We start from the raw sequence: 72,089 nt of genomic DNA on the forward strand, positions 1-72,089 counted from the left end.
GGAAAAGGAAAGTCGTTTATTTGTGCCGTACCAGAGAGAGAGGGGAAAGCCCATGGGAAGAAAGTGGCTTCTTATTCCACATTTATGCACACTTAGTAGATAAGATGAAATCCTCAAGAAGTACCAAAATGGTAACTTTTGTATTATAGACTATTCTGTTCTGCCAAGAGGCCCTCAGCAAAAGAACAACTTAAGGGGCCTCTGACAGGAGGTCAAACTGTCCCTCTTTTGGATTAGGAGGAATGCAAGTGATGCTCCCCTACATTTTTTCTTCCAACTTACCTCTATCCCAGGACAGCAGGGGTCCAGGAATAATGGCCTAGTGCAGAATGAGCAAATGTGAGAATTAGCAATATGCGCTTAGCTAGCAACAGTTCATCTTTAGGCAAACATGGCTAGGCTAGGCTACAATTCCAATTGTATTGTGCTATATTGCATTCTCTCACACTGTGCTATAATATCTAGTAAATTAATTTTCTCCCTTAGCTCGTTGCCGCTGTTTTGTGTTCAGAACCATCACAGGGGGTGGGTCCATGGGTCCCCCTGTGCCATTTAGTCAAGGATCCAGGTCGAACCGGGCCAGAGCTGTGACCATGCTGTATCTGAATAACCGTGTAAAAGGCACTAAGTGCACTGAGCAGGACTTCTGCTCCTCCGTACGTTTTTGTTGAGTTTGTAATATAGAGTTGGTTGTATTGAAACGGAGCTTAATTGTAACTTTCCTAAAATCAGAATGCTGTAATGTCATAATTCCAAAGATGCTCGCTGTATGTTTCCCATTTGCAAGTATTTATAGCTGACCTACTGTTACTGAATCCTCGCTAATTTTATATTTACTTTTATTCTTTAAAAGATACAGCTGTTAAGTGAGAAGATGAAAAGTTCATTGTACTCTGCAGAGCAGAAAGACAATTTTCTTTGTACGACTGGCAGAACAGCCCCATGGCAGGATTTGTAGGGTGAGTTAAAACCTTGTTCTGGACTAACTTCTCACATAGAGAAGACACGAAAGCTGCTTGCAGTTCCAAAATGGGGGACGTATGGCAGAATAATTAATATTGACCTTCAAAGGTAAATACAGGACAAAGGATGTTGTACCAAAGGCCAGGACATGCCCCAGCATAAGTGGAGGTGTTTGACTCAAGACAAAAACGCAGCCTGTATCCTCCCACTGAAGGCAGACCCACCACTCCTCGTACCTTTTAAACATCTGTACTACTCCCCTTGAGGCTGTGAAGTCCACAGGACCACTGGTAGGAGCATCAACACTTCAGCGTGCTTCAGTGTCTACGAGGGTATGTCATGACACCAGGTGGTGGAGTGCTGAAATTCTGGGAACCAGGGAACCCAAACCCAAACTGAAGAAGAGAAGCCTCCAGAAGGAACATCAAGTACTGTTCCAACAGAACCATAAGAAGACTGTCAACAATCACCTTGCAACAATCACCTGTCAATCACATCATTGATAGGTACTGTACCTGCATCGCGATGCACGTTGTACTTCATGTTTCCAAAACAGCAGGAGTTGAGCCCTGACCTACTCACTCTTTGGTTCAGGCAGTGACCTGGCAACTCTGCTGCACTCCATCCCTTCACAGCCTGAACCAATGATTGAACATTAGTGGAGAGGTCAAGGCTCTCCCAGGGAGCTCAGGTGCAAGCAATGATTGGAAAAGGTGCTTTTATTTAAGTGTTAGCAGCAGAGGGAGCAGTATCTCTCTGAGTTTGCTCTTCTTTTGAGTTGTTACTAGTTTCTGGAAGGGGTGAGCTAATTTTTCTTTGTTACCTGCTGCTATGGTTCTTGTAGGTTATGTATGGTTACCTGTTAGGTATGGTCATATGGCCTTGTATGGTTACCTGCTATGGCGCTTATCTCCCGTTAGAAAGCACTGTCATTACCTTCTTTTGCCATGTGACTTTGTTGAAAATATTTTCTTCCGGTGACAGGCTTTTCTCAGTTCTGTTGCTTTATTTTTCAGTGCTGCTCTGCAAACCTTGCTGTGACTCTGGGCTAGGCCTGGCCACTCATCAGGGTAGAGCTGCTGCCATGATAGATACAGCTGTAGGGGGTGCAAGTTGAGTTGGGATACACGTAGCATGTGCGTTACAGGTTGTGTATGCCTGAGTATCTAGTTCACACTAAAATGTCTTGGCTGTATGCATGTGGTGGCTGGAATCCCTTTGCATTGTAGAAGCAAGGTTCAGAGCCCGAAAGTAAGGGAACGCAAAATGATGAAAAAAAGAAGAAATGATCTATGGAAAATTAATTGTGATAGATGTTCTTTGATCCTGGAAAATCATAACAATAGTTTTGGGGGGGGGAAAGGAAAAAAAAGCAGGTAACTGTCAAAATGTTAGCTAAGTACACTAAACACTAACACACCTGTATATACGTATGTATATATACAGGTATGTAATATACCTGTAGTGGAACACTGTTGAGAAGGTACATCCTCTATTGTCACACCACCAGCATCGGCCTCTGATATTGTGGACGAATATAATCAAATAGGAGACGTTACTGTTGAAGCACACCTCATACATACACGTTGAATCAGCTGTACAACTTTCTCTTCAAAGGCATAATTTGCTTAGGCGATCGACACCATCAGTAAGAACATCTATTGTATAATGCACCAAGATCTACCTGACTTCCTAGTAATCGAGGTGCTGAGACTGTGCCTTGTCAACTTAATCAGTGTATATTGATTTTATATTGCTTTTGCCACAGTGCATTTGGTGTGTTGATTTTATGGCCACCAGACACTCACTCAGCCTCTCTCTCACTCCCCCTCCACAGAAAGCCAGAGAGAGAGGGGAAAGCCCATGGGAATATTACCTCAGAAGTAAAACATATTTCACTTAGGGAAGATAAATTTCATTTATTCTTCCCATTCCCTGCTCAGCAGGTCTTCCTCACCCCTCTGTTTCTGACTCCTTCATCTGTTGCAGAGTAGCTCCTCTGCGCTTTCCCTTCCTTCTCACACCTCTCCCCGATCCAGCATACGCTCTTCAGGAGCTGCAGGGTGAGCGTTGCTGGGGGCACGTAGCACCTTCTCCATGACCTTCTTACAAGGTGTTCCCACTCTTTTGTGGGATCTTTCTTCTGAGCTCCACTCCCTCTGAGCTGCCTGCTCATTGGCTAATGGGTCCTGTGGGGCAGTAGGAGTGAGTAGCAGTGGACTGGAACTAGTTGTGTCTAGCACCCCAGTTTCATACCACACATCAGCATTATGGCAGGCCTTTCCACAACTGGACACCTGCACTCAGGGCAATACTCTTGTGATCTGAAAGGTCAAAAGAAGGTTTCAGAAAGCTGAGTTGGGATTGTGTAAACGTACAACACGTGTATTGATTCAAATTACATTGATGTTTATTAGGAGTACAATGTTAGTTCGATTGTTCAGGAGGTGTAGACTCTATAATAATTGATTCTTACAAAATCAGAATCATTTTAAACAGCCTAAATTTTCAAAGCACTCATTGAACTGTACATAAGCTTTATTTGAGAAGCCCCTTATGCAAAAAGCCACTTTTTCTAGTGGATGAGCACACACACTTTCTCTCAAAACAGTTTAATAAAAGGTTTATCTTAGTGAAAGTTAAAAGATTTTCAATGAAGTTGTTTTGGAGGTTATTCTTCTTACCAGACAGTGGCATGAAGATGTTGATTGGCTTTTTACTGTGCAGCTTACAGTGCAGATGCTAGGTGGGAGCCTGCTCAGTATCTTTCTTGGTAATTTATGTAATGTAATTTATATTTGCATCAAAAGACAATTTTTCATTTTTTGTATCATCAGTAGCACTGGAACTTAGCTTTACCTTTTGGGCTTTTGATGACCTAGAGTATCAAGATATCTTTCCTTCAAGTATTTCTGATGTACAGTAAAATCAAATATTTTCCTTTTAGCTGTTTTAAAAGAGTTTGGCAGCATTGAATGTTTTTTGGTACTCAATCCAGTTCTTTGATCTTCCTCCAACATGACCTAATTCTGTTTAGAAGTTGTTGTGTTTAAGTGGAAAGAACGGACTTGTGGATAAGACAAAGCAGTACTCCTCTAGCATCTGATTCACCAACTGCTCTTGCATGCATGCAGTTTCTCCAAAGGCGATAAAGGATTACATATTTTCTATGGATATTTTCTATGAGAATTCTTTTTTTGCCTGTGAATATACAAAATCTGAACATCCGTGCTGCTTGTGATTTCATGCTCCTTCTGAAAATTCTTGCTTTTTTCCAGACAAGAAAACGTATATTTGTGTGATCCATGTTTTACTATTTTTAGATAAAGTGATGACCGTTAGTCTTCTCAGTAAGACTGACATTCACTACCTAATTTTTCCATAAGAGCGCAATCCTTATTCTTGAGATGTAGTTAATATAGCGAGGCTAGAAATGATGGAAGCCACACCGAGCTTGGTCACTACTTTAAAGGTATCATTTTAAATCGTGTCTATTGAAAGTGAAAATGCCTAGTCATTTTTGTAAGCTGGTTGAGCTTATTTTGATAGCATACGTTTAAAGCGTTGATCTGAATGATCTTTTGTAAAATCTGGTGATATTCAGAAGGCAGACACCTTTGAAGTCTATAGAATAATATCACTTAGTTATACCAGTTATTAATCCACGTTTGCTCATGTTACTCATCCTTTTATCTGAAGATTGGGTTTCATTATATTATTGAAGTTAAGGGAAATAAAGCAAAATTGATTTTCAAATGGATTCTAAGATTTCATTTCTGTTTTTAATCCCTCTGTAGAGGAAGACAGCATGTCAAGTGATGCAATTTTACACAGTAGGTTGAGGCCATGATCTTGGCTTTATAAACAAATACAGCAACAGTGGTAGTGAGAATCCTTGATTTTATTTTCATGCAGCTTGAATGGTCTTCTCTTACTTTTCTTTACTTATTATTACTATTTATTTGTATCATTTTTATTTATTTATTTGTTTATTTATGCAAGTTCTGAAAATAATCAACTGGTTTTCCTTGGCCAAAACAAAACACCATGAGGTTTCCATCAGGTGGCCATGGCCTCTTAATTGTTTGTTACTGCTAGTGGCTTCTGCTCTACTAATCAGTTTGTAGATGAACTGTTGAAGAATAATGAGGTTTCCTTAGTTGAGTGAAGTATCAGAATATCAGTGAAAAGGTGTCTGTAGTAAATATTTTTCATATTTGCATTAAAGATCATAATACAAACAGATTTCTGAGATGGACATATACTGAAGTCACTTGGAAGCAGACACACAAACAGAACAACCAAGCTAAAACAACCAACTCAGCCCTCCCAAGCCCCCCTGTCCTCCCTACCCCCAACAACAAACAAACAAACAAACAAACAAACAAACAAAAACTTAAGCAACAGCAATACAGATAGACAAACAAAAATTAAAAAAAAAAAAAAGAAAGAAAGAAAGAAAAAAGAAACGAAGAACAAGAAAAGGGAAACACACAATGGAAACTATGAAAAAGACAATGAGAGATACAGAGTGATGGGGAAGAAAATTGTCAGCAATACCTGTAGACAGTATCTTCTAGAACTAACAATGCAAAGGCAGGTATACATATGCAATAATAACACCAAGAACAAGATCACTACTGCATTCTAATTCATAAGTCATTCTCTTCTATGAGGCAGTTCTTTTGCTTAGTACACAATCCTGGAATGCAATGAAATAGCAAGTATCAACTAGTAACAGTGTTACACTATCTCCAGCTCTAAAATTAGACTCCTTATCTGGTTTGGACTAACGGGCTTACAGCAGGTCAAAAAAAGACTTGTGTGAATACTAAGCACAGAGAACTTTCTAAAAAGTAAGCAGCTAATCAGCAGTATTTAACCTGTAGGAAAAAATGTATATGCTTTACTGTGCTTTGACTAATTATAGAAATATTTATAAGGCCCCATCCATACAGAATTCAGAGATTTACAGTAGTAAATTTAGTAAGAATCCCAGATGAATTTTTGTCCTTTTCTCAGAGCTGAAGTGAGAGAAGCACTGGACTGGGCTCCCCAGGGAGGTGGTTGAGTCACCATCCCTGGATGTTTTAAAATCCGTTTGGATGCGGTGCTCAGGAACATGATTTAGCAGAGGGTTGTTAGAGCAAAAGTAGTATGGTTAGGTCATGGTTGGATTCGATGATTTTTCAGGTCTTTTCCAACCTGAGTGATTCTATGAGTGTAAGTGAGAAAACGACCTGCCAGAAATCACCAAACATACATAGAAATTGTCTGTAGCTCTGTCAAGGGTTGAAGCCTAGCAAGAAACCTTTTTTAATGTCTTTGAACTATTTCTGAAAACTTTCTGAATTCTGCCTCTCCTCCATTCTTTACCTCGCTACAATGTATTAGCCAGCTATAATTATCTCAAATTTCTTTTTTGTACTGTTTTTAATTGCTACAGTTTTCCAGAGCACTTTGTGTACAAAACCTAACTGGATAATCCTCACTGTAAGGGGCTATGAGTCCTTTCCATTTTGATTGGAGAAGGTAAAGCCATGGAGATATTTTATTTGATTTATGATTATCAATTTATGATCAGATATGATACAAACTGTGGAACACTTACAAAGCTTTGCTTTCTGTGCTTTGATTGCTTCTGCATTTGGCAAAACTCTCTCTCCTTATTTCTCTAGTTGTTCAACTGTAAAATATCAAAAGGATATGATACTCTAGGAGTGGGAATTATCACACAAACAAAAACAAGTGCACAAACTTGAAGTGCAATTTCTTGCTCAAACCAGAAAGGCCAATAGATTGGTAAAGAGCTTGACACTGTCACCATGTCAACACTTACAGACAATGCAAGTAACAAAAGTTTGGGCCCAAAATAGAACAGAACAGAACCTTGCGCTCTATATAATGCATGCCTCTGGGGCCAGGACCACATCCATCAGCCCAGGAAACAGAGCTGCTCTCCTCACCAGTAATAGCAGCCGGAGGAATCACAGAATCACAGAATGGCCAGGGTTGGAAGGGACCTCAAGCTTCATGAATCTCCAAACCCCCTGCCACATGCAAATCTAACCACATTTAATACCAGAGCACCACTAACCACCACATTTAATCCCAGAGCAGGCTGCGCAGGGCCCCATCCAACCTGGCCTTGAACACCTCCAGGGACGGGGCATGCACAGCCTCTCTGGAAGAAAGTGGCTTCTTATTCCACATTTATGCACACTTAGTAGATAAGATGAAATCCTTAAGAAGTACCAAAATGGTAACTTTTGTATTATAGACTATTTTGTTTTGCCAAGAGGCCCTCAGCAAAAGAACAACTTAAGGGGCCTCTGACAGGAGGTCAAACTGTCCCTCTTTTGGATTAGGAGGAATGCAAGTGATGCTCCCCTACATTTTTTCATCCAACTTACCTCTATCCCAGGACAGCAGGGGTCCAGGAATAATGGCCTAGTGCAGAATGAGCAAATGTGAGAATTAGCAATATGCGCTTAGCTAGCAACAGTTCATCTTTAGCCAGTATCTGATTGTTCTGATGGCTGTAACACCTTTCCCACTATGTAATCTGCCAGTTAGTGGTGGTTTTTAGAGGTAGTAGCTCAGATACGATCAGTAAGGAGCTTCATTTTTGGATTGGCAGACTTTTTAGGAGCTCCTATCTCCTTAGTTCACTTGACAACTGGTGTCTTTAAAGACCTGGAAACGGCACTTATGTACTATCCTGTTGCAGGGACTTCAGAAGCTTGCTTCCTGTGACAAACCTAACTGCAGCTTTTCCATATTTGATTATGCATTGGGCATCTTTGCCAAGCCTTGTAGGGGTATGAAAGAACAACAAAGGAATTCCATGAATTGTTATGGGCTGTGGATATATCCAGTTCTGCTTACTAATTAAAAAATAAATAAATAAATAAATAAATAAAATTCTCTGCTTTGTGGAAAGCAGCCTCTTCTCTTGAAATCTTATCTGTCTTAGGAAAAAACACCCTTGTTTCTCAGCTGTGGTGCTGTCTTGTTCTTGATATGCTTTGTGAATTAACATGACAGTTTTCTAAAGACAGCTCTCTCCCACGATCGCTGCAGTGAATATCTCCTGCATGCAACACAGGAATCTTCCTGAATTTCATTTCTGTCTGTGCGCATTTCCAGAAGAGTGCAATGGAATGTATTTATTTTGTTGATCCATATTCCAAAAATATTATGGAGTAAATAAATATGAAGCTTGAATTTTGCCGAGTTTTGAACTTTGAATGGACTTTGTCCTGTTTAAAGAAAGAATGTTCCTGAGCCTTCTCAGCATCACCAATCATCCGGCTTGCCTGGGTGGCATGAGCTGAAGAGTCATTGTCTTGGGCTGAAGATAATATGTCCTCAGTCAGTATATATGAGTAACAAAGCTTCTTTGTAATGTATGACTAAAACATAAAATGAGAAAGCATAACACTAGTGGGAATGTGGACCTTGCTTTTGTGAAACGAATGCATCAGTGTCTGATTCAAGAGAAGCACTTGCAATTGTGAAGGAGTTCTCCAGGTGTCTGTGATGCATCTTTGAAAACAGGTTGCTCACATATGTACCTACTGCCAAAAAGGTAATGAGGCTAACTAGGTAAGCCCTGTCTCATCTTCACCTTGAGCAACTATATTTCTTTTTTGACTCCATAAATGATTTGATTTCATTTGGCAAATCATAACATCTTCTTCGCATTTTATCCCAACTTAGCAACTCCTCTGCCTGCTGGAGGCCCACTATTGCAATTGCAAATAAAATCTGCTTGATCAGAGCTACCGTCCCAGAAAATTATTTGGATATTTCCAACGCTTACCAAGACACCATTACAATTACCTGAGTATTTGAAGTTACAATGCAAGGAAATTTTGACAACGCATTTCAATATCTAGTGCTGCTGATCCCAGTTGAAGCCCTAGTTCACTAGAGCGTATATACACAAACAGTGATTCTTGGAGAAAATTAAAAAGACACCACAAGAGAAGGGCTCTGGAGATACCAGTGTAAGAGAGTGGAAATCACAAATTCAGTGCAGCGTGTAGTCCTAATGAAACCGGCCAAAGCAATATTCCATAACATATATGTTATAACATATGTTCTATGTTATGACAATATGTTCATGCCGAAGGAGTTTTGTAGGGGACAGAAACTCGTCTAGCTCTCTTCTGGTGCTTGGTAGGTTACATTTGCCTAGTGTTTTGCAACATACGTCACTCAATGAAGATTACAATAAGCCCAGCAGTGCAGGAGTGAAGAGAAGGTGAGTTCTGGCTCATCATAAATATGCATGAAGAGTGCCCATATCTATGGGAGTGCAGACAGGGCCAGGCTCGGGGGGTTATATTCTCATATTCTGAATCCAACAGGCCGATCGTCTCTTTAAGCAGTTCTCTCAAAGTATCGGACTTACCGTGCGAATGAAATGCCGTTTCTGCAGTGAGAAGCAGCAAGATGAGTATTTCATGGTCTCTGGTGCCATCTATTGTCATTTATTGGTACTAACAACTCTTGTTGGGATTCCCTTCATTACTGGAAACGGCACTTATGTACTATCCTGTTGCAGGGACTTCAGAAGCTTGCTTCCTGTGACAAACCTAACTGCAGCTTTTCCATATTTGATTATGCATTGGGCATCTTTGCCAAGCCTTGTAGGGGTATGAAAGAACAACAAAGGAATTCCATGAATTGTTATGGGCTGTGGATATATCCAGTTCTGCTTACTAATTAAAAAATAAATAAATAAATAAATAAATAAAATTCTCTGCTTTGTGGAAAGCAGCCTCTTCTCTTGAAATCTTATCTGTCTTAGGAAAAAACACCCTTGTTTCTCAGCTGTGGTGCTGTCTTGTTCTTGATATGCTTTGTGAATTAACATGACAGTTTTCTAAAGACAGCTCTCTCCCACGATCGCTGCAGTGAATATCTCCTGCATGCAACACAGGAATCTTCCTGAATTTCATTTCTGTCTGTGCGCATTTCCAGAAGAGTGCAATGGAATGTATTTATTTTGTTGATCCATATTCCAAAAATATTATGGAGTAAATAAATATGAAGCTTGAATTTTGCCGAGTTTTGAACTTTGAATGGACTTTGTCCTGTTTAAAGAAAGAATGTTCCTGAGCCTTCTCAGCATCACCAATCATCCGGCTTGCCTGGGTGGCATGAGCTGAAGAGTCATTGTCTTGGGCTGAAGATAATATGTCCTCAGTCAGTATATATGAGTAACAAAGCTTCTTTGTAATGTATGACTAAAACATAAAATGAGAAAGCATAACACTAGTGGGAATGTGGACCTTGCTTTTGTGAAACGAATGCATCAGTGTCTGATTCAAGAGAAGCACTTGCAATTGTGAAGGAGTTCTCCAGGTGTCTGTGATGCATCTTTGAAAACAGGTTGCTCACATATGTACCTACTGCCAAAAAGGTAATGAGGCTAACTAGGTAAGCCCTGTCTCATCTTCACCTTGAGCAACTATATTTCTTTTTTGACTCCATAAATGATTTGATTTCATTTGGCAAATCATAACATCTTCTTCGCATTTTATCCCAACTTAGCAACTCCTCTGCCTGCTGGAGGCCCACTATTGCAATTGCAAATAAAATCTGCTTGATCAGAGCTACCGTCCCAGAAAATTATTTGGATATTTCCAACGCTTACCAAGACACCATTACAATTACCTGAGTATTTGAAGTTACAATGCAAGGAAATTTTGACAACGCATTTCAATATCTAGTGCTGCTGATCCCAGTTGAAGCCCTAGTTCACTAGAGCGTATATACACAAACAGTGATTCTTGGAGAAAATTAAAAAGACACCACAAGAGAAGGGCTCTGGAGATACCAGTGTAAGAGAGTGGAAATCACAAATTCAGTGCAGCGTGTAGTCCTAATGAAACCGGCCAAAGCAATATTCCATAACATATATGTTATAACATATGTTCTATGTTATGACAATATGTTCATGCCGAAGGAGTTTTGTAGGGGACAGAAACTCGTCTAGCTCTCTTCTGGTGCTTGGTAGGTTACATTTGCCTAGTGTTTTGCAACATACGTCACTCAATGAAGATTACAATAAGCCCAGCAGTGCAGGAGTGAAGAGAAGGTGAGTTCTGGCTCATCATAAATATGCATGAAGAGTGCCCATATCTATGGGAGTGCAGACAGGGCCAGGCTCGGGGGGTTATATTCTCATATTCTGAATCCAACAGGCCGATCGTCTCTTTAAGCAGTTCTCTCAAAGTATCGGACTTACCGTGCGAATGAAATGCCGTTTCTGCAGTGAGAAGCAGCAAGATGAGTATTTCATGGTCTCTGGTGCCATCTATTGTCATTTATTGGTACTAACAACTCTTGTTGGGATTCCCTTCATTACTGGAAACGGCACTTATGTACTATCCTGTTGCAGGGACTTCAGAAGCTTGCTTCCTGTGACAAACCTAACTGCAGCTTTTCCATATTTGATTATGCATTGGGCATCTTTGCCAAGCCTTGTAGGGGTATGAAAGAACAACAAAGGAATTCCATGAATTGTTATGGGCTGTGGATATATCCAGTTCTATTTACTAGTTAAAAAATAAATAAATAAATAAATAAATAAATAAATAAAATTCTCTGCTTTGTGGAAAGCAGCCTCTTCTCTTGAAATCTTATCTGTCTTAGGAAAAAACACCCTTGTTTCTCAGCTGTGGTGCTGTCTTGTTCTTGATATGCTTTGTGAATTAACATGACAGTTTTCCAAAGACAGCTCTCTCCCACGATCACTGCAGTGAACATCTCCTGCATGCAACACAGGAATCTTCCTGAATTTCATTTCTGTCTGTGCGCATTTCCAGAAGAGTGCAATGGAACCAGCAACAGGTTTTGCAAGAATGGGACTTATTTATTTCGTTGATCCATATTCCAAAAATATCATTGTGTAAATAAATACGAAGCTTGAATTTTGCCAAAGTTTGAATGGACTTTGTCCTGTTTAAAGAAAGAATGTTCCTGAGCCTTCTCAGCATCACCAATCATCCGGCTTGCCTGGGTGGCATGAGCTGAAGAGTCATTGTCTTGGGCTGAAGATAATATGTCCTCAGTCAGTATATATGAGTAACAAAGCTTCTTTGTAATGTATGACTAAAACATAAAATGAGAAAGCAGAACACTAGTGGGAATGTGGACCTTGCTTTTGTGAAACAATGCATCAGTGTCTGATTCAAGAGAAGCACTTGCAATTGTATAGGTGTTCTCCAGGTGTTTGCCAGAGGTTTTTGATGAAATATTGCTCTTTCTGTCTCTGGGGGTTATAAACTTGGTTTTCCCTGTTTGTGTTAAAGGCAGATTTACAATTCTCCTTCAGTTAATATTGTTTGATCCTTAATTTCAGTTCTATTTAATTTCTTGCCAGAGTCACCTGGTAAGTGCAAGCATGTATTTATTCCTTCTTGTTTTCTCAGGCCATATTCAATTAATCCCAAAAAGTAAGCCATTCATTTATTTGTTTGTTTGTGTATTTGTTAGTTAGTTAGTTTTTTTATTGGGATTAGCTGCTTCTGTTGTTACAAAATCATCTACGGGCAGGAAGAGGCACCCGTACCCAGGAAAGGTAGACTTCTTTATCCTGCTCCCCTAGCTGTAATTTAACCAAAAGAACTGCTAGGGTAGACTTCCCAAATTCCCATCCTTCATCTATGCAACCAGAAATTGTTCCCTCTTTCTCAGTAATTTAAGATTACTTTCATTCCAATGGGGCGGAGCCCTCTCTGGGCTCTTCCACACCTCCCCCCACCCCCTTCCTCCCCCCCCACCCCCCACTCCCCATGCCTCTCTGAGTGGATCCCTGTGTCCTACGGCCCTACTCCAGTGCCGTGACACTAACAGCCGCTGTTATTCCCAGGTTACCTCCTCTTCTCCAGAGGCTCCCAGTACCAACACTGGGATTCTCTCTGCAGAGCCTAGTCTCACTTCCAGTGCCCTGTCCTCTCACCTCCCCCTTTGCAAGTAATGTTGTTTACAGCAGAAGTCTCCGTCTGCAGCTCACTCTCTCACACCAAGTTCTGCTAGCGGGGAAACGGTGTGGAGGGTTGCTCTCACACCAGCACAGATTAACTCACTTTCTCTTTAACCCTTCTTCCTTTGTCGTACCCTCAGTTACACTTCCACATACCCTCCATTCTACTTCTGTATACCTTGTAACAATTACCTTTCTTAGACCACCAAAACAGTTTCTCTCCTTCCTTTCAAAATCCACAGATCAAACCGCGCAAGTCTTCAACTTCCACAAACACCCAGCACTTGGTCTCTCCTGATTAGGGTACTCAATTAGAAAACTGGTCCCTTTATTCCATTTCTGTTCCTAGTTTCTCATTTAGTGGCCTTTTCTTATTTGATGGCCCTCCTGCAACATCCTTCCAATGTGCCAACATACACCTGAGAGGTGTTTGGTTTGGTTTTCTGTTTGTTTGGTTTGGTTTTTTTGCTGGTGTGAGAGCAACCTCTCCACACCGAATAACTATGGAATTTCGAGCCACAATTCTTTGCAGTGTGGTTCCCTTTGGTCCACTTCTGTGTTCTGTGACACAAGGGTAGAAGTGAAAAGCCTCTCTTAAAGAGGCAGCTGGAGATTCGAGGAGCGACAGATGCTGTGCTCCCAGGGAGCACATTCGAAGAAGTCGGGAGAGATCCTTTCTGCACAGCGCAGAAAATAACCCCCTCCGGAGGAACGGCAGCAGGCTGAATTCGGACGTTCTCGGCCTCAGAACGGCACGACTTCGCTCTGCCGGCTCGGAAGTGGCACTCGCGCTGAAGCGCTCCGGAGCGTTTGCCGTTGCTGCCCGAGAAGTCGCGCTTATCGGCGAATGCCGCTTTCAGCCTCCAGCCGCGGTGTCGTGTTTCTCCGTCGCCGAGAAGGGCGACTGTCGCCGGCAGCTTTTCTCCGAGTTGCCGGCTCTTCTCCGCACATCGGAAAGGAGCGCTTTGGACGTCGCCGAGTGTACATATACGCAGAATGCACTACGCCTGGCTCTGAATGTTGAGTCCGCACCTTCATTTCAAGCCACAATTCTTTGCAGTGTGGTTCTCTGTGGCTCCACTTCTGTGTTCTGTGACACAAGGGTAGAAGTGAAAAGCCTCTCTTAAAGAGGCAGCTGGAGATTCGAGGAGCGACAGATGCTGTGCTCCCAGGGAGCACATTCGAAGAAGTCGGGAGAGATCCTTTCTGCACAGCGCAGAAAATAACCCCCTCCGGAGGAACGGCAGCAGGCTGAATTCGGACGTTCTCGGCTTCAGAACGGCACGACTTCGCTCTGCCGGCTCGGAAGTGGCACTCGCGCTGAAGCGCTCCGGAGCGTTTGCCGTTGCTGCCCGAGAAGTCGCGCTTATCGGCGAATGCCGCTTTCAGCCTCCAGCCGCGGTGTCGTGTTCCTCCGTCGCCGAGAAGGGCGACTGTCGCCGGCAGCTTTTCTCCGAGTTGCCGGCTCTTCTCCGCACATCGGAAAGGAGCGCTTTGGACGTCGCCAAGTGTACATATACGCAGAATGCACTACGCCTGGCTCTGATTGTTGAGTCCGCACCTTCATTTCAAGCCACAACTCTTTGCAGTGTGGTTCTCTGTGGCTCCACTTCTGTGTTCTGTGACACAAGGGTAGAAGTGAAAAGCCTCTCTTAAAGAGGCAGCTGGAGATTCGAGGAGCGACAGATGCTGTGCTCCCAGGGAGCACATTCGAAGAAGTCGGGAGAGATCCTTTCTGCACTGCGCAGAAAATAACCCCCTCCGGAGGAACGGCAGCAGGCTGAATTCGGACGTTCTCGGCTTCAGAACGGCACGACTTCGCTCTGCCGGCTCGGAAGTGGCACTCGCGCTGAAGCGCTCCGGAGCGTTTGCCGTTGCTGCCCGAGAAGTCGCGCTTATCGGCGAATGCCGCTTTCAACCTCCAGCCGCGGTGTCGTGTTCCTCCGTCGCCGAGAAGGGCGACTGTCGCCGGCAGCTTTTCTCCGAGTTGCCGGCTCTTCTCCGCACATCGGAAAGGAGCGCTTTGGACGTCGCCGAGTGTACATATACGCAGAATGCACTACGCCTGGCTCTGAATGTTGAGTCCGCACCTTCATTTCAAGCCACAACTCTTTGCAGTGTGGTTCCCTTTGGTCCACTTCTGTGTTCTGTGACACAAGGGTAGAAGTGAAAAGCCTCTCTTAAAGAGGCAGCTGGAGATTCGAGGAGCGACAGATGCTGTGCTCCCAGGGAGCACATTCGAAGAAGTCGGGAGAGATCCTTTCTGCACTGCGCAGAAAATAACCCCCTCCGGAGGAACGGCAGCAGGCTGAATTCGGACGTTCTCGGCTTCAGAACGGCACGACTTCGCTCTGCCGGCTCGGAAGTGGCACTCGCGCTGAAGCGCTCCGGAGCGTTTGCCGTTGCTGCCCGAGAAGTCGCGCTTATCGGCGAATGCCGCTTTCAGCCTCCAGCCGCGGTGTCGTGTTCCTCCGTCGCCGAGAAGGGCGACTGTCGCCGGCAGCTTTTCTCCGAGTTGCCGGCTCTTCAACTGGGATCAGCAGCACTAGATATTGAAATGCGTTGTCAAAATTTCCTTGCATTGTAACTTCAAATACTCAGGTAATTGTAATGGTATCTTGGTAAGCGTTGGAAATATCCAAATAATTTTCTGGGACGGTAGCTCTGATCAAGCAGATTTTATTTGCAATTGCAATAGTGGGCCTCCAGCAGGCAGAGGAGTTGCTAAGTTGGGATAAAATGCGAAGAAGATGTTATGATTTGCCAAATGAAATCAAATCATTTATGGAGTCAAAAAAGAAATATAGTTGCTCAAGGTGAAGATGAGACAGGGCTTACCTAGTTAGCCTCATTACCTTTTTGGCAGTAGGTACATATGTGAGCAACCTGTTTTCAAAGATGCATCACAGACACCTGGCGAACTCCTTCACAATTGCAAGTGCTTCTCTTGAATCAGACACTGATGCATTCGTTTCACAAAAGCAAGGTCCACATTCCCACTAGTGTTATGCTTTCTCATTTTATGTTTTAGTCATACATTACAAAGAAGCTTTGTTACTCATATATACTGACTGAGGACATATTATCTTCAGCCCAAGACAATGACTCTTCAGCTCATGCCACCCAGGCAAGCCGGATGATTGGTGATGCTGAGAAGGCTCAGGAACATTCTTTCTTTAAACAGGACAAAGTCCATTCAAAGTTCAAAACTCAGCAAAATTCAAGCTTCATATTTATTTACTCCATAATATTTTTGGAATATGGATCAACAAAATAAATACATTCCATTGCACTCTTCTGGAAATGCGCACAGACAGAAATGAAATTCAGGAAGATTCCTGTGTTGCATGCAGGAGATATTCACTGCAGCGATCGTGGGAGAGAGCTGTCTTTGGAAAACTGTCATGTTAATTCACAAAGCATATCAAGAACAAGACAGCACCACAGCTGAGAAACAAGGGTGTTTTTTCCTAAGACAGATAAGATTTCAAGAGAAGAGGCTGCTTTCCACAAAGCAGAGAATTTTATTTATTTATTTATTTATTTATTTTTTAATTAGTAAGCAGAACTGGATATATCCACAGCCCATAACAATTCATGGAATTCCTTTGTTGTTCTTTCATACCCCTACAAGGCTTGGCAAAGATGCCCAATGCATAATCAAATATGGAAAAGCTGCAGTTAGGTTTGTCACAGGAAGCAAGCTTCTGAAGTCCCTGCAACAGGATAGTACATAAGTGCCGTTTCCAGGTCTTTAAAGACACCAGTTGTCAAGTGAACTAAGGAGATAGGAGCTCCTAAAAAGTCTGCCAATCCAAAAATGAAGCTCCTTACTGATCGTATCTGAGCTACTACCTCTAAAAACCACCACTAACTGGCAGATTACATAGTGGGAAAGGTGTTACAGCCATCAGAACAATCAGATACTGGCTAAAGATGAACTGTTGCTAGCTAAGCGCATATTGCTAATTCTCACATTTGCTCATTCTGCACTAGGCCACCCTTAGTCCAAACCAGATAAGGAGTCTAATTTTAGAGCTGGAGATAGTGTAACACTGTTACTAGTTGATACTTGCTATTTCATTGCATTCCAGGATTGTGTACTAAGCAAAAGAACTGCCTCATAGAAGAGAATGACTTATGAATTAGAATGCAGTAGTGATCTTGTTCTTGGTGTTATTATTGCATATGTATACCTGCCTTTGCATTGTTAGTTCTAGAAGATACTGTCTACAGGTATTGCTGACAATTTTCTTCCCCATCACTCTGTATCTCTCATTGTCTTTTTCATAGTTTCCATTGTGTGTTTCCCTTTTCTTGTTCTTCGTTTCTTTTTTCTTTCTTTCTTTCTTTTTTTTTTTTTTAATTTTTGTTTGTCTATCTGTATTGCTGTTGCTTAAGTTTTTGTTTGTTTGTTTGTTTGTTTGTTTGTTTGTTGTTGGGGGTAGGGAGGACAGGGGGGCTTGGGAGGGCTGAGTTGGTTGTTTTAGCTTGGTTGTTCTGTTTGTGTGTCTGCTTCCAAGTGACTTCAGTATATGTCCATCTCAGAAATCTGTTTGTATTATGATCTTTAATGCAAATATGAAAAATATTTACTACAGACACCTTTTCACTGATATTCTGATACTTCACTCAACTAAGGAAACCTCATTATTCTTCAACAGTTCATCTACAAACTGATTAGTAGAGCAGAAGCCACTAGCAGTAACAAACAATTAAGAGGCCATGGCCACCTGATGGAAACCTCATGGTGTTTTGTTTTGGCCAAGGAAAACCAGTTGATTATTTTCAGAACTTGCATAAATAAACAAATAAATAAATAAAAATGATACAAATAAATAGTAATAATAAGTAAAGAAAAGTAAGAGAAGACCATTCAAGCTGCATGAAAATAAAATCAAGGATTCTCACTACCACTGTTGCTGTATTTGTTTATAAAGCCAAGATCATGGCCTCAACCTACTGTGTAAAATTGCATCACTTGACATGCTGTCTTCCTCTACAGAGGGATTAAAAACAGAAATGAAATCTTAGAATCCATTTGAAAATCAATTTTGCTTTATTTCCCTTAACTTCAATAATATAATGAAACCCAATCTTCAGATAAAAGGATGAGTAACATGAGCAAACGTGGATTAATAACTGGTATAACTAAGTGATATTATTCTATAGACTTCAAAGGTGTCTGCCTTCTGAATATCACCAGATTTTACAAAAGATCATTCAGATCAACGCTTTAAACGTATGCTATCAAAATAAGCTCAACCAGCTTACAAAAATGACTAGGCATTTTCACTTTCAATAGACACGATTTAAAATGATACCTTTAAAGTAGTGACCAAGCTCGGTGTGGCTTCCATCATTTCTAGCCTCGCTATATTAACTACATCTCAAGAATAAGGATTGCGCTCTTATGGAAAAATTAGGTAGTGAATGTCAGTCTTACTGAGAAGACTAACGGTCATCACTTTATCTAAAAATAGTAAAACATGGATCACACAAATATACGTTTTCTTGTCTGGAAAAAAGCAAGAATTTTCAGAAGGAGCATGAAATCACAAGCAGCATGGATGTTCAGATTTTGTATATTCACAGGCAAAAAAAGAATTCTCATAGAAAATATCCATAGAAAATATGTAATCCTTTATCGCCTTTGGAGAAACTGCATGCATGCAAGAGCAGTTGGTGAATCAGATGCTAGGGGAGTACTGCTTTGTCTTATCCACAAGTCCGTTCTTTCCACTTAAACACAACAACTTCTAAACAGAATTAGGTCATGTTGGAGGAAGATCAAAGAACTGGATTGAGTACCAAAAAACATTCAATGCTGCCAAACTCTTTTAAAACAGCTAAAAGGAAAATATTTGATTTTACTGTACATCAGAAATACTTGAAGGAAAGATATCTTGATACTCTAGGTCATCAAAAGCCCAAAAGGTAAAGCTAAGTTCCAGTGCTACTGATGATACAAAAAATGAAAAATTGTCTTTTGATGCAAATATAAATTACATTACATAAATTACCAAGAAAGATACTGAGCAGGCTCCCACCTAGCATCTGCACTGTAAGCTACACAGTAAAAAGCCAATCAACATCTTCATGCCACTGTCTGGTAAGAAGAATAACCTCCAAAACAACTTCATTGAAAATCTTTTAACTTTCACTAAGATAAACCTTTTATTAAACTGTTTTGAGAGAAAGTGTGTGTGCTCATCCACTAGAAAAAGTGGCTTTTTGCATAAGGGGCTTCTCAAATAAAGCTTATGTACAGTTCAATGAGTGCTTTGAAAATTTAGGCTGTTTAAAATGATTCTGATTTTGTAAGAATCAATTATTATAGAGTCTACACCTCCTGAACAATCGAACTAACATTGTACTCCTAATAAACATCAATGTAATTTGAATCAATACACGTGTTGTACGTTTACACAATCCCAACTCAGCTTTCTGAAACCTTCTTTTGACCTTTCAGATCACAAGAGTATTGCCCTGAGTGCAGGTGTCCAGTTGTGGAAAGGCCTGCCATAATGCTGATGTGTGGTATGAAACTGGGGTGCTAGACACAACTAGTTCCAGTCCACTGCTACTCACTCCTACTGCCCCACAGGACCCATTAGCCAATGAGCAGGCAGCTCAGAGGGAGTGGAGCTCAGAAGAAAGATCCCACAAAAGAGTGGGAACACCTTGTAAGAAGGTCATGGAGAAGGTGCTACGTGCCCCCAGCAACGCTCACCCTGCAGCTCCTGAAGAGCGTATGCTGGATCGGGGAGAGGTGTGAGGAGGAAGGGAAAGCGCAGAGGAGCTACTCTGCAACAGATGAAGGAGTCAGAAACGGAGGGGTGAGGAAGACCTGCTGAGCAGGGAATGGGAAGAATAAATGAAATTTATCTTCCCTAAGTGAAATATGTTTTACTTCTGAGGTAATATTCCCATGGGCTTTCCCCTCTCTCTCTGGCTTTCTGTGGAGGGGGAGTGAGAGAGAGGCTGAGTGAGTGTCTGGTGGCCATAAAATCAACACACCAAATGCACTGTGGCAAAAGCAATATAAAATCAATATACACTGATTAAGTTGACAAGGCACAGTCTCAGCACCTCGATTACTAGGAAGTCAGGTAGATCTTGGTGCATTATACAATAGATGTTCTTACTGATGGTGTCGATCGCCTAAGCAAATTATGCCTTTGAAGAGAAAGTTGTACAGCTGATTCAACGTGTATGTATGAGGTGTGCTTCAACAGTAACGTCTCCTATTTGATTATATTCGTCCACAATATCAGAGGCCGATGCTGGTGGTGTGACAATAGAGGATGTACCTTCTCAACAGTGTTCCACTACAGGTATATTACATACCTGTATACATACATACGTATATACAGGTGTGTTAGTGTTTAGTGTACTTAGCTAACATTTTGACAGTTACCTGCTTTTTTTTCCTTTCCCCCCCCCAAAACTATTGTTATGATTTTCCAGGATCAAAGAACATCTATCACAATTAATTTTCCATAGATCATTTCTTCTTTTTTTCATCATTTTGCGTTCCCTTACTTTCGGGCTCTGAACCTTGCTTCTACAATGCAAAGGGATTCCAGCCACCACATGCATACAGCCAAGACATTTTAGTGTGAACTAGATACTCAGGCATACACAACCTGTAACGCACATGCTACGTGTATCCCAACTCAACTTGCACCCCCTACAGCTGTATCTATCATGGCAGCAGCTCTACCCTGATGAGTGGCCAGGCCTAGCCCAGAGTCACAGCAAGGTTTGCAGAGCAGCACTGAAAAATAAAGCAACAGAACTGAGAAAAGCCTGTCACCGGAAGAAAATATTTTCAACAAAGTCACATGGCAAAAGAAGGTAATGACAGTGCTTTCTAACGGGAGATAAGCGCCATAGCAGGTAACCATACAAGGCCATATGACCATACCTAACAGGTAACCATACATAACCTACGAGAACCATAGCAGCAGGTAACAAAGAAAAATTAGCTCACCCCTTCCAGAAACTAGTAACAACTCAAAAGAAGAGCAAACTCAGAGAGATACTGCTCCCTCTGCTGCTAACACTTAAATAAAAGCACCTTTTCCAATCATTGCTTGCACCTGAGCTCCCTGGGAGAGCCTTGACCTCTCCACTAATGTTCAATCATTGGTTCAGGCTGTGAAGGGATGGAGTGCAGCAGAGTTGCCAGGTCACTGCCTGAACCAAAGAGTGAGTAGGTCAGGGCTCAACTCCTGCTGTTTTGGAAACATGAAGTACAACGTGCATCGCGATGCAGGTACAGTACCTATCAATGATGTGATTGACAGGTGATTGTTGCAAGGTGATTGTTGACAGTCTTCTTATGGTTCTGTTGGAACAGTACTTGATGTTCCTTCTGGAGGCTTCTCTTCTTCAGTTTGGGTTTGGGTTCCCTGGTTCCCAGAATTTCAGCACTCCACCACCTGGTGTCATGACATACCCTCGTAGACACTGAAGCACGCTGAAGTGTTGATGCTCCTACCAGTGGTCCTGTGGACTTCACAGCCTCAAGGGGAGTAGTACAGATGTTTAAAAGGTATGAGGAGTGGTGGGTCTGCCTTCAGTGGGAGGATACAGGCTGCGTTTTTGTCTTGAGTCAAACACCTCCACTTATGCTGGGGCATGTCCTGGCCTTTGGTACAACATCCTTTGTCCTGTATTTACCTTTGAAGGTCAATATTAATTATTCTGCCATACGTCCCCCATTTTGGAACTGCAAGCAGCTTTCGTGTCTTCTCTATGTGAGAAGTTAGTCCAGAACAAGGTTTTAACTCACCCTACAAATCCTGCCATGGGGCTGTTCTGCCAGTCGTACAAAGAAAATTGTCTTTCTGCTCTGCAGAGTACAATGAACTTTTCATCTTCTCACTTAACAGCTGTATCTTTTAAAGAATAAAAGTAAATATAAAATTAGCGAGGATTCAGTAACAGTAGGTCAGCTATAAATACTTGCAAATGGGAAACATACAGCGAGCATCTTTGGAATTATGACATTACAGCATTCTGATTTTAGGAAAGTTACAATTAAGCTCCGTTTCAATACAACCAACTCTATATTACAAACTCAACAAAAACGTACGGAGGAGCAGAAGTCCTGCTCAGTGCACTTAGTGCCTTTTACACGGTTATTCAGATACAGCATGGTCACAGCTCTGGCCCGGTTTGACCTGGATCCTTGACTAAATGGCACAGGGGGACCCATGGACCCACCCCCTGTGATGGTTCTGAACACAAAACAGCGGCAACGAGCTAAGGGAGAAAATTAATTTACTAGATATTATAGCACAGTGTGAGAGAATGCAATATAGCACAATACAATTGGAATTGTAGCCTAGCCTAGCCATGTTTGCCTAAAGATGAACTGTTGCTAGCTAAGCGCATATTGCTAATTCTCACATTTGCTCATTCTGCACTAGGCCATTATTCCTGGACCCCTGCTGTCCTGGGATAGAGGTAAGTTGGAAGAAAAAATGTAGGGGAGCATCACTTGCATTCCTCCTAATCCAAAAGAGGGACAGTTTGACCTCCTGTCAGAGGCCCCTTAAGTTGTTCTTTTGCTGAGGGCCTCTTGGCAGAACAGAATAGTCTATAATACAAAAGTTACCATTTTGGTACTTCTTGAGGATTTCATCTTATCTACTAAGTGTGCATAAATGTGGAATAAGAAGCCACTTTCTTCCCATGGGCTTTCCCCTCTCTCTCTGGCTTTCTGTGGAGGGGGAGTGAGAGAGAGGCTGAGTGAGTGTCTGGTGGCCATAAAATCAACACACCAAATGCACTGTGGCAAAAGCAATATAAAATCAATATACACTGATTAAGTTGACAAGGTACAGTCTCAGCACCTTGATTACTAGGAAGTCAGGTAAATCTTGGTGCATTATACAATAGATGTTCTTACTGATGGTGTCGATTGCCTAAGCAAATTAGGCCTTTGAAGAGAAAGTTGTACAGCTGATTCAATGTGTATGTATGAGGTGTGCTTCAACAGTAACATCTCCTATTTGATTATATTCGTCCACAATATCAGAGGCCGATGCTGGTGGTGTGACAACAGATGATATACTTGTAGTGGAACACTGTTGAGAAGGTACATAACATACCTGTATATATGCATACGTATATACAAGTGTATTAGTGTTTAGTGTACTTAGCTAACATTTTGACAGTTACCTGCTTTTTTTTCCTTCCCCCCCCCCCAAAACTATTGTTATGATTTTCCAGGATCAAAGAACATCTATCACAATTAATTTTCCATAGATCATTTCTTCTTTTTTTCATCATTTTGCGTTCCCTTACTTTCGGGCTCTGAACCTTGCTTCTACAATGCAAAGGGATTCCAGCCACCACATGCATACAGCCAAGACATTTTAGTGTGAACTAGATACTCAGGCATACACAACCTGTAACGCACATGCTACGTGTATCCCAACTCAACTTGCACCCCCTACAGCTGTATCTATCATGGCAGCAGCTCTACCTTGATGAGTGGCCAGGCCTAGCCCAGAGTCACAGCAAGGTTTGCAGAGCAGCACTGAAAAATAAAGCAACAGAACTGAGAAAAGCCTGTCACCGGAAGAAAATTTTTGGTCTTGCTTTGGAGCAAATTCTTTGGTCTTGCTACTCTGCTATCACTGTCGTGCTTTTCATTGTGTTACAACCAGTAATTTAAGTGACTTGCTAAAACGTACAGGGCAAGGACAGTATTTAAGTGAGCCAGGAGATATTTTGCCTTGTATTTAATCTTTTTCTTCTTACAAAGTAGCCCTGCGTGAGGAAGTTTGTGTGAGGAACATTTGTTTTGTGGAAGCTGATTCAGGAGAACTCAATTTTTAATATTCCAAAGGGAAATCTCTCTGGAGTTACGACTACAAGCAGGCAAGCAACAACTGAATCTAATGTAGAAGTTTAGGACCATATGAAAAGACAGCTACATTAGCGAACTGGACTGCCTGCATGAGTATACTCCCTGGGATTCAACAAAATCTAAATTTTCACTTTATTTCTTTGATTACCATTCACTCACTACTTCAAAATCTCAATTTTAATTCTATACCAATTTTCATTTTTCATTGCCTTTTTCAAAATGTTTAGTACTGTATGTACTTTATACTATATATACTTATAATGGTTTAATCCCTCTGTAACAGATACATTTTGGTTAGAATTCACAATGTTTTTTGAAGATCTGTGCAGGTCATTCGACAAATTCAAGGGAAACTTACAGCACTTTACTTGTTATTGGAACAGATGGATGTGTTTCGCCCATTCATCTTCTTCCATGTCCTTCTAAATTATTTGTCAATTTATCAGACAAACAAGATGGTGAGACTAATTTTTTATGTCATTTAAAGCTTGGCCCTGCCTTACTACTAGGTGCTCAATCACTGTTTCAAGCCCTGACTTAGCATTTCCACCACAGTGGTCATGCCTGTTCATGTGGCCAAAATCTCTCATACACTTGGATCTGAACATTATTTTAAAGGCAGAAAAATTATCCCGGTCATTAATAACGAAAAACTTCTGCCAAAGCCTTTGTGTGATCTGCACTGTATGCCATTGTAGAAGTTCAGTTCTGCAACAAACTGAGAGCAACAGACTAATGTTCATCAAATCCAGACTACGTGGTGTCTTTTTTCTGTCTGCCTTCCTTTTCCAAGACTCACAAACTGCATTTCAGGTATTGCTGTCAAGAGCGTCAAAAGTTATGCTTTTAAGAAAAGTTATCCGCTCATGGGTAACGTATTCTGCCATGTATTCATTATAAAAAGAAGTTAAAAAAAAAAAAAGGATGTTGCAGATAAGAAGCAGAGTAGCAAGACCCCAGGCTGCAGTGAATGAAAACTTGCTAAACAGAGCAGTCATGGAGACAGAAAGAAGGAACAAAAACCTGCTTATCCTTGGAAGGCCTCAGCTATGCAGGGATCTCCAGATGAGATACCCTCACCTCCACTGCCAACACTTAAATGAGGTCTGGGAAGAGGAAGATCCTGTCAATACCCATACTGGTCATTCATGTGCACTGCATACACTTCAGCTCCCCTGGCTTGGCCCTGCCTTACTACTAGGTGCTCAATCACTGTTTCAAGCCCTGACTTAGCATTTCCACCACAGTGGTCATGCCTGTTCATGTGGCCAAAATCTCTCATACACTTGGATCTGAACATTATTTTAAAGGCAGAAAATTTGTCCCAGTCTTTAATAACGAAAAACTTCTGCCAAAGCCTTTGTGTGATCTGCACTGTATGCCATTGTAGAAGTTCAGTTCTGCAACAAACTGAGAGCAACAGACTAATGTTCATCAAATCCAGACTACGTGGTGTCTTTTTTCTGTCTGCCTTCCTTTTCCAAGACTCACAAACTGCATTTCAGGTATTGCTGTCAAGAGCGTCAAAAGTTATGCTTTTAAGAAAAGTTACCTGCTCATGGGTAAGGTATTCTGCCATGTATTCATTATAAAAAGAAGTTAAAAAAAAAAAAAAGGATGTTGCAGATAAGAAGCATTAAGAATGACTTTACCACGTAATTGCAGCTTCTCTAGTCTAACCTTTCTTCAAAAAGGCTGGAGAAAGCAATATTTCTCAAAACAAGAGAAATTTCTTTACTCCTTTTTATTACTTTCTCAGAAAACTGTAACATTCTTACTACTATGGTAATATTGTAGGCTAGGGGCTTCTACAATCAACAGATGCACAAAGGTTAGGCTTCATAAGATAACCATGATGAAAAGATATATACATTTAAAAAGAAAAAAAAAAAAAAGGAAAAAAAAAAAAAAAAGGAAATGCTAACTGGACTCACAGGCTCACAGTAAACACCCCAGAGAGCAACCTCCAGAAAGAGATCCCTCCTCAGTGGGAGTCAGCCCTTAAATGGGATCTCCACCCCTTCCTGGTAGCACTGGCAAATTGCTTTCACCTGTGCTCCCATGGCTGACTTATTGCTTGCCTCAGGTGGTCAATAAGAGGTCCAGGCTGTGATCAACAGTTCCCATACAACCATCACATTACTTGAGAGAGAAAACTCTCAGCTTCAAAATACTATTTTTTAACATAGACACCACCACTAGCTATGCATTTTTGATGTGATTTAGCAATGAACATGAGCCTGCATGCTGCATTTGTAAAAATCTGCACCAGCAGAGGTAAACTACTGCTGTTGTCACCACTGCTGAAGTCCAACATCTACCAGCTCCCTGAGCTCATGTCCATTGTCTGGACTCCATCCAGCAAGTGTCGGTGAATGTTGGTGGGTGCAATTTTTTCCATACGGACTTTACCAATGCAGAGCAGAGGGGCAGGATCATCTACCTTGACCTGCTGACAACACTTTTCGGGAAGAGAGGATAAAGTTAAGGAAGGAAGCAAGTCATTAATCTGAGCAAAAGTGGAAAAAAAAAAAAAAAAAAAAATCAGGGGAGCAGAAAAATGAATAGATAGGGCAGGCACAAATCAATAGCAGGACTGTCATTGAACTCAACAGGAGGCAAGTTTTGTTCCCTAAAGAAGGACAATTTTTGCAATGACCCTCATTGTCCACTTTGCATCATATCTCTTTGAAATTCTAGGCCCCTTTCTTCCATCTTGAATGCAGGATTGCATATCTGCAATACTGTGAAACAAGAACATTCTGCCTCTAAAACAGTTTTGCTCACACTTCCGCCTGCTCACCCTGCCACATCATCTGCCTCCTGGAGCAGCCCAGCCTGGCCAAGGGATGGATGAGACTGATCAATTTCCTCAAATTATGAGCCACACTGATATTACTGATAAATACAGACGTTCAGATAATAGATGCAAAATATATTATATTGCATAAACATCATCTTTAAATGACATAAAAAATTAGTCTCACCATCTTGTTTGTCTGATAAATTGACAAATAATTTAGAAGGACATGGAAGAAGATGAATGGGCGAAACACATCCATCTGTTCCAATAACAAGTAAAGTGCTGTAAGTTTCCCTTGAATTTGTCGAATGACCTGCACAGATCTTCAAAAAACATTGTGAATTCTAACCAAAATGTATCTGTTACAGAGGGATTAAACCATTATAAGTATATATAGTATAAAGTACATACAGTACTAAACATTTTGAAAAAGGCAATGAAAAATGAAAATTGGTATAGAATTAAAATTGAGATTTTGAAGTAGTGAGTGAATGGTAATCAAAGAAATAAAGTGAAAATTTAGATTTTGTTGAATCCCAGGGAGTATACTCATGCAGGCAGTCCAGTTCGCTAATGTAGCTGTCTTTTCATATGGTCCTAAACTTCTACATTAGATTCAGTTGTTGCTTGCCTGCTTGTAGTCGTAACTCCAGAGAGATTTCCCTTTGGAATATTAAAAATTGAGTTCTCCTGAATCAGCTTCCACAAAACAAATGTTCCTCACACAAACTTCCTCACGCAGGGCTACTTTGTAAGAAGAAAAAGATTAAATACAAGGCAAAATATCTCCTGGCTCACTTAAATACTGTCCTTGCCCTGTACGTTTTAGCAAGTCACTTAAATTACTGGTTGTAACACAATGAAAAGCACGACAGTGATAGCAGAGTAGCAAGACCAAAGAATTTGCTCCAAAGCAAGACCAAAAATTTTCTTCCGGTGACAGGCTTTTCTCAGTTCTGTTGCTTTATTTTTCAGTGCTGCTCTGCAAACCTTGCTGTGACTCTGGGCTAGGCCTGGCCACTCATCAGGGTAGAGCTGCTGCCATGATAGATACAGCTGTAGGGGGTGCAAGTTGAGTTGGGATACACGTAGCATGTGCGTTACAGGTTGTGTATGCCTGAGTATCTAGTTCACACTAAAATGTCTTGGCTGTATGCATGTGGTGGCTGGAATCCCTTTGCATTGTAGAAGCAAGGTTCAGAGCCCGAAAGTAAGGGAACGCAAAATGATGAAAAAAAGAAGAAATGATCTATGGAAAATTAATTGTGATAGATGTTCTTTGATCCTGGAAAATCATAACAATAGTTTTGGGGGGGGGGGAAGGAAAAAAAAGCAGGTAACTGTCAAAATGTTAGCTAAGTACACTAAACACTAATACACTTGTATATACGTATGCATATATACAGGTATGTTATGTACCTTCTCAACAGTGTTCCACTACAAGTATATCATCTGTTGTCACACCACCAGCATCGGCCTCTGATATTGTGGACGAATATAATCAAATAGGAGATGTTACTGTTGAAGCACACCTCATACATACACATTGAATCAGCTGTACAACTTTCTCTTCAAAGGCCTAATTTGCTTAGGCAATCGACACCATCAGTAAGAACATCTATTGTATAATGCACCAAGATTTACCTGACTTCCTAGTAATCAAGGTGCTGAGACTGTACCTTGTCAACTTAATCAGTGTATATTGATTTTATATTGCTTTTGCCACAGTGCATTTGGTGTGTTGATTTTATGGCCACCAGACACTCACTCAGCCTCTCTCTCACTCCCCCTCCACAGAAAGCCAGAGAGAGAGGGGAAAGCCCATGGGAAGAAAGTGGCTTCTTATTCCACATTTATGCACACTTAGTAGATAAGATGAAATCCTCAAGAAGTACCAAAATGGTAACTTTTGTATTATAGACTATTCTGTTCTGCCAAGAGGCCCTCAGCAAAAGAACAACTTAAGGGGCCTCTGACAGGAGGTCAAACTGTCCCTCTTTTGGATTAGGAGGAATGCAAGTGATGCTCCCCTACATTTTTTCTTCCAACTTACCTCTATCCCAGGACAGCAGGGGTCCAGGAATAATGGCCTAGTGCAGAATGAGCAAATGTGAGAATTAGCAATATGCGCTTAGCTAGCAACAGTTCATCTTTAGGCAAACATGGCTAGGCTAGGCTACAATTCCAATTGTATTGTGCTATATTGCATTCTCTCACACTGTGCTATAATATCTAGTAAATTAATTTTCTCCCTTAGCTCGTTGCCGCTGTTTTGTGTTCAGAACCATCACAGGGGGTGGGTCCATGGGTCCCCCTGTGCCATTTAGTCAAGGATCCAGGTCGAACCGGGCCAGAGCTGTGACCATGCTGTATCTGAATAACCGTGTAAAAGGCACTAAGTGCACTGAGCAGGACTTCTGCTCCTCCGTACGTTTTTGTTGAGTTTGTAATATAGAGTTGGTTGTATTGAAACGGAGCTTAATTGTAACTTTCCTAAAATCAGAATGCTGTAATGTCATAATTCCAAAGATGCTCGCTGTATGTTTCCCATTTGCAAGTATTTATAGCTGACCTACTGTTACTGAATCCTCGCTAATTTTATATTTACTTTTATTCTTTAAAAGATACAGCTGTTAAGTGAGAAGATGAAAAGTTCATTGTACTCTGCAGAGCAGAAAGACAATTTTCTTTGTACGACTGGCAGAACAGCCCCATGGCAGGATTTGTAGGGTGAGTTAAAACCTTGTTCTGGACTAACTTCTCACATAGAGAAGACACGAAAGCTGCTTGCAGTTCCAAAATGGGGGACGTATGGCAGAATAATTAATATTGACCTTCAAAGGTAAATACAGGACAAAGGATGTTGTACCAAAGGCCAGGACATGCCCCAGCATAAGTGGAGGTGTTTGACTCAAGACAAAAACGCAGCCTGTATCCTCCCACTGAAGGCAGACCCACCACTCCTCATACCTTTTAAACATCTGTACTACTCCCCTTGAGGCTGTGAAGTCCACAGGACCACTGGTAGGAGCATCAACACTTCAGCGTGCTTCAGTGTCTACGAGGGTATGTCATGACACCAGGTGGTGGAGTGCTGAAATTCTGGGAACCAGGGAACCCAAACCCAAACTGAAGAAGAGAAGCCTCCAGAAGGAACATCAAGTACTGTTCCAACAGAACCATAAGAAGACTGTCAACAATCACCTTGCAACAATCACCTGTCAATCACATCATTGATAGGTACTGTACCTGCATCGCGATGCACGTTGTACTTCATGTTTCCAAAACAGCAGGAGTTGAGCCCTGACCTACTCACTCTTTGGTTCAGGCAGTGACCTGGCAACTCTGCTGCACTCCATCCCTTCACAGCCTGAACCAATGATTGAACATTAGTGGAGAGGTCAAGGCTCTCCCAGGGAGCTCAGGTGCAAGCAATGATTGGAAAAGGTGCTTTTATTTAAGTGTTAGCAGCAGAGGGAGCAGTATCTCTCTGAGTTTGCTCTTCTTTTGAGTTGTTACTAGTTTCTGGAAGGGGTGAGCTAATTTTTCTTTGTTACCTGCTGCTATGGTTCTTGTAGGTTATGTATGGTTACCTGTTAGGTATGGTCATATGGCCTTGTATGGTTACCTGCTATGGCGCTTATCTCCCGTTAGAAAGCACTGTCATTACCTTCTTTTGCCATGTGACTTTGTTGAAAATATTTTCTTCCGGTGACAGGCTTTTCTCAGTTCTGTTGCTTTATTTTTCAGTGCTGCTCTGCAAACCTTGCTGTGACTCTGGGCTAGGCCTGGCCACTCATCAGGGTAGAGCTGCTGCCATGATAGATACAGCTGTAGGGGGTGCAAGTTGAGTTGGGATACACGTAGCATGTGCGTTACAGGTTGTGTATGCCTGAGTATCTAGTTCACACTAAAATGTCTTGGCTGTATGCATGTGGTGGCTGGAATCCCTTTGCATTGTAGAAGCAAGGTTCAGAGCCCGAAAGTAAGGGAACGCAAAATGATGAAAAAAAGAAGAAATGATCTATGGAAAATTAATTGTGATAGATGTTCTTTGATCCTGGAAAATCATAACAATAGTTTTGGGGGGGGGGGGAAGGAAAAAAAAGCAGGTAACTGTCAAAATGTTAGCTAAGTACACTAAACACTAATACACTTGTATATACGTATGCATATATACAGGTATGTTATGTACCTTCTCAACAGTGTTCCACTACAAGTATATCATCTGTTGTCACACCACCAGCATCGGCCTCTGATATTGTGGACGAATATAATCAAATAGGAGATGTTACTGTTGAAGCACACCTCATACATACACATTGAATCAGCTGTACAACTTTCTCTTCAAAGGCCTAATTTGCTTAGGCAATCGACACCATCAGTAAGAACATCTATTGTATAATGCACCAAGATTTACCTGACTTCCTAGTAATCAAGGTGCTGAGACTGTACCTTGTCAACTTAATCAGTGTATATTGATTTTATATTGCTTTTGCCACAGTGCATTTGGTGTGTTGATTTTATGGCCACCAGACACTCACTCAGCCTCTCTCTCACTCCCCCTCCACAGAAAGCCAGAGAGAGAGGGGAAAGCCCATGGGAAGAAAGTGGCTTCTTATTCCACATTTATGCACACTTAGTAGATAAGATGAAATCCTCAAGAAGTACCAAAATGGTAACTTTTGTATTATAGACTATTCTGTTCTGCCAAGAGGCCCTCAGCAAAAGAACAACTTAAGGGGCCTCTGACAGGAGGTCAAACTGTCCCTCTTTTGGATTAGGAGGAATGCAAGTGATGCTCCCCTACATTTTTTCTTCCAACTTACCTCTATCCCAGGACAGCAGGGGTCCAGGAATAATGGCCTAGTGCAGAATGAGCAAATGTGAGAATTAGCAATATGCGCTTAGCTAGCAACAGTTCATCTTTAGGCAAACATGGCTAGGCTAGGCTACAATTCCAATTGTATTGTGCTATATTGCATTCTCTCACACTGTGCTATAATATCTAGTAAATTAATTTTCTCCCTTAGCTCGTTGCCGCTGTTTTGTGTTCAGAACCATCACAGGGGGTGGGTCCATGGGTCCCCCTGTGCCATTTAGTCAAGGATCCAGGTCGAACCGGGCCAGAGTTGTGACCATGCTGTATCTGAATAACCGTGTAAAAGGCACTAAGTGCACTGAGCAGGACTTCTGCTCCTCCGTACGTTTTTGTTGAGTTTGTAATATAGAGTTGGTTGTATTGAAACGGAGCTTAATTGTAACTTTCCTAAAATCAGAATGCTGTAATGTCATAATTCCAAAGATGCTCGCTGTATGTTTCCCATTTGCAAGTATTTATAGCTGACCTACTGTTACTGAATCCTCGCTAATTTTATATTTACTTTTATTCTTTAAAAGATACAGCTGTTAAGTGAGAAGATGAAAAGTTCATTGTACTCTGCAGAGCAGAAAGACAATTTTCTTTGTACGACTGGCAGAACAGCCCCATGGCAGGATTTGTAGGGTGAGTTAAAACCTTGTTCTGGACTAACTTCTCACATAGAGAAGACACGAAAGCTGCTTGCAGTTCCAAAATGGGGGACGTATGGCAGAATAATTAATATTGACCTTCAAAGGTAAATACAGGACAAAGGATGTTGTACCAAAGGCCAGGACATGCCCCAGCATAAGTGGAGGTGTTTGACTCAAGACAAAAACGCAGCCTGTATCCTCCCACTGAAGGCAGACCCACCACTCCTCATACCTTTTAAACATCTGTACTACTCCCCTTGAGGCTGTGAAGTCCACAGGACCACTGGTAGGAGCATCAACACTTCAGCGTGCTTCAGTGTCTACGAGGGTATGTCATGACACCAGGTGGTGGAGTGCTGAAATTCTGGGAACCAGGGAACCCAAACCCAAACTGAAGAAGAGAAGCCTCCAGAAGGAACATCAAGTACTGTTCCAACAGAACCATAAGAAGACTGTCAACAATCACCTTGCAACAATCACCTGTCAATCACATCATTGATAGGTACTGTACCTGCATCGCGATGCACGTTGTACTTCATGTTTCCAAAACAGCAGGAGTTGAGCCCTGACCTACTCACTCTTTGGTTCAGGCAGTGACCTGGCAACTCTGCTGCACTCCATCCCTTCACAGCCTGAACCAATGATTGAACATTAGTGGAGAGGTCAAGGCTCTCCCAGGGAGCTCAGGTGCAAGCAATGATTGGAAAAGGTGCTTTTATTTAAGTGTTAGCAGCAGAGGGAGCAGTATCTCTCTGAGTTTGCTCTTCTTTTGAGTTGTTACTAGTTTCTGGAAGGGGTGAGCTAATTTTTCTTTGTTACCTGCTGCTATGGTTCTTGTAGGTTATGTATGGTTACCTGTTAGGTATGGTCATATGGCCTTGTATGGTTACCTGCTATGGCGCTTATCTCCCGTTAGAAAGCACTGTCATTACCTTCTTTTGCCATGTGACTTTGTTGAAAATATTTTCTTCCGGTGACAGGCTTTTCTCAGTTCTGTTGCTTTATTTTTCAGTGCTGCTCTGCAAACCTTGCTGTGACTCTGGGCTAGGCCTGGCCACTCATCAGGGTAGAGCTGCTGCCATGATAGATACAGCTGTAGGGGGTGCAAGTTGAGTTGGGATACACGTAGCATGTGCGTTACAGGTTGTGTATGCCTGAGTATCTAGTTCACACTAAAATGTCTTGGCTGTATGCATGTGGTGGCTGGAATCCCTTTGCATTGTAGAAGCAAGGTTCAGAGCCCGAAAGTAAGGGAACGCAAAATGATGAAAAAAAGAAGAAATGATCTATGGAAAATTAATTGTGATAGATGTTCTTTGATCCTGGAAAATCATAACAATAGTTTTGGGGGGGGGGGGGGGGGAAGGAAAAAAAAGCAGGTAACTGTCAAAATGTTAGCTAAGTACACTAAACACTAATACACTTGTATATACGTATGCATATATACAGGTATGTTATGTACCTTCTCAACAGTGTTCCACTACAAGTATATCATCTGTTGTCACACCACCAGCATCGGCCTCTGATATTGTGGACGAATATAATCAAATAGGAGATGTTACTGTTGAAGCACACCTCATACATACACATTGAATCAGCTGTACAACTTTCTCTTCAAAGGCCTAATTTGCTTAGGCAATCGACACCATCAGTAAGAACATCTATTGTATAATGCACCAAGATTTACCTGACTTCCTAGTAATCAAGGTGCTGAGACTGTACCTTGTCAACTTAATCAGTGTATATTGATTTTATATTGCTTTTGCCACAGTGCATTTGGTGTGTTGATTTTATGGCCACCAGACACTCACTCAGCCTCTCTCTCACTCCCCCTCCACAGAAAGCCAGAGAGAGAGGGGAAAGCCCATGGGAAGAAAGTGGCTTCTTATTCCACATTTATGCACACTTAGTAGATAAGATGAAATCCTCAAGAAGTACCAAAATGGTAACTTTTGTATTATAGACTATTCTGTTCTGCCAAGAGGCCCTCAGCAAAAGAACAACTTAAGGGGCCTCTGACAGGAGGTCAAACTGTCCCTCTTTTGGATTAGGAGGAATGCAAGTGATGCTCCCCTACATTTTTTCTTCCAACTTACCTCTATCCCAGGACAGCAGGGGTCCAGGAATAATGGCCTAGTGCAGAATGAGCAAATGTGAGAATTAGCAATATGCGCTTAGCTAGCAACAGTTCATCTTTAGGCAAACATGGCTAGGCTAGGCTACAATTCCAATTGTATTGTGCTATATTGCATTCTCTCACACTGTGCTATAATATCTAGTAAATTAATTTTCTCCCTTAGCTCGTTGCCGCTGTTTTGTGTTCAGAACCATCACAGGGGGTGGGTCCATGGGTCCCCCTGTGCCATTTAGTCAAGGATCCAGGTCGAACCGGGCCAGAGCTGTGACCATGCTGTATCTGAATAACCGTGTAAAAGGCACTAAGTGCACTGAGCAGGACTTCTGCTCCTCCGTACGTTTTTGTTGAGTTTGTAATATAGAGTTGGTTGTATTGAAACGGAGCTTAATTGTAACTTTCCTAAAATCAGAATGCTGTAATGTCATAATTCCAAAGATGCTCGCTGTATGTTTCCCATTTGCAAGTATTTATAGCTGACCTACTGTTACTGAATCCTCGCTAATTTTATATTTACTTTTATTCTTTAAAAGATACAGCTGTTAAGTGAGAAGATGAAAAGTTCATTGTACTCTGCAGAGCAGAAAGACAATTTTCTTTGTACGACTGGCAGAACAGCCCCATGGCAGGATTTGTAGGGTGAGTTAAAACCTTGTTCTGGACTAACTTCTCACATAGAGAAGACACGAAAGCTGCTTGCAGTTCCAAAATGGGGGACGTATGGCAGAATAATTAATATTGACCTTCAAAGGTAAATACAGGACAAAGGATGTTGTACCAAAGGCCAGGACATGCCCCAGCATAAGTGGAGGTGTTTGACTCAAGACAAAAACGCAGCCTGTATCCTCCCACTGAAGGCAGACCCACCACTCCTCATACCTTTTAAACATCTGTACTACTCCCCTTGAGGCTGTGAAGTCCACAGGACCACTGGTAGGAGCATCAACACTTCAGCGTGCTTCAGTGTCTACGAGGGTATGTCATGACACCAGGTGGTGGAGTGCTGAAATTCTGGGAACCAGGGAACCCAAACCCAAACTGAAGAAGAGAAGCCTCCAGAAGGAACATCAAGTACTGTTCCAACAGAACCATAAGAAGACTGTCAACAATCACCTTGCAACAATCACCTGTCAATCACATCATTGATAGGTACTGTACCTGCATCGCGATGCACGTTGTACTTCATGTTTCCAAAACAGCAGGAGTTGAGCCCTGACCTACTCACTCTTTGGTTCAGGCAGTGACCTGGCAACTCTGCTGCACTCCATCCCTTCACAGCCTGAACCAATGATTGAACATTAGTGGAGAGGTCAAGGCTCTCCCAGGGAGCTCAGGTGCAAGCAATGATTGGAAAAGGTGCTTTTATTTAAGTGTTAGCAGCAGAGGGAGCAGTATCTCTCTGAGTTTGCTCTTCTTTTGAGTTGTTACTAGTTTCTGGAAGGGGTGAGCTAATTTTTCTTTGTTACCTGCTGCTATGGTTCTTGTAGGTTATGTATGGTTACCTGTTAGGTATGGTCATATGGCCTTGTATGGTTACCTGCTATGGCGCTTATCTCCCGTTAGAAAGCACTGTCATTACCTTCTTTTGCCATGTGACTTTGTTGAAAATATTTTCTTCCGGTGACAGGCTTTTCTCAGTTCTGTTGCTTTATTTTTCAGTGCTGCTCTGCAAACCTTGCTGTGACTCTGGGCTAGGCCTGGCCACTCATCAGGGTAGAGCTGCTGCCATGATAGATACAGCTGTAGGGGGTGCAAGTTGAGTTGGGATACACGTAGCATGTGCGTTACAGGTTGTGTATGCCTGAGTATCTAGTTCACACTAAAATGTCTTGGCTGTATGCATGTGGTGGCTGGAATCCCTTTGCATTGTAGAAGCAAGGTTCAGAGCCCGAAAGTAAGGGAACGCAAAATGATGAAAAAAAGAAGAAATGATCTATGGAAAATTAATTGTGATAGATGTTCTTTGATCCTGGAAAATCATAACAATAGTTTTGGGGGGGGGAAAGGAAAAAAAAGCAGGTAACTGTCAAAATGTTAGCTAAGTACACTAAACACTAACACACCTGTATATACGTATGTATATATACAGGTATGTAATATACCTGTAGTGGAACACTGTTGAGAAGGTACATCCTCTATTGTCACACCACCAGCATCGGCCTCTGATATTGTGGACGAATATAATCAAATAGGAGACGTTACTGTTGAAGCACACCTCATACATACACGTTGAATCAGCTGTACAACTTTCTCTTCAAAGGCATAATTTGCTTAGGCGATCGACACCATCAGTAAGAACATCTATTGTATAATGCACCAAGATCTACCTGACTTCCTAGTAATCGAGGTGCTGAGACTGTGCCTTGTCAACTTAATCAGTGTATATTGATTTTATATTGCTTTTGCCACAGTGCATTTGGTGTGTTGATTTTATGGCCACCAGACACTCACTCAGCCTCTCTCTCACTCCCCCTCCACAGAAAGCCAGAGAGAGAGGGGAAAGCCCATGGGAATATTACCTCAGAAGTAAAACATATTTCACTTAGGGAAGATAAATTTCATTTATTCTTCCCATTCCCTGCTCAGCAGGTCTTCCTCACCCCTCCGTTTCTGACTCCTTCATCTGTTGCAGAGTAGCTCCTCTGCGCTTTCCCTTCCTCCTCACACCTCTCCCCGATCCAGCATACGCTCTTCAGGAGCTGCAGGGTGAGCGTTGCTGGGGGCACGTAGCACCTTCTCCATGACCTTCTTACAAGGTGTTCCCACTCTTTTGTGGGATCTTTCTTCTGAGCTCCACTCCCTCTGAGCTGCCTGCTCATTGGCTAATGGGTCCTGTGGGGCAGTAGGAGTGAGTAGCAGTGGACTGGAACTAGTTGTGTCTAGCACCCCAGTTTCATACCACACATCAGCATTATGGCAGGCCTTTCCACAACTGGACACCTGCACTCAGGGCAATACTCTTGTGATCTGAAAGGTCAAAAGAAGGTTTCAGAAAGCTGAGTTGGGATTGTGTAAACGTACAACACGTGTATTGATTCAAATTACATTGATGTTTATTAGGAGTACAATGTTAGTTCGATTGTTCAGGAGGTGTAGACTCTATAATAATTGATTCTTACAAAATCAGAATCATTTTAAACAGCCTAAATTTTCAAAGCACTCATTGAACTGTACATAAGCTTTATTTGAGAAGCCCCTTATGCAAAAAGCCACTTTTTCTAGTGGATGAGCACACACACTTTCTCTCAAAACAGTTTAATAAAAGGTTTATCTTAGTGAAAGTTAAAAGATTTTCAATGAAGTTGTTTTGGAGGTTATTCTTCTTACCAGACAGTGGCATGAAGATGTTGATTGGCTTTTTACTGTGTAGCTTACAGTGCAGATGCTAGGTGGGAGCCTGCTCAGTATCTTTCTTGGTAATTTATGTAATGTAATTTATATTTGCATCAAAAGACAATTTTTCATTTTTTGTATCATCAGTAGCACTGGAACTTAGCTTTACCTTTTGGGCTTTTGATGACCTAGAGTATCAAGATATCTTTCCTTCAAGTATTTCTGATGTACAGTAAAATCAAATATTTTCCTTTTAGCTGTTTTAAAAGAGTTTGGCAGCATTGAATGTTTTTTGGTACTCAATCCAGTTCTTTGATCTTCCTCCAACATGACCTAATTCTGTTTAGAAGTTGTTGTGTTTAAGTGGAAAGAACGGACTTGTGGATAAGACAAAGCAGTACTCCCCTAGCATCTGATTCACCAACTGCTCTTGCATGCATGCAGTTTCTCCAAAGGCGATAAAGGATTACATATTTTCTATGGATATTTTCTATGAGAATTCTTTTTTTGCCTGTGAATATACAAAATCTGAACATCCATGCTGCTTGTGATTTCATGCTCCTTCTGAAAATTCTTGCTTTTTTCCAGACAAGAAAACGTATATTTGTGTGATCCATGTTTTACTATTTTTAGATAAAGTGATGACCGTTAGTCTTCTCAGTAAGACTGACATTCACTACCTAATTTTTCCATAAGAGCGCAATCCTTATTCTTGAGATGTAGTTAATATAGCGAGGCTAGAAATGATGGAAGCCACACCGAGCTTGGTCACTACTTTAAAGGTATCATTTTAAATCGTGTCTATTGAAAGTGAAAATGCCTAGTCATTTTTGTAAGCTGGTTGAGCTTATTTTGATAGCATACGTTTAAAGCGTTGATCTGAATGATCTTTTGTAAAATCTGGTGATATTCAGAAGGCAGACACCTTTGAAGTCTATAGAATAATATCACTTAGTTATACCAGTTATTAATCCACGTTTGCTCATGTTACTCATCCTTTTATCTGAAGATTGGGTTTCATTATATTATTGAAGTTAAGGGAAATAAAGCAAAATTGATTTTCAAATGGATTCTAAGATTTCATTTCTGTTTTTAATCCCTCTGTAGAGGAAGACAGCATGTCAAGTGATGCAATTTTACACAGTAGGTTGAGGCCATGATCTTGGCTTTATAAACAAATACAGCAACAGTGGTAGTGAGAATCCTTGATTTTATTTTCATGCAGCTTGAATGGTCTTCTCTTACTTTTCTTTACTTATTATTACTATTTATTTGTATCATTTTTATTTATTTATTTGTTTATTTATGCAAGTTCTGAAAATAATCAACTGGTTTTCCTTGGCCAAAACAAAACACCATGAGGTTTCCATCAGGTGGCCATGGCCTCTTAATTGTTTGTTACTGCTAGTGGCTTCTGCTCTACTAATCAGTTTGTAGATGAACTGTTGAAGAATAATGAGGTTTCCTTAGTTGAGTGAAGTATCAGAATATCAGTGAAAAGGTGTCTGTAGTAAATATTTTTCATATTTGCATTAAAGATCATAATACAAACAGATTTCTGAGATGGACATATACTGAAGTCACTTGGAAGCAGACACACAAACAGAACAACCAAGCTAAAACAACCAACTCAGCCCTCCCAAGCCCCCCTGTCCTCCCTACCCCCAACAACAAACAAACAAACAAACAAACAAACAAACAAAAACTTAAGCAACAGCAATACAGATAGACAAACAAAAATTAAAAAAAAAAAAAAGAAAGAAAGAAAAAAGAAACGAAGAACAAGAAAAGGGAAACACACAATGGAAACTATGAAAAAGACAATGAGAGATACAGAGTGATGGGGAAGAAAATTGTCAGCAATACCTGTAGACAGTATCTTCTAGAACTAACAATGCAAAGGCAGGTATACATATGCAATAATAACACCAAGAACAAGATCACTACTGCATTCTAATTCATAAGTCATTCTCTTCTATGAGGCAGTTCTTTTGCTTAGTACACAATCCTGGAATGCAATGAAATAGCAAGTATCAACTAGTAACAGTGTTACACTATCTCCAGCTCTAAAATTAGACTCCTTATCTGGTTTGGACTAACGGGCTTACAGCAGGTCAGAAAAAGACTTGTGTGAATACTAAGCACAGAGAACTTTCTAAAAAGTAAGCAGCTAATCAGCAGTATTTAACCTGTAGGAAAAAATGTATATGCTTTACTGTGCTTTGACTAATTATAGAAATATTTATAAGGCCCCATCCATACAGAATTCAGAGATTTACAGTAGTAAATTTAGTAAGAATCCCAGATGAATTTTTGTCCTTTTCTCAGAGCTGAAGTGAGAGAAGCACTGGACTGGGCTCCCCAGGGAGGTGGTTGAGTCACCATCCCTGGATGTTTTAAAATCCGTTTGGATGCGGTGCTCAGGAACATGATTTAGCAGAGGGTTGTTAGAGCAAAAGTAGTATGGTTAGGTCATGGTTGGATTCGATGATTTTTCAGGTCTTTTCCAACCTGAGTGATTCTATGAGTGTAAGTGAGAAAACGACCTGCCAGAAATCACCAAACATACATAGAAATTGTCTGTAGCTCTGTCAAGGGTTGAAGCCTAGCAAGAAACCTTTTTTAATGTCTTTGAACTATTTCTGAAAACTTTCTGAATTCTGCCTCTCCTCCATTCTTTACCTCGCTACAATGTATTAGCCAGCTATAATTATCTCAAATTTCTTTTTTGTACTGTTTTTAATTGCTACAGTTTTCCAGAGCACTTTGTGTACAAAACCTAACTGGATAATCCTCACTGTAAGGGGCTATGAGTCCTTTCCATTTTGATTGGAGAAGGTAAAGCCATGGAGATATTTTATTTGATTTATGATTATCAATTTATGATCAGATATGATACAAACTGTGGAACACTTACAAAGCTTTGCTTTCTGTGCTTTGATTGCTTCTGCATTTGGCAAAACTCTCTCTCCTTATTTCTCTAGTTGTTCAACTGTAAAATATCAAAAGGATATGATACTCTAGGAGTGGGAATTATCACACAAACAAAAACAAGTGCACAAACTTGAAGTGCAATTTCTTGCTCAAACCAGAAAGGCCAATAGATTGGTAAAGAGCTTGACACTGTCACCATGTCAACACTTACAGACAATGCAAGTAACAAAAGTTTGGGCCCAAAATAGAACAGAACAGAACCTTGCGCTCTATATAATGCATGCCTCTGGGGCCAGGACCACATCCATCAGCCCAGGAAACAGAGCTGCTCTCCTCACCAGTAATAGCAGCCGGAGGAATCACAGAATCACAGAATGGCCAGGGTTGGAAGGGACCTCAAGCTTCATGAATCTCCAAACCCCCTGCCACATGCAAATCTAACCACATTTAATACCAGAGCACCACTAACCACCACATTTAATCCCAGAGCAGGCTGCGCAGGGCCCCATCCAACCTGGCCTTGAACACCTCCAGGGACGGGGCATGCACAGCCTCTCTGGAAGAAAGTGGCTTCTTATTCCACATTTATGCACACTTAGTAGATAAGATGAAATCCTTAAGAAGTACCAAAATGGTAACTTTTGTATTATAGACTATTTTGTTTTGCCAAGAGGCCCTCAGCAAAAGAACAACTTAAGGGGCCTCTGACAGGAGGTCAAACTGTCCCTCTTTTGGATTAGGAGGAATGCAAGTGATGCTCCCCTACATTTTTTCTTCCAACTTACCTCTATCCCAGGACAGCAGGGGTCCAGGAATAATGGCCTAGTGCAGAATGAGCAAATGTGAGAATTAGCAATATGCGCTTAGCTAGCAACAGTTCATCTTTAGCCAGTATCTGATTGTTCTGATGGCTGTAACACCTTTCCCACTATGTAATCTGCCAGTTAGTGGTGGTTTTTAGAGGTAGTAGCTCAGATACGATCAGTAAGGAGCTTCATTTTTGGATTGGCAGACTTTTTAGGAGCTCCTATCTCCTTAGTTCACTTGACAACTGGTGTCTTTAAAGACCTGGAAACGGCACTTATGTACTATCCTGTTGCAGGGACTTCAGAAGCTTGCTTCCTGTGACAAACCTAACTGCAGCTTTTCCATATTTGATTATGCATTGGGCATCTTTGCCAAGCCTTGTAGGGGTATGAAAGAACAACAAAGGAATTCCATGAATTGTTATGGGCTGTGGATATATCCAGTTCTGCTTACTAATTAAAAAATAAATAAATAAATAAATAAATAAAATTCTCTGCTTTGTGGAAAGCAGCCTCTTCTCTTGAAATCTTATCTGTCTTAGGAAAAAACACCCTTGTTTCTCAGCTGTGGTGCTGTCTTGTTCTTGATATGCTTTGTGAATTAACATGACAGTTTTCTAAAGACAGCTCTCTCCCACGATCGCTGCAGTGAATATCTCCTGCATGCAACACAGGAATCTTCCTGAATTTCATTTCTGTCTGTGCGCATTTCCAGAAGAGTGCAATGGAATGTATTTATTTTGTTGATCCATATTCCAAAAATATTATGGAGTAAATAAATATGAAGCTTGAATTTTGCCGAGTTTTGAACTTTGAATGGACTTTGTCCTGTTTAAAGAAAGAATGTTCCTGAGCCTTCTCAGCATCACCAATCATCCGGCTTGCCTGGGTGGCATGAGCTGAAGAGTCATTGTCTTGGGCTGAAGATAATATGTCCTCAGTCAGTATATATGAGTAACAAAGCTTCTTTGTAATGTATGACTAAAACATAAAATGAGAAAGCATAACACTAGTGGGAATGTGGACCTTGCTTTTGTGAAACGAATGCATCAGTGTCTGATTCAAGAGAAGCACTTGCAATTGTGAAGGAGTTCGCCAGGTGTCTGTGATGCATCTTTGAAAACAGGTTGCTCACATATGTACCTACTGCCAAAAAGGTAATGAGGCTAACTAGGTAAGCCCTGTCTCATCTTCACCTTGAGCAACTATATTTCTTTTTTGACTCCATAAATGATTTGATTTCATTTGGCAAATCATAACATCTTCTTCGCATTTTATCCCAACTTAGCAACTCCTCTGCCTGCTGGAGGCCCACTATTGCAATTGCAAATAAAATCTGCTTGATCAGAGCTACCGTCCCAGAAAATTATTTGGATATTTCCAACGCTTACCAAGATACCATTACAATTACCTGAGTATTTGAAGTTACAATGCAAGGAAATTTTGACAACGCATTTCAATATCTAGTGCTGCTGATCCCAGTTGAAGCCCTAGTTCACTAGAGCGTATATACACAAACAGTGATTCTTGGAGAAAATTAAAAAGACACCACAAGAGAAGGGCTCTGGAGATACCAGTGTAAGAGAGTGGAAATCACAAATTCAGTGCAGCGTGTAGTCCTAATGAAACCGGCCAAAGCAATATTCCATAACATATATGTTATAACATATGTTCTATGTTATGACAATATGTTCATGCCGAAGGAGTTTTGAAGGGGACAGAAACTCGTCTAGCTCTCTTCTGGTGCTTGGTAGGTTACATTTGCCTAGTGTTTTGCAACATACGTCACTCAATGAAGATTACAATTAGCTCAGCAGTGCAGGAGTGAAGAGAAGGTGAGTTCTGGCTCATCATAAATATGCATGAAGAGTGCCCATATCTATGGGAGTGCAGACAGGGCCAGGCTCGGGGAGTTATATTCTCATATTCTGAATCCAACAGGCCGACCGTCTCTTTAAGTAGTTCTCTCAAAGTATCGGACTTACCGTGCGAATGAAATGCCGTTTCTGCAGTGAGAAGCAGCAAGATGAGTATTTCATGGTCTCTGGTGCCATCTATTGTCATTTATTGGTACTAACAACTCTTGTTGGGATTCCCTTCATTACTGGAAACGGCACTTATGTACTATCCTGTTGCAGGGACTTCAGAAGCTTGCTTCCTGTGACAAACCTAACTGCAGCTTTTCCATATTTGATTATGCATTGGGCATCTTTGCCAAGCCTTGTAGGGGTATGAAAGAACAACAAAGGAATTCCATGAATTGTTATGGGCTGTGGATATATCCAGTTCTATTTACTAGTTAAAAAATAACTAAATAAATAAATAAATAAATAAATAAAATTCTCTGCTTTGTGGAAAGCAGCCTCTTCTCTTGAAATCTTATCTGTCTTAGGAAAAAACACCCTTGTTTCTCAGCTGTGGTGCTGTCTTGTTCTTGATATGCTTTGTGAATTAACATGACAGTTTTCCAAAGACAGCTCTCTCCCACGATCACTGCAGTGAACATCTCCTGCATGCAACACAGGAATCTTCCTGAATTTCATTTCTGTCTGTGCGCATTTCCAGAAGAGTGCAATGGAACCAGCAACAGGTTTTGCAAGAATGGGACTTATTTATTTCGTTGATCCATATTCCAAAAATATCATTGTGTAAATAAATACGAAGCTTGAATTTTGCCAAAGTTTGAATGGACTTTGTCCTGTTTAAAGAAAGAATGTTCCTGAGCCTTCTCAGCATCACCAATCATCTGGCTTGCCTGGGTGGCATGAGCTGAAGAGTCATTGTCTTGGGCTGAAGATAATATGTCCTCAGTCAGTATATATGAGTAACAAAGCTTCTTTGTAATGTATGACTAAAACATAAAATGAGAAAGCAGAACACTAGTGGGAATGTGGACCTTGCTTTTGTGAAACAATGCATCAGTGTCTGATTCAAGAGAAGCACTTGCAATTGTATAGGTGTTCTCCAGGTGTTTGCCAGAGGTTTTTGATGAAATATTGCTCTTTCTGTCTCTGGGGGTTATAAACTTGGTTTTCCCTGTTTGTGTTAAAGGCAGATTTACAATTCTCCTTCAGTTAATATTGTTTGATCCTTAATTTCAGTTCTATTTAATTTCTTGCCAGAGTCACCTGGTAAGTGCAAGCATGTATTTATTCCTTCTTGTTTTCTCAGGCCATATTCAATTAATCCCAAAAAGTAAGCCATTCATTTATTTGTTTGTTTGTGTATTTGTTAGTTAGTTAGTTTTTTTATTGGGATTAGCTGCTTCTGTTGTTACAAAATCATCTACGGGCAGGAAGAGGCACCCGTACCCAGGAAAGGTAGACTTCTTTATCCTGCTCCCCTAGCTGTAATTTAACCAAAAGAACTGCTAGGGTAGACTTCCCAAATTCCCATCCTTCATCTATGCAACCAGAAATTGCTCCCTCTTTCTCAGTAATTTAAGATTACTTTCATTCCAATGGGGCGGAGCCCTCTCTGGGCTCTTCCACACCTCCCCCCACCCCCTTCCTCCCCCCCCCACCCCCCACTCCCCATGCCTCTCTGAGTGGATCCCTGTGTCCTACGGCCCTACTCCAGTGCCGTGACACTAACAGCCGCTGTTATTCCCAGGTTACCTCCTCTTCTCCAGAGGCTCCCAGTACCAACACTGGGATTCTCTCTGCAGAGCCTAGTCTCACTTCCAGTGCCCTGTCCTCTCACCTCCCCCTTTGCAAGTAATGTTGTTTACAGCAGAAGTCTCCGTCTGCAGCTCACTCTCTCACACCAAGTTCTGCTAGCGGGGAAACGGTGTGGAGGGTTGCTCTCACACCAGCACAGATTAACTCACTTTCTCTTTAACCCTTCTTCCTTTGTCGTACCCTCAGTTACACTTCCACATACCCTCCATTCTACTTCTGTATACCTGTAACAATTACCTTTCTTAGACCACCAAAACAGTTTCTCTCATTCCTTTCAAAATCCACAGATCAAACCGCGCAAGTCTTCAACTTCCACAAACACCCAGCACTTGGTCTCTCCTGATTAGGGTACTCAATTAGAAAACTGGTCCCTTTATTCCATTTCTGTTCCTAGTTTCTCATTTAGTGGCCTTTTCTTATTTGATGGCCCTCCTGCAACATCCTTCCAATGTGCCAACATACACCTGAGAGGTGTTTGGTTTGGTTTTCTGTTTGTTTGGTTTGGTTTTTTTGCTGGTGTGAGAGCAACCTCTCCACACCGAATAACTATGGAATTTCGAGCCACAATTCTTTGCAGTGTGGTTCCCTTTGGTCCACTTCTGTGTTCTGTGACACAAGGGTAGAAGTGAAAAGCCTCTCTTAAAGAGGCAGCTGGAGATTCGAGGAGCGACAGATGCTGTGCTCCCAGGGAGCACATTCGAAGAAGTCGGGAGAGATCCTTTCTGCACTGCGCAGAAAATAACCCCCTCCGGAGGAACGGCAGCAGGCTGAATTCGGACGTTCTCGGCTTCAGAACGGCACGACTTCGCTCTGCCGGCTCGGAAGTGGCACTCGCGCTGAAGCGCTCCGGAGCGTTTGCCGTTGCTGCCCGAGAAGTCGCGCTTATCGGCGAATGCTCTAAGTTCTAAGTTCTAAGTTCCATCCCCTGCGCTCTAAGTTCTAAGTTCCATCCCCTTCATATTTATTTACTCCATAATATTTTTGGAATATGGATCAACAAAATAAATACATTCCATTGCACTCTTCTGGAAATGCGCACAGACAGAAATGAAATTCAGGAAGATTCCTGTGTTGCATGCAGGAGATATTCACTGCAGCGATCGTGGGAGAGAGCTGTCTTTAGAAAACTGTCATGTTAATTCACAAAGCATATCAAGAACAAGACAGCACCACAGCTGAGAAACAAGGGTGTTTTTTCCTAAGACAGATAAGATTTCAAGAGAAGAGGCTGCTTTCCACAAAGCAGAGAATTTTATTTATTTATTTATTTATTTATTTATTTATTTAGTTATTTTTTAACTAGTAAATAGAACTGGATATATCCACAGCCCATAACAATTCATGGAATTCCTTTGTTGTTCTTTCATACCCCTACAAGGCTTGGCAAAGATGCCCAATGCATAATCAAATATGGAAAAGCTGCAGTTAGGTTTGTCACAGGAAGCAAGCTTCTGAAGTCCCTGCAACAGGATAGTACATAAGTGCCGTTTCCAGTAATGAAGGGAATCCCAACAAGAGTTGTTAGTACCAATAAATGACAATAGATGGCACCAGAGACCATGAAATACTCATCTTGCTGCTTCTCACTGCAGAAACGGCATTTCATTCGCACGGTAAGTCCGATACTTTGAGAGAACTACTTAAAGAGACGGTCGGCCTGTTGGATTCAGAATATGAGAATATAACTCCCCGAGCCTGGCCCTGTCTGCACTCCCATAGATATGGGCACTCTTCATGCATATTTATGATGAGCCAGAACTCACCTTCTCTTCACTCCTGCACTGCTGAGCTAATTGTAATCTTCATTGAGTGACGTATGTTGCAAAACACTAGGCAAATGTAACCTACCAAGCACCAGAAGAGAGCTAGACGAGTTTCTGTCCCCTTCAAAACTCCTTCGGCATGAACATATTGTCATAACATAGAACATATGTTATAACATATATGTTATGGAATATTGCTTTGGCCGGTTTCATTAGGACTACACGCTGCACTGAATTTGTGATTTCCACTCTCTTACACTGGTATCTCCAGAGCCCTTCTCTTGTGGTGTCTTTTTAATTTTCTCCAAGAATCACTGTTTGTGTATATACGCTCTAGTGAACTAGGGCTTCAACTGGGATCAGCAGCACTAGATATTGAAATGCGTTGTCAAAATTTCCTTGCATTGTAACTTCAAATACTCAGGTAATTGTAATGGTATCTTGGTAAGCGTTGGAAATATCCAAATAATTTTCTGGGACGGTAGCTCTGATCAAGCAGATTTTATTTGCAATTGCAATAGTGGGCCTCCAGCAGGCAGAGGAGTTGCTAAGTTGGGATAAAATGCGAAGAAGATGTTATGATTTGCCAAATGAAATCAAATCATTTATGGAGTCAAAAAAGAAATATAGTTGCTCAAGGTGAAGATGAGACAGGGCTTACCTAGTTAGCCTCATTACCTTTTTGGCAGTAGGTACATATGTGAGCAACCTGTTTTCAAAGATGCATCACAGACACCTGGAGAACTCCTTCACAATTGCAAGTGCTTCTCTTGAATCAGACACTGATGCATTCGTTTCACAAAAGCAAGGTCCACATTCCCACTAGTGTTATGCTTTCTCATTTTATGTTTTAGTCATACATTACAAAGAAGCTTTGTTACTCATATATACTGACTGAGGACATATTATCTTCAGCCCAAGACAATGACTCTTCAGCTCATGCCACCCAGGCAAGCCGGATGATTGGTGATGCTGAGAAGGCTCAGGAACATTCTTTCTTTAAACAGGACAAAGTCCATTCAAAGTTCAAAACTCGGCAAAATTCAAGCTTCATATTTATTTACTCCATAATATTTTTGGAATATGGATCAACAAAATAAATACATTCCATTGCACTCTTCTGGAAATGCGCACAGACAGAAATGAAATTCAGGAAGATTCCTGTGTTGCATGCAGGAGATATTCACTGCAGCGATCGTGGGAGAGAGCTGTCTTTAGAAAACTGTCATGTTAATTCACAAAGCATATCAAGAACAAGACAGCACCACAGCTGAGAAACAAGGGTGTTTTTTCCTAAGACAGATAAGATTTCAAGAGAAGAGGCTGCTTTCCACAAAGCAGAGAATTTTATTTATTTATTTATTTATTTATTTTTTAATTAGTAAGCAGAACTGGATATATCCACAGCCCATAACAATTCATGGAATTCCTTTGTTGTTCTTTCATACCCCTACAAGGCTTGGCAAAGATGCCCAATGCATAATCAAATATGGAAAAGCTGCAGTTAGGTTTGTCACAGGAAGCAAGCTTCTGAAGTCCCTGCAACAGGATAGTACATAAGTGCCGTTTCCAGGTCTTTAAAGACACCAGTTGTCAAGTGAACTAAGGAGATAGGAGCTCCTAAAAAGTCTGCCAATCCAAAAATGAAGCTCCTTACTGATCGTATCTGAGCTACTACCTCTAAAAACCACCACTAACTGGCAGATTACATAGTGGGAAAGGTGTTACAGCCATCAGAACAATCAGATACTGGCTAAAGATGAACTGTTGCTAGCTAAGCGCATATTGCTAATTCTCACATTTGCTCATTCTGCACTAGGCCATTATTCCTGGACCCCTGCTGTCCTGGGATAGAGGTAAGTTGGATGAAAAAATGTAGGGGAGCATCACTTGCATTCCTCCTAATCCAAAAGAGGGACAGTTTGACCTCCTGTCAGAGGCCCCTTAAGTTGTTCTTTTGCTGAGGGCCTCTTGGCAAAACAAAATAGTCTATAATACAAAAGTTACCATTTTGGTACTTCTTAAGGATTTCATCTTATCTACTAAGTGTGCATAAATGTGGAATAAGAAGCCACTTTCTTCCAGAGAGGCTGTGCATGCCCCGTCCCTGGAGGTGTTCAAGGCCAGGTTGGATGGGGCCCTGCGCAGCCTGCTCTGGGATTAAATGTGGTGGTTAGTGGTGCTCTGGTATTAAATGTGGTTAGATTTGCATGTGGCAGGGGGTTTGGAGATTCATGAAGCTTGAGGTCCCTTCCAACCCTGGCCATTCTGTGATTCTGTGATTCCTCCGGCTGCTATTACTGGTGAGGAGAGCAGCTCTGTTTCCTGGGCTGATGGATGTGGTCCTGGCCCCAGAGGCATGCATTATATAGAGCGCAAGGTTCTGTTCTGTTCTATTTTGGGCCCAAACTTTTGTTACTTGCATTGTCTGTAAGTGTTGACATGGTGACAGTGTCAAGCTCTTTACCAATCTATTGGCCTTTCTGGTTTGAGCAAGAAATTGCACTTCAAGTTTGTGCACTTGTTTTTGTTTGTGTGATAATTCCCACTCCTAGAGTATCATATCCTTTTGATATTTTACAGTTGAACAACTAGAGAAATAAGGAGAGAGAGTTTTGCCAAATGCAGAAGCAATCAAAGCACAGAAAGCAAAGCTTTGTAAGTGTTCCACAGTTTGTATCATATCTGATCATAAATTGATAATCATAAATCAAATAAAATATCTCCATGGCTTTACCTTCTCCAATCAAAATGGAAAGGACTCATAGCCCCTTACAGTGAGGATTATCCAGTTAGGTTTTGTACACAAAGTGCTCTGGAAAACTGTAGCAATTAAAAACAGTACAAAAAAGAAATTTGAGATAATTATAGCTGGCTAATACATTGTAGCGAGGTAAAGAATGGAGGAGAGGCAGAATTCAGAAAGTTTTCAGAAATAGTTCAAAGACATTAAAAAAGGTTTCTTGCTAGGCTTCAACCCTTGACAGAGCTACAGACAATTTCTATGTATGTTTGGTGATTTCTGGCAGGTCGTTTTCTCACTTACACTCATAGAATCACTCAGGTTGGAAAAGACCTGAAAAATCATCGAATCCAACCATGACCTAACCATACTACTTTTGCTCTAACAACCCTCTGCTAAATCATGTTCCTGAGCACCGCATCCAAACGGATTTTAAAACATCCAGGGATGGTGACTCAACCACCTCCCTGGGGAGCCCAGTCCAGTGCTTCTCTCACTTCAGCTCTGAGAAAAGGACAAAAATTCATCTGGGATTCTTACTAAATTTACTACTGTAAATCTCTGAATTCTGTATGGATGGGGCCTTATAAATATTTCTATAATTAGTCAAAGCACAGTAAAGCATATACATTTTTTCCTACAGGTTAAATACTGCTGATTAGCTGCTTACTTTTTAGAAAGTTCTCTGTGCTTAGTATTCACACAAGTCTTTTTCTGACCTGCTGTAAGCCCGTTAGTCCAAACCAGATAAGGAGTCTAATTTTAGAGCTGGAGATAGTGTAACACTGTTACTAGTTGATACTTGCTATTTCATTGCATTCCAGGATTGTGTACTAAGCAAAAGAACTGCCTCATAGAAGAGAATGACTTATGAATTAGAATGCAGTAGTGATCTTGTTCTTGGTGTTATTATTGCATATGTATACCTGCCTTTGCATTGTTAGTTCTAGAAGATACTGTCTACAGGTATTGCTGACAATTTTCTTCCCCATCACTCTGTATCTCTCATTGTCTTTTTCATAGTTTCCATTGTGTGTTTCCCTTTTCTTGTTCTTCGTTTCTTTTTTCTTTCTTTCTTTCTTTTTTTTTTTTTTAATTTTTGTTTGTCTATCTGTATTGCTGTTGCTTAAGTTTTTGTTTGTTTGTTTGTTTGTTTGTTTGTTTGTTTGTTTGTTGTTGGGGGTAGGGAGGACAGGGGGGCTTGGGAGGGCTGAGTTGGTTGTTTTAGCTTGGTTGTTCTGTTTGTGTGTCTGCTTCCAAGTGACTTCAGTATATGTCCATCTCAGAAATCTGTTTGTATTATGATCTTTAATGCAAATATGAAAAATATTTACTACAGACACCTTTTCACTGATATTCTGATACTTCACTCAACTAAGGAAACCTCATTATTCTTCAACAGTTCATCTACAAACTGATTAGTAGAGCAGAAGCCACTAGCAGTAACAAACAATTAAGAGGCCATGGCCACCTGATGGAAACCTCATGGTGTTTTGTTTTGGCCAAGGAAAACCAGTTGATTATTTTCAGAACTTGCATAAATAAACAAATAAATAAATAAAAATGATACAAATAAATAGTAATAATAAGTAAAGAAAAGTAAGAGAAGACCATTCAAGCTGCATGAAAATAAAATCAAGGATTCTCACTACCACTGTTGCTGTATTTGTTTATAAAGCCAAGATCATGGCCTCAACCTACTGTGTAAAATTGCATCACTTGACATGCTGTCTTCCTCTACAGAGGGATTAAAAACAGAAATGAAATCTTAGAATCCATTTGAAAATCAATTTTGCTTTATTTCCCTTAACTTCAATAATATAATGAAACCCAATCTTCAGATAAAAGGATGAGTAACATGAGCAAACGTGGATTAATAACTGGTATAACTAAGTGATATTATTCTATAGACTTCAAAGGTGTCTGCCTTCTGAATATCACCAGATTTTACAAAAGATCATTCAGATCAACGCTTTAAACGTATGCTATCAAAATAAGCTCAACCAGCTTACAAAAATGACTAGGCATTTTCACTTTCAATAGACACGATTTAAAATGGTACCTTTAAAGTAGTGACCAAGCTCGGTGTGGCTTCCATCATTTCTAGCCTCGCTATATTAACTACATCTCAAGAATAAGGATTGCGCTCTTATGGAAAAATTAGGTAGTGAATGTCAGTCTTACTGAGAAGACTAACGGTCATCACTTTATCTAAAAATAGTAAAACATGGATCACACAAATATACGTTTTCTTGTCTGGAAAAAAGCAAGAATTTTCAGAAGGAGCATGAAATCACAAGCAGCATGGATGTTCAGATTTTGTATATTCACAGGCAAAAAAAGAATTCTCATAGAAAATATCCATAGAAAATATGTAATCCTTTATCGCCTTTGGAGAAACTGCATGCATGCAAGAGCAGTTGGTGAATCAGATGCTAGGGGAGTACTGCTTTGTCTTATCCACAAGTCCGTTCTTTCCACTTAAACACAACAACTTCTAAACAGAATTAGGTCATGTTGGAGGAAGATCAAAGAACTGGATTGAGTACCAAAAAACATTCAATGCTGCCAAACTCTTTTAAAACAGCTAAAAGGAAAATATTTGATTTTACTGTACATCAGAAATACTTGAAGGAAAGATATCTTGATACTCTAGGTCATCAAAAGCCCAAAAGGTAAAGCTAAGTTCCAGTGCTACTGATGATACAAAAAATGAAAAATTGTCTTTTGATGCAAATATAAATTACATTACATAAATTACCAAGAAAGATACTGAGCAGGCTCCCACCTAGCATCTGCACTGTAAGCTACACAGTAAAAAGCCAATCAACATCTTCATGCCACTGTCTGGTAAGAAGAATAACCTCCAAAACAACTTCATTGAAAATCTTTTAACTTTCACTAAGATAAACCTTTTATTAAACTGTTTTGAGAGAAAGTGTGTGTGCTCATCCACTAGAAAAAGTGGCTTTTTGCATAAGGGGCTTCTCAAATAAAGCTTATGTACAGTTCAATGAGTGCTTTGAAAATTTAGGCTGTTTAAAATGATTCTGATTTTGTAAGAATCAATTATTATAGAGTCTACACCTCCTGAACAATCAAACTAACATTGTACTCCTAATAAACATCAATGTAATTTGAATCAATACACGTGTTGTACGTTTACACAATCCCAACTCAGCTTTCTGAAACCTTCTTTTGACCTTTCAGATCACAAGAGTATTGCCCTGAGTGCAGGTGTCCAGTTGTGGAAAGGCCTGCCATAATGCTGATGTGTGGTATGAAACTGGGGTGCTAGACACAACTAGTTCCAGTCCACTGCTACTCACTCCTACTGCCCCACAGGACCCATTAGCCAATGAGCAGGCAGCTCAGAGGGAGTGGAGCTCAGAAGAAAGATCCCACAAAAGAGTGGGAACACCTTGTAAGAAGGTCATGGAGAAGGTGCTACGTGCCCCCAGCAACGCTCACCCTGCAGCTCCTGAAGAGCGTATGCTGGATCGGGGAGAGGTGTGAGGAGGAAGGGAAAGCGCAGAGGAGCTACTCTGCAACAGATGAAGGAGTCAGAAACGGAGGGGTGAGGAAGACCTGCTGAGCAGGGAATGGGAAGAATAAATGAAATTTATCTTCCCTAAGTGAAATATGTTTTACTTCTGAGGTAATATTCCCATGGGCTTTCCCCTCTCTCTCTGGCTTTCTGTGGAGGGGGAGTGAGAGAGAGGCTGAGTGAGTGTCTGGTGGCCATAAAATCAACACACCAAATGCACTGTGGCAAAAGCAATATAAAATCAATATACACTGATTAAGTTGACAAGGCACAGTCTCAGCACCTCGATTACTAGGAAGTCAGGTAGATCTTGGTGCATTATACAATAGATGTTCTTACTGATGGTGTCGATCGCCTAAGCAAATTATGCCTTTGAAGAGAAAGTTGTACAGCTGATTCAACGTGTATGTATGAGGTGTGCTTCAACAGTAACGTCTCCTATTTGATTATATTCGTCCACAATATCAGAGGCCGATGCTGGTGGTGTGACAATAGAGGATGTACCTTCTCAACAGTGTTCCACTACAGGTATATTACATACCTGTATATATACATACGTATATACAGGTGTGTTAGTGTTTAGTGTACTTAGCTAACATTTTGACAGTTACCTGCTTTTTTTTCCTTTCCCCCCCCCAAAACTATTGTTATGATTTTCCAGGATCAAAGAACATCTATCACAATTAATTTTCCATAGATCATTTCTTCTTTTTTTCATCATTTTGCGTTCCCTTACTTTCGGGCTCTGAACCTTGCTTCTACAATGCAAAGGGATTCCAGCCACCACATGCATACAGCCAAGACATTTTAGTGTGAACTAGATACTCAGGCATACACAACCTGTAACGCACATGCTACGTGTATCCCAACTCAACTTGCACCCCCTACAGCTGTATCTATCATGGCAGCAGCTCTACCCTGATGAGTGGCCAGGCCTAGCCCAGAGTCACAGCAAGGTTTGCAGAGCAGCACTGAAAAATAAAGCAACAGAACTGAGAAAAGCCTGTCACCGGAAGAAAATATTTTCAACAAAGTCACATGGCAAAAGAAGGTAATGACAGTGCTTTCTAACGGGAGATAAGCGCCATAGCAGGTAACCATACAAGGCCATATGACCATACCTAACAGGTAACCATACATAACCTACAAGAACCATAGCAGCAGGTAACAAAGAAAAATTAGCTCACCCCTTCCAGAAACTAGTAACAACTCAAAAGAAGAGCAAACTCAGAGAGATACTGCTCCCTCTGCTGCTAACACTTAAATAAAAGCACCTTTTCCAATCATTGCTTGCACCTGAGCTCCCTGGGAGAGCCTTGACCTCTCCACTAATGTTCAATCATTGGTTCAGGCTGTGAAGGGATGGAGTGCAGCAGAGTTGCCAGGTCACTGCCTGAACCAAAGAGTGAGTAGGTCAGGGCTCAACTCCTGCTGTTTTGGAAACATGAAGTACAACGTGCATCGCGATGCAGGTACAGTACCTATCAATGATGTGATTGACAGGTGATTGTTGCAAGGTGATTGTTGACAGTCTTCTTATGGTTCTGTTGGAACAGTACTTGATGTTCCTTCTGGAGGCTTCTCTTCTTCAGTTTGGGTTTGGGTTCCCTGGTTCCCAGAATTTCAGCACTCCACCACCTGGTGTCATGACATACCCTCGTAGACACTGAAGCACGCTGAAGTGTTGATGCTCCTACCAGTGGTCCTGTGGACTTCACAGCCTCAAGGGGAGTAGTACAGATGTTTAAAAGGTATGAGGAGTGGTGGGTCTGCCTTCAGTGGGAGGATACAGGCTGCGTTTTTGTCTTGAGTCAAACACCTCCACTTATGCTGGGGCATGTCCTGGCCTTTGGTACAACATCCTTTGTCCTGTATTTACCTTTGAAGGTCAATATTAATTATTCTGCCATACGTCCCCCATTTTGGAACTGCAAGCAGCTTTCGTGTCTTCTCTATGTGAGAAGTTAGTCCAGAACAAGGTTTTAACTCACCCTACAAATCCTGCCATGGGGCTGTTCTGCCAGTCGTACAAAGAAAATTGTCTTTCTGCTCTGCAGAGTACAATGAACTTTTCATCTTCTCACTTAACAGCTGTATCTTTTAAAGAATAAAAGTAAATATAAAATTAGCGAGGATTCAGTAACAGTAGGTCAGCTATAAATACTTGCAAATGGGAAACATACAGCGAGCATCTTTGGAATTATGACATTACAGCATTCTGATTTTAGGAAAGTTACAATTAAGCTCCGTTTCAATACAACCAACTCTATATTACAAACTCAACAAAAACGTACGGAGGAGCAGAAGTCCTGCTCAGTGCACTTAGTGCCTTTTACACGGTTATTCAGATACAGCATGGTCACAGCTCTGGCCCGGTTCGACCTGGATCCTTGACTAAATGGCACAGGGGGACCCATGGACCCACCCCCTGTGATGGTTCTGAACACAAAACAGCGGCAACGAGCTAAGGGAGAAAATTAATTTACTAGATATTATAGCACAGTGTGAGAGAATGCAATATAGCACAATACAATTGGAATTGTAGCCTAGCCTAGCCATGTTTGCCTAAAGATGAACTGTTGCTAGCTAAGCGCATATTGCTAATTCTCACATTTGCTCATTCTGCACTAGGCCATTATTCCTGGACCCCTGCTGTCCTGGGATAGAGGTAAGTTGGAAGAAAAAATGTAGGGGAGCATCACTTGCATTCCTCCTAATCCAAAAGAGGGACAGTTTGACCTCCTGTCAGAGGCCCCTTAAGTTGTTCTTTTGCTGAGGGCCTCTTGGCAGAACAGAATAGTCTATAATACAAAAGTTACCATTTTGGTACTTCTTGAGGATTTCATCTTATCTACTAAGTGTGCATAAATGTGGAATAAGAAGCCACTTTCTTCCCATGGGCTTTCCCCTCTCTCTCTGGTACGGCACAAATAAACGACTTTCCTTTTCCAGCTCGGGTACGAGCATTGTTTTGCAGAACACTAATACGGTCCGAAACACTCTGCAAGTTATACCAGTTCTGTCGTGCCCAATCCATACCTGATAAAGAGGGTCGAGCACCATGTTTTTCTAAAAGATCAAATAATACATCTTCACTTTTCATGGTGGCAATGCTGTCGCTCATTTTTTCAATACAATGAGAGACCTACACTAAGGGAGGAGGAGGTGCAGGTATTCAAAAGCTCAAGTGACTCCTTATCTCCCCAGGGAAACAGACACTTTTCAAATGCTAATGCTCAAAGCACTCTTCCCTTTCTCTGAGGGGAGCACACAAAAGCCCGTTAGTCCAAACCAGATAAGGAGTCTAATTTTAGAGCTGGAGATAGTGTAACACTGTTACTAGTTGATACTTGCTATTTCATTGCATTCCAGGATTGTGTACTAAGCAAAAGAACTGCCTCATAGAAGAGAATGACTTATGAATTAGAATGCAGTAGTGATCTTGTTCTTGGTGTTATTATTGCATATGTATACCTGCCTTTGCATTGTTAGTTCTAGAAGATACTGTCTACAGGTATTGCTGACAATTTTCTTCCCCATCACTCTGTATCTCTCATTGTCTTTTTCATAGTTTCCATTGTGTGTTTCCCTTTTCTTGTTCTTCGTTTCTTTTTTCTTTCTTTCTTTCTTTTTTTTTTTTTTAATTTTTGTTTGTCTATCTGTATTGCTGTTGCTTAAGTTTTTGTTTGTTTGTTTGTTTGTTTGTTTGTTTGTTGTTGGGGGTAGGGAGGACAGGGGGGCTTGGGAGGGCTGAGTTGGTTGTTTTAGCTTGGTTGTTCTGTTTGTGTGTCTGCTTCCAAGTGACTTCAGTATATGTCCATCTCAGAAATCTGTTTGTATTATGATCTTTAATGCAAATATGAAAAATATTTACTACAGACACCTTTTCACTGATATTCTGATACTTCACTCAACTAAGGAAACCTCATTATTCTTCAACAGTTCATCTACAAACTGATTAGTAGAGCAGAAGCCACTAGCAGTAACAAACAATTAAGAGGCCATGGCCACCTGATGGAAACCTCATGGTGTTTTGTTTTGGCCAAGGAAAACCAGTTGATTATTTTCAGAACTTGCATAAATAAACAAATAAATAAATAAAAATGATACAAATAAATAGTAATAATAAGTAAAGAAAAGTAAGAGAAGACCATTCAAGCTGCATGAAAATAAAATCAAGGATTCTCACTACCACTGTTGCTGTATTTGTTTATAAAGCCAAGATCATGGCCTCAACCTACTGTGTAAAATTGCATCACTTGACATGCTGTCTTCCTCTACAGAGGGATTAAAAACAGAAATGAAATCTTAGAATCCATTTGAAAATCAATTTTGCTTTATTTCCCTTAACTTCAATAATATAATGAAACCCAATCTTCAGATAAAAGGATGAGTAACATGAGCAAACGTGGATTAATAACTGGTATAACTAAGTGATATTATTCTATAGACTTCAAAGGTGTCTGCCTTCTGAATATCACCAGATTTTACAAAAGATCATTCAGATCAACGCTTTAAACGTATGCTATCAAAATAAGCTCAACCAGCTTACAAAAATGACTAGGCATTTTCACTTTCAATAGACACGATTTAAAATGATACCTTTAAAGTAGTGACCAAGCTCGGTGTGGCTTCCATCATTTCTAGCCTCGCTATATTAACTACATCTCAAGAATAAGGATTGCGCTCTTATGGAAAAATTAGGTAGTGAATGTCAGTCTTACTGAGAAGACTAACGGTCATCACTTTATCTAAAAATAGTAAAACATGGATCACACAAATATACGTTTTCTTGTCTGGAAAAAAGCAAGAATTTTCAGAAGGAGCATGAAATCACAAGCAGCATGGATGTTCAGATTTTGTATATTCACAGGCAAAAAAAGAATTCTCATAGAAAATATCCATAGAAAATATGTAATCCTTTATCGCCTTTGGAGAAACTGCATGCATGCAAGAGCAGTTGGTGAATCAGATGCTAGGGGAGTACTGCTTTGTCTTATCCACAAGTCCGTTCTTTCCACTTAAACACAACAACTTCTAAGCAGAATTAGGTCATGTTGGAGGAAGATCAAAGAACTGGATTGAGTACCAAAAAACATTCAATGCTGCCAAACTCTTTTAAAACAGCTAAAAGGAAAATATTTGATTTTACTGTACATCAGAAATACTTGAAGGAAAGATATCTTGATACTCTAGGTCATCAAAAGCCCAAAAGGTAAAGCTAAGTTCCAGTGCTACTGATGATACAAAAAATGAAAAATTGTCTTTTGATGCAAATATAAATTACATTACATAAATTACCAAGAAAGATACTGAGCAGGCTCCCACCTAGCATCTGCACTGTAAGCTACACAGTAAAAAGCCAATCAACATCTTCATGCCACTGTCTGGTAAGAAGAATAACCTCCAAAACAACTTCATTGAAAATCTTTTAACTTTCACTAAGATAAACCTTTTATTAAACTGTTTTGAGAGAAAGTGTGTGTGCTCATCCACTAGAAAAAGTGGCTTTTTGCATAAGGGGCTTCTCAAATAAAGCTTATGTACAGTTCAATGAGTGCTTTGAAAATTTAGGCTGTTTAAAATGATTCTGATTTTGTAAGAATCAATTATTATAGAGTCTACACCTCCTGAACAATCGAACTAACATTGTACTCCTAATAAACATCAATGTAATTTGAATCAATACACGTGTTGTACGTTTACACAATCCCAACTCAGCTTTCTGAAACCTTCTTTTGACCTTTCAGATCACAAGAGTATTGCCCTGAGTGCAGGTGTCCAGTTGTGGAAAGGCCTGCCATAATGCTGATGTGTGGTATGAAACTGGGGTGCTAGACACAACTAGTTCCAGTCCACTGCTACTCACTCCTACTGCCCCACAGGACCCATTAGCCAATGAGCAGGCAGCTCAGAGGGAGTGGAGCTCAGAAGAAAGATCCCACAAAAGAGTGGGAACACCTTGTAAGAAGGTCATGGAGAAGGTGCTACGTGCCCCCAGCAACGCTCACCCTGCAGCTCCTGAAGAGCGTATGCTGGATCGGGGAGAGGTGTGAGGAGGAAGGGAAAGCGCAGAGGAGCTACTCTGCAACAGATGAAGGAGTCAGAAACAGAGGGGTGAGGAAGACCTGCTGAGCAGGGAATGGGAAGAATAAATGAAATTTATCTTCCCTAAGTGAAATATGTTTTACTTCTGAGGTAATATTCCCATGGGCTTTCCCCTCTCTCTCTGGCTTTCTGTGGAGGGGGAGTGAGAGAGAGGCTGAGTGAGTGTCTGGTGGCCATAAAATCAACACACCAAATGCACTGTGGCAAAAGCAATATAAAATCAATATACACTGATTAAGTTGACAAGGCACAGTCTCAGCACCTCGATTACTAGGAAGTCAGGTAGATCTTGGTGCATTATACAATAGATGTTCTTACTGATGGTGTCGATCGCCTAAGCAAATTATGCCTTTGAAGAGAAAGTTGTACAGCTGATTCAACGTGTATGTATGAGGTGTGCTTCAACAGTAACGTCTCCTATTTGATTATATTCGTCCACAATATCAGAGGCCGATGCTGGTGGTGTGACAATAGAGGATGTACCTTCTCAACAGTGTTCCACTACAGGTATATTACATACCTGTATATATACATACGTATATACAGGTGTGTTAGTGTTTAGTGTACTTAGCTAACATTTTGACAGTTACCTGCTTTTTTTTCCTTTCCCCCCCCCAAAACTATTGTTATGATTTTCCAGGATCAAAGAACATCTATCACAATTAATTTTCCATAGATCATTTCTTCTTTTTTTCATCATTTTGCGTTCCCTTACTTTCGGGCTCTGAACCTTGCTTCTACAATGCAAAGGGATTCCAGCCACCACATGCATACAGCCAAGACATTTTAGTGTGAACTAGATACTCAGGCATACACAACCTGTAACGCACATGCTACGTGTATCCCAACTCAACTTGCACCCCCTACAGCTGTATCTATCATGGCAGCAGCTCTACCCTGATGAGTGGCCAGGCCTAGCCCAGAGTCACAGCAAGGTTTGCAGAGCAGCACTGAAAAATAAAGCAACAGAACTGAGAAAAGCCTGTCACCGGAAGAAAATATTTTCAACAAAGTCACATGGCAAAAGAAGGTAATGACAGTGCTTTCTAACGGGAGATAAGCGCCATAGCAGGTAACCATACAAGGCCATATGACCATACCTAACAGGTAACCATACATAACCTACAAGAACCATAGCAGCAGGTAACAAAGAAAAATTAGCTCACCCCTTCCAGAAACTAGTAACAACTCAAAAGAAGAGCAAACTCAGAGAGATACTGCTCCCTCTGCTGCTAACACTTAAATAAAAGCACCTTTTCCAATCATTGCTTGCACCTGAGCTCCCTGGGAGAGCCTTGACCTCTCCACTAATGTTCAATCATTGGTTCAGGCTGTGAAGGGATGGAGTGCAGCAGAGTTGCCAGGTCACCGCCTGAACCAAAGAGTGAGTAGGTCAGGGCTCAACTCCTGCTGTTTTGGAAACATGAAGTACAACGTGCATCGCGATGCAGGTACAGTACCTATCAATGATGTGATTGACAGGTGATTGTTGCAAGGTGATTGTTGACAGTCTTCTTATGGTTCTGTTGGAACAGTACTTGATGTTCCTTCTGGAGGCTTCTCTTCTTCAGTTTGGGTTTGGGTTCCCTGGTTCCCAGAATTTCAGCACTCCACCACCTGGTGTCATGACATACCCTCGTAGACACTGAAGCACGCTGAAGTGTTGATGCTCCTACCAGTGGTCCTGTGGACTTCACAGCCTCAAGGGGAGTAGTACAGATGTTTAAAAGGTATGAGGAGTGGTGGGTCTGCCTTCAGTGGGAGGATACAGGCTGCGTTTTTGTCTTGAGTCAAACACCTCCACTTATGCTGGGGCATGTCCTGGCCTTTGGTACAACATCCTTTGTCCTGTATTTACCTTTGAAGGTCAATATTAATTATTCTGCCATACGTCCCCCATTTTGGAACTGCAAGCAGCTTTCGTGTCTTCTCTATGTGAGAAGTTAGTCCAGAACAAGGTTTTAACTCACCCTACAAATCCTGCCATGGGGCTGTTCTGCCAGTCGTACAAAGAAAATTGTCTTTCTGCTCTGCAGAGTACAATGAACTTTTCATCTTCTCACTTAACAGCTGTATCTTTTAAAGAATAAAAGTAAATATAAAATTAGCGAGGATTCAGTAACAGTAGGTCAGCTATAAATACTTGCAAATGGGAAACATACAGCGAGCATCTTTGGAATTATGACATTACAGCATTCTGATTTTAGGAAAGTTACAATTAAGCTCCGTTTCAATACAACCAACTCTATATTACAAACTCAACAAAAACGTACGGAGGAGCAGAAGTCCTGCTCAGTGCACTTAGTGCCTTTTACACGGTTATTCAGATACAGCATGGTCACAGCTCTGGCCCGGTTCGACCTGGATCCTTGACTAAATGGCACAGGGGGACCCATGGACCCACCCCCTGTGATGGTTCTGAACACAAAACAGCGGCAACGAGCTAAGGGAGAAAATTAATTTACTAGATATTATAGCACAGTGTGAGAGAATGCAATATAGCACAATACAATTGGAATTGTAGCCTAGCCTAGCCATGTTTGCCTAAAGATGAACTGTTGCTAGCTAAGCGCATATTGCTAATTCTCACATTTGCTCATTCTGCACTAGGCCATTATTCCTGGACCCCTGCTGTCCTGGGATAGAGGTAAGTTGGAAGAAAAAATGTAGGGGAGCATCACTTGCATTCCTCCTAATCCAAAAGAGGGACAGTTTGACCTCCTGTCAGAGGCCCCTTAAGTTGTTCTTTTGCTGAGGGCCTCTTGGCAGAACAGAATAGTCTATAATACAAAAGTTACCATTTTGGTACTTCTTGAGGATTTCATCTTATCTACTAAGTGTGCATAAATGTGGAATAAGAAGCCACTTTCTTCCCATGGGCTTTCCCCTCTCTCTCTGGTACGGCACAAATAAACGACTTTCCTTTTCCAGCTCGGGTACGAGCATTGTTTTGCAGAACACTAATACGGTCCGAAACACTCTGCAAGTTATACCAGTTCTGTCGTGCCCAATCCATACCTGATAAAGAGGGTCGAGCACCATGTTTTTCTAAAAGATCAAATAATACATCTTCACTTTTCATGGTGGCAATGCTGTCGCTCATTTTTTCAATACAATGAGAGACCTACACTAAGGGAGGAGGAGGTGCAGGTATTCAAAAGCTCAAGTGACTCCTTATCTCCCCAGGGAAACAGACACTTTTCAAATGCTAATGCTCAAAGCACTCTTCCCTTTCTCTGAGGGGAGCACACAAAAGCCCGTTAGTCCAAACCAGATAAGGAGTCTAATTTTAGAGCTGGAGATAGTGTAACACTGTTACTAGTTGATACTTGCTATTTCATTGCATTCCAGGATTGTGTACTAAGCAAAAGAACTGCCTCATAGAAGAGAATGACTTATGAATTAGAATGCAGTAGTGATCTTGTTCTTGGTGTTATTATTGCATATATATACCTGCCTTTGCATTGTTAGTTCTAGAAGATACTGTCTACAGGTATTGCTGACAATTTTCTTCCCCATCACTCTGTATCTCTCATTGTCTTTTTCATAGTTTCCATTGTGTGTTTCCCTTTTCTTGTTCTTCGTTTCTTTTTTCTTTCTTTCTTTCTTTTTTTTTTTTTTAATTTTTGTTTGTCTATCTGTATTGCTGTTGCTTAAGTTTTTGTTTGTTTGTTTGTTTGTTTGTTTGTTTGTTTGTTTGTTGTTGGGGGTAGGGAGGACAGGGGGGCTTGGGAGGGCTGAGTTGGTTGTTTTAGCTTGGTTGTTCTGTTTGTGTGTCTGCTTCCAAGTGACTTCAGTATATGTCCATCTCAGAAATCTGTTTGTATTATGATCTTTAATGCAAATATGAAAAATATTTACTACAGACACCTTTTCACTGATATTCTGATACTTCACTCAACTAAGGAAACCTCATTATTCTTCAACAGTTCATCTACAAACTGATTAGTAGAGCAGAAGCCACTAGCAGTAACAAACAATTAAGAGGCCATGGCCACCTGATGGAAACCTCATGGTGTTTTGTTTTGGCCAAGGAAAACCAGTTGATTATTTTCAGAACTTGCATAAATAAACAAATAAATAAATAAAAATGATACAAATAAATAGTAATAATAAGTAAAGAAAAGTAAGAGAAGACCATTCAAGCTGCATGAAAATAAAATCAAGGATTCTCACTACCACTGTTGCTGTATTTGTTTATAAAGCCAAGATCATGGCCTCAACCTACTGTGTAAAATTGCATCACTTGACATGCTGTCTTCCTCTACAGAGGGATTAAAAACAGAAATGAAATCTTAGAATCCATTTGAAAATCAATTTTGCTTTATTTCCCTTAACTTCAATAATATAATGAAACCCAATCTTCAGATAAAAGGATGAGTAACATGAGCAAACGTGGATTAATAACTGGTATAACTAAGTGATATTATTCTATAGACTTCAAAGGTGTCTGCCTTCTGAATATCACCAGATTTTACAAAAGATCATTCAGATCAACGCTTTAAACGTATGCTATCAAAATAAGCTCAACCAGCTTACAAAAATGACTAGGCATTTTCACTTTCAATAGACACGATTTAAAATGATACCTTTAAAGTAGTGACCAAGCTCGGTGTGGCTTCCATCATTTCTAGCCTCGCTATATTAACTACATCTCAAGAATAAGGATTGCGCTCTTATGGAAAAATTAGGTAGTGAATGTCAGTCTTACTGAGAAGACTAACGGTCATCACTTTATCTAAAAATAGTAAAACATGGATCACACAAATATACGTTTTCTTGTCTGGAAAAAAGCAAGAATTTTCAGAAGGAGCATGAAATCACAAGCAGCATGGATGTTCAGATTTTGTATATTCACAGGCAAAAAAAGAATTCTCATAGAAAATATCCATAGAAAATATGTAATCCTTTATCGCCTTTGGAGAAACTGCATGCATGCAAGAGCAGTTGGTGAATCAGATGCTAGGGGAGTACTGCTTTGTCTTATCCACAAGTCCGTTCTTTCCACTTAAACACAACAACTTCTAAACAGAATTAGGTCATGTTGGAGGAAGATCAAAGAACTGGATTGAGTACCAAAAAACATTCAATGCTGCCAAACTCTTTTAAAACAGCTAAAAGGAAAATATTTGATTTTACTGTACATCAGAAATACTTGAAGGAAAGATATCTTGATACTCTAGGTCATCAAAAGCCCAAAAGGTAAAGCTAAGTTCCAGTGCTACTGATGATACAAAAAATGAAAAATTGTCTTTTGATGCAAATATAAATTACATTACATAAATTACCAAGAAAGATACTGAGCAGGCTCCCACCTAGCATCTGCACTGTAAGCTACACAGTAAAAAGCCAATCAACATCTTCATGCCACTGTCTGGTAAGAAGAATAACCTCCAAAACAACTTCATTGAAAATCTTTTAACTTTCACTAAGATAAACCTTTTATTAAACTGTTTTGAGAGAAAGTGTGTGTGCTCATCCACTAGAAAAAGTGGCTTTTTGCATAAGGGGCTTCTCAAATAAAGCTTATGTACAGTTCAATGAGTGCTTTGAAAATTTAGGCTGTTTAAAATGATTCTGATTTTGTAAGAATCAATTATTATAGAGTCTACACCTCCTGAACAATCGAACTAACATTGTACTCCTAATAAACATCAATGTAATTTGAATCAATACACGTGTTGTACGTTTACACAATCCCAACTCAGCTTTCTGAAACCTTCTTTTGACCTTTCAGATCACAAGAGTATTGCCCTGAGTGCAGGTGTCCAGTTGTGGAAAGGCCTGCCATAATGCTGATGTGTGGTATGAAACTGGGGTGCTAGACACAACTAGTTCCAGTCCACTGCTACTCACTCCTACTGCCCCACAGGACCCATTAGCCAATGAGCAGGCAGCTCAGAGGGAGTGGAGCTCAGAAGAAAGATCCCACAAAAGAGTGGGAACACCTTGTAAGAAGGTCATGGAGAAGGTGCTACGTGCCCCCAGCAACGCTCACCCTGCAGCTCCTGAAGAGCGTATGCTGGATCGGGGAGAGGTGTGAGGAGGAAGGGAAAGCGCAGAGGAGCTACTCTGCAACAGATGAAGGAGTCAGAAACGGAGGGGTGAGGAAGACCTGCTGAGCAGGGAATGGGAAGAATAAATGAAATTTATCTTCCCTAAGTGAAATATGTTTTACTTCTGAGGTAATATTCCCATGGGCTTTCCTCTCTCTCTCTGGCTTTCTGTGGAGGGGGAGTGAGAGAGAGGCTGAGTGAGTGTCTGGTGGCCATAAAATCAACACACCAAATGCACTGTGGCAAAAGCAATATAAAATCAATATACACTGATTAAGTTGACAAGGCACAGTCTCAGCACCTCGATTACTAGGAAGTCAGGTAGATCTTGGTGCATTATACAATAGATGTTCTTACTGATGGTGTCGATCGCCTAAGCAAATTATGCCTTTGAAGAGAAAGTTGTACAGCTGATTCAACGTGTATGTATGAGGTGTGCTTCAACAGTAACGTCTCCTATTTGATTATATTCGTCCACAATATCAGAGGCCGATGCTGGTGGTGTGACAATAGAGGATGTACCTTCTCAACAGTGTTCCACTACAGGTATATTACATACCTGTATATATACATACGTATATACAGGTGTGTTAGTGTTTAGTGTACTTAGCTAACATTTTGACAGTTACCTGCTTTTTTTTCCTTTCCCCCCCCCAAAACTATTGTTATGATTTTCCAGGATCAAAGAACATCTATCACAATTAATTTTCCATAGATCATTTCTTCTTTTTTTCATCATTTTGCGTTCCCTTACTTTCGGGCTCTGAACCTTGCTTCTACAATGCAAAGGGATTCCAGCCACCACATGCATACAGCCAAGACATTTTAGTGTGAACTAGATACTCAGGCATACACAACCTGTAACGCACATGCTACGTGTATCCCAACTCAACTTGCACCCCCTACAGCTGTATCTATCATGGCAGCAGCTCTACCCTGATGAGTGGCCAGGCCTAGCCCAGAGTCACAGCAAGGTTTGCAGAGCAGCACTGAAAAATAAAGCAACAGAACTGAGAAAAGCCTGTCACCGGAAGAAAATATTTTCAACAAAGTCACATGGCAAAAGAAGGTAATGACAGTGCTTTCTAACGGGAGATAAGCGCCATAGCAGGTAACCATACAAGGCCATATGACCATACCTAACAGGTAACCATACATAACCTACAAGAACCATAGCAGCAGGTAACAAAGAAAAATTAGCTCACCCCTTCCAGAAACTAGTAACAACTCAAAAGAAGAGCAAACTCAGAGAGATACTGCTCCCTCTGCTGCTAACACTTAAATAAAAGCACCTTTTCCAATCATTGCTTGCACCTGAGCTCCCTGGGAGAGCCTTGACCTCTCCACTAATGTTCAATCATTGGTTCAGGCTGTGAAGGGATGGAGTGCAGCAGAGTTGCCAGGTCACTGCCTGAACCAAAGAGTGAGTAGGTCAGGGCTCAACTCCTGCTGTTTTGGAAACATGAAGTACAACGTGCATCGCGATGCAGGTACAGTACCTATCAATGATGTGATTGACAGGTGATTGTTGCAAGGTGATTGTTGACAGTCTTCTTATGGTTCTGTTGGAACAGTACTTGATGTTCCTTCTGGAGGCTTCTCTTCTTCAGTTTGGGTTTGGGTTCCCTGGTTCCCAGAATTTCAGCACTCCACCACCTGGTGTCATGACATACCCTCGTAGACACTGAAGCACGCTGAAGTGTTGATGCTCCTACCAGTGGTCCTGTGGACTTCACAGCCTCAAGGGGAGTAGTACAGATGTTTAAAAGGTATGAGGAGTGGTGGGTCTGCCTTCAGTGGGAGGATACAGGCTGCGTTTTTGTCTTGAGTCAAACACCTCCACTTATGCTGGGGCATGTCCTGGCCTTTGGTACAACATCCTTTGTCCTGTATTTACCTTTGAAGGTCAATATTAATTATTCTGCCATACGTCCCCCATTTTGGAACTGCAAGCAGCTTTCGTGTCTTCTCTATGTGAGAAGTTAGTCCAGAACAAGGTTTTAACTCACCCTACAAATCCTGCCATGGGGCTGTTCTGCCAGTCGTACAAAGAAAATTGTCTTTCTGCTCTGCAGAGTACAATGAACTTTTCATCTTCTCACTTAACAGCTGTATCTTTTAAAGAATAAAAGTAAATATAAAATTAGCGAGGATTCAGTAACAGTAGGTCAGCTATAAATACTTGCAAATGGGAAACATACAGCGAGCATCTTTGGAATTATGACATTACAGCATTCTGATTTTAGGAAAGTTACAATTAAGCTCCGTTTCAATACAACCAACTCTATATTACAAACTCAACAAAAACGTACGGAGGAGCAGAAGTCCTGCTCAGTGCACTTAGTGCCTTTTACACGGTTATTCAGATACAGCATGGTCACAGCTCTGGCCCGGTTCGACCTGGATCCTTGACTAAATGGCACAGGGGGACCCATGGACCCACCCCCTGTGATGGTTCTGAACACAAAACAGCGGCAACGAGCTAAGGGAGAAAATTAATTTACTAGATATTATAGCACAGTGTGAGAGAATGCAATATAGCACAATACAATTGGAATTGTAGCCTAGCCTAGCCATGTTTGCCTAAAGATGAACTGTTGCTAGCTAAGCGCATATTGCTAATTCTCACATTTGCTCATTCTGCACTAGGCCATTATTCCTGGACCCCTGCTGTCCTGGGATAGAGGTAAGTTGGAAGAAAAAATGTAGGGGAGCATCACTTGCATTCCTCCTAATCCAAAAGAGGGACAGTTTGACCTCCTGTCAGAGGCCCCTTAAGTTGTTCTTTTGCTGAGGGCCTCTTGGCAGAACAGAATAGTCTATAATACAAAAGTTACCATTTTGGTACTTCTTGAGGATTTCATCTTATCTACTAAGTGTGCATAAATGTGGAATAAGAAGCCACTTTCTTCCCATGGGCTTTCCCCTCTCTCTCTGGCTTTCTGTGGAGGGGGAGTGAGAGAGAGGCTGAGTGAGTGTCTGGTGGCCATAAAATCAACACACCAAATGCACTGTGGCAAAAGCAATATAAAATCAATATACACTGATTAAGTTGACAAGGTACAGTCTCAGCACCTTGATTACTAGGAAGTCAGGTAAATCTTGGTGCATTATACAATAGATGTTCTTACTGATGGTGTCGATTGCCTAAGCAAATTAGGCCTTTGAAGAGAAAGTTGTACAGCTGATTCAATGTGTATGTATGAGGTGTGCTTCAACAGTAACATCTCCTATTTGATTATATTCGTCCACAATATCAGAGGCCGATGCTGGTGGTGTGACAACAGATGATATACTTGTAGTGGAACACTGTTGAGAAGGTACATAACATACCTGTATATATGCATACGTATATACAAGTGTATTAGTGTTTAGTGTACTTAGCTAACATTTTGACAGTTACCTGCTTTTTTTTCCTTCCCCCCCCCCCCAAAACTATTGTTATGATTTTCCAGGATCAAAGAACATCTATCACAATTAATTTTCCATAGATCATTTCTTCTTTTTTTCATCATTTTGCGTTCCCTTACTTTCGGGCTCTGAACTTTGCTTCTACAATGCAAAGGGATTCCAGCCACCACATGCATACAGCCAAGACATTTTAGTGTGAACTAGATACTCAGGCATACACAACCTGTAACGCACATGCTACGTGTATCCCAACTCAACTTGCACCCCCTACAGCTGTATCTATCATGGCAGCAGCTCTACCTTGATGAGTGGCCAGGCCTAGCCCAGAGTCACAGCAAGGTTTGCAGAGCAGCACTGAAAAATAAAGCAACAGAACTGAGAAAAGCCTGTCACCGGAAGAAAATTTTTGGTCTTGCTTTGGAGCAAATTCTTTGGTCTTGCTACTCTGCTATCACTGTCGTGCTTTTCATTGTGTTACAACCAGTAATTTAAGTGACTTGCTAAAACGTACAGGGCAAGGACAGTATTTAAGTGAGCCAGGAGATATTTTGCCTTGTATTTAATCTTTTTCTTCTTACAAAGTAGCCCTGCGTGAGGAAGTTTGTGTGAGGAACATTTGTTTTGTGGAAGCTGATTCAGGAGAACTCAATTTTTAATATTCCAAAGGGAAATCTCTCTGGAGTTACGACTACAAGCAGGCAAGCAACAACTGAATCTAATGTAGAAGTTTAGGACCATATGAAAAGACAGCTACATTAGCGAACTGGACTGCCTGCATGAGTATACTCCCTGGGATTCAACAAAATCTAAATTTTCACTTTATTTCTTTGATTACCATTCACTCACTACTTCAAAATCTCAATTTTAATTCTATACCAATTTTCATTTTTCATTGCCTTTTTCAAAATGTTTAGTACTGTATGTACTTTATACTATATATACTTATAATGGTTTAATCCCTCTGTAACAGATACATTTTGGTTAGAATTCACAATGTTTTTTGAAGATCTGTGCAGGTCATTCGACAAATTCAAGGGAAACTTACAGCACTTTACTTGTTATTGGAACAGATGGATGTGTTTCGCCCATTCATCTTCTTCCATGTCCTTCTAAATTATTTGTCAATTTATCAGACAAACAAGATGGTGAGACTAATTTTTTATGTCATTTAAAGATGATGTTTATGCAATATAATATATTTTGCATCTATTATCTGAACGTTTGTATTTATCAGTAATATCAGTGTGGCTCATAATTTGAGGAAATTGATCAGTCTCATCCATCCCTTGGCCAGGCTGGGCTGCTCCAGGAGGCAGATGATGTGGCAGGGTGAGCAGGCGGAAGTGTGAGCAAAACTGTTTTAGAGGCAGAATGTTCTTGTTTCACAGTACTGCAGATATGCAATCCTGCATTCAGGATGGAAGAAAGGGGCCTAGAATTTCAAAGAGATATGATGCAAAGTGGACAATGAGGGTCATTGCAAAAATTGTCCTTCTTTTGGGAACAAAACTTGCCTCCTGTTGAGTTCAATGACAGTCCTGCTATTGATTTGTGCCTGCCCTATCTATTCATTTTTCTGCTCCCCTGATTTTTTTTTTTTTTTTTTTTCCACTTTTGCTCAGATTAATGACTTGCTTCATTCCTTAACTTTATCCTCTCTTCCCGAAAAGTGTTGTCAGCAGGTCAAGGTAGATGATCCTGCCCCTCTGCTCTGCATTGGTAAAGTCCGTATGGAAAAAATTGCACCCACCAACATTCACCGACACTTGCTGGATGGAGTCCAGACAATGCACATGAGCTCAGGGAGCTGGTAGATGTTGGACTTCAGCAGTGGTGACAACAGCAGTAGTTTACCTCTGCTGGTGCAGATTTTTACAAATGCAGCATGCAGGCTCATGTTCATTGCTAAATCACATCAAAAATGCATAGCTAGTGGTGGTGTCTATGTTAAAAAATAGTATTTTGAAGCTGAGAGTTTTCTCTCTCAAGTAATGTGATGGTTGTATGGGAACTGTTGATCACAGCCTGGACCTCTTATTGACCACCTGAGGCAAGCAATAAGTCAGCCATGGGAGCACAGGTGAAAGCAATTTGCCAGTGCTACCAGGAAGGGGTGGAGATCCCATTTAAGGGCTGACTCCCACTGAGGAGGGATCTCTTTCTGGAGGTTGCTCTCTGGGGTGTTTACTGTGAGCCTGTGAGTCCAGTTAGCATTTCCTTTTTTTTTTTTTTTTTCTTTTTTTTTTTTTTTTCTTTTTAAATGTATATATCTTTTCATCATGGTTATCTTATGAAGCCTAACCTTTGTGCATCTGTTGATTGTAGAAGCCCCTAGCCTACAATATTACCATAGTAGTAAGAATGTTACAGTTTTCTGAGAAAGTAATAAAAAGGAGTAAAGAAATTTCTCTTGTTTTGAGAAATATTGCTTTCTCCAGCCTTTTTGAAGAAAGGTTAGACTAGAGAAGCTGCAATTACGTGGTAAAGTCATTCTTAATGCTTCTTATCTGCAACATCCTTTTTTTTTTTTTTAACTTCTTTTTATAATGAATACATGGCAGAATACCTTACCCATGAGCAGGTAACTTTTCTTAAAAGCATAACTTTTGACGCTCTTGACAGCAATACCTGAAATGCAGTTTGTGAGTCTTGGAAAAGGAAGGCAGACAGAAAAAAGACACCACGTAGTCTGGATTTGATGAACATTAGTCTGTTGCTCTCAGTTTGTTGCAGAACTGAACTTCTACAATGGCATACAGTGCAGATCACACAAAGGCTTTGGCAGAAGTTTTTCGTTATTAAAGACTGGGACAAATTTTCTGCCTTTAAAATAATGTTCAGATCCAAGTGTATGAGAGATTTTGGCCACATGAACAGGCATGACCACTGTGGTGGAAATGCTAAGTCAGGGCTTGAAACAGTGATTGAGCACCTAGTAGTAAGGCAGGGCCAAGCCAGGGGAGCTCAAGTGTATGCAGTGCACATGAATGACCAGTATGGGTATTGACAGGATCTTCCTCTTCCCAGACCTCATTTAAGTGTTGGCAGTGGAGGTGAGGGTATCTCATCTGGAGATCCCTGCATAGCTGAGGCCTTCCAAGGATAAGCAGGTTTTTGTTCCTTCTTTCTGTCTCCATGACTGCTCTGTTTAGCAAGTTTTCATTCACTGCAGCCTGGGGTCTTGCTACTCTGCTTCTTATCTGCAACATCCTTTTTTTTTTTTTAACTTCTTTTTATAATGAATACATGGCAGAATACGTTACCCATGAGCGGATAACTTTTCTTAAAAGCATAACTTTTGACGCTCTTGACAGCAATACCTGAAATGCAGTTTGTGAGTCTTGGAAAAGGAAGGCAGACAGAAAAAAGACACCACGTAGTCTGGATTTGATGAACATTAGTCTG

Source organism: Lagopus muta, chromosome 1 (genome assembly GCF_023343835.1).
Source record: "Lagopus muta isolate bLagMut1 chromosome 1, bLagMut1 primary, whole genome shotgun sequence".
Classification (NCBI taxonomy): Eukaryota; Metazoa; Chordata; class Aves; order Galliformes; family Phasianidae; genus Lagopus; species Lagopus muta.